Source organism: Balaenoptera acutorostrata, chromosome 1, assembly GCF_949987535.1.
Source record: "Balaenoptera acutorostrata chromosome 1, mBalAcu1.1, whole genome shotgun sequence".
Classification (NCBI taxonomy): domain Eukaryota; kingdom Metazoa; phylum Chordata; class Mammalia; order Artiodactyla; family Balaenopteridae; genus Balaenoptera; species Balaenoptera acutorostrata.
Genome location: NC_080064.1, coordinates 157,759,044 through 157,829,399, shown reverse-complemented (window position 1 = coordinate 157,829,399; position 70,356 = coordinate 157,759,044). Strand labels below are relative to the sequence as shown.

At 48.8% G+C, this 70,356-nt stretch overlaps 3 protein-coding genes across 4 annotated transcripts; 2 read left to right on the top strand and 1 right to left on the bottom strand.

Annotated features, from left to right (window-relative positions):
• Positions 1-15,302: 15,302 nt before the first annotated feature.
• CHI3L1 (chitinase 3 like 1) lies at positions 15,303-20,883 on the top strand (the record flags this gene model as incomplete). The annotated part of the gene is made up of 8 exons (XM_007186006.3): positions 15,303-15,610; positions 16,119-16,175; positions 16,949-17,099; positions 17,838-17,959; positions 19,030-19,153; positions 19,743-19,925; positions 20,427-20,543; positions 20,743-20,883. Coding segments are annotated over 8 exons (1,203 nt in total), but the record flags the coding sequence as incomplete, so codon positions are not given.
• A 3,592-nt stretch (positions 20,884-24,475) lies between these two features.
• On the top strand, positions 24,476-32,963 carry MYBPH (myosin binding protein H). 2 transcript variants are annotated; one of them, XM_007186008.2, is made up of 11 exons: positions 24,476-24,731; positions 24,839-24,973; positions 25,725-25,892; positions 28,306-28,394; positions 28,774-28,969; positions 29,152-29,291; positions 29,912-30,071; positions 31,319-31,455; positions 31,606-31,792; positions 32,123-32,173; positions 32,726-32,963. In XM_007186008.2, exons 1-10 carry the CDS (start codon positions 24,530-24,532, stop codon positions 32,137-32,139), a joined length of 1,431 nt encoding a protein of 476 aa, XP_007186070.1. In that variant the 5' UTR covers positions 24,476-24,529; the 3' UTR covers positions 32,140-32,173; positions 32,726-32,963. The 2 variants fall into 2 exon arrangements, with proteins under 2 accessions (XP_007186070.1, XP_028023230.1); XM_028167429.2 differs by lacking the exon at positions 25,725-25,892.
• A 58-nt stretch (positions 32,964-33,021) lies between these two features.
• On the bottom strand, positions 33,022-67,579 carry ADORA1 (adenosine A1 receptor). The gene is made up of 2 exons (XM_007186007.2): positions 66,743-67,579; positions 33,022-35,306 (listed from the first exon to the last, which is right to left on the bottom strand). The coding sequence occupies exons 1-2, from the start codon at positions 67,081-67,083 to the stop codon at positions 34,667-34,669; spliced, it is 981 nt and encodes a 326-aa protein (XP_007186069.1). The 5' UTR covers positions 67,084-67,579; the 3' UTR covers positions 33,022-34,666.
• Positions 67,580-70,356: the final 2,777 nt, after the last annotated feature.

Genomic DNA, 70,356 nt, shown 5'->3' with positions numbered 1-70,356 from the left:
TTCTTCTCTGATTGCTGTGGCTAAAACTTCCAAAACTATGTTGAATAATAGTGGTGAGAGTTGGCAACCTTGTCTTGATCTTAGAGGAAATAATTTCAGTTTATCATCATTGAGAATGAGGTTGGCTGTGGGTTTGTCATATATGACCTTTATTATGTTGAGGTAGGTTCCCTCTATGCCTACTTTCTGGTGAGTTTTTATCATAAATAGGTGTTGAATTTTGTTGAAAGCTTTTTCTGCATCTATTGAGCTGATCATATGGTTTTTATCCTTCAATTTGTTAATATGGTGTATCACATTGATTGATATGCGTATATTGAAGAATTCTTGCATTCCTGGGATAAACCCCACTTGATCATGGTGTATGATCCTTTTAATATGCTGTTGGATTCTGTTTGCTAGTATTTTGTTGAAGATTTTTGCATCTATGTTCATCAGTGATATTGGCCTGTAGTTTTCTTTTTTGTGACATCTTTGTCTAGTTTTGGTATCAGGTGGCTTTGTAGAATGGGTTTGGGAGTATTCCTCACTCTGCCATATCCTGAAAGAGTTTGAGAAGGATAGGTGTTAGCTCTTCTCTAAATGTTTGATAGAATTCGCCTGTGAAGCCATCATCTGGTCCTGGACTTTTGTTTGTTGGAAGATTTTTAGTAACAGTTTCAATTTTAGTGCTTGTGATTTGTCTGCTTATATTTTCTATTTCTTCCTGTTTCAGTCTCAGAAGGTTGTGCTTTTCTAAGAATTTGTCAGTTTCTTCTAGCGTGTCTTTTTTATTGGTATATACTTGCTTGTAGTAATCTCTCATGATCCTTTGTATTTCTGTAGTGTCAGTTGTTACTTCCTTTTCATTTCTAATTCTGTTGATCTGAGCCTTCTCCCTTTTTTTCTTGATGAATCTGGCTAGTGGCTTATCAATTTTGTTTATCTTCTCAAAGAACCAGCTTTTAGTTTTATTGATCTTTGCTATTGTTTCCTTCATTTCTTTTTCATTTATTTCTAATCTGATCTTTATGATTTCTTTCCTTCTGCTAACTTTGGTATTTTGGGGGGGGGGGTTTGTTCTTCTTTCTCTAATTGCTTTAGGTGTAAGGTTAGGTTGTTTATTTGAGATTTGTTTTTTGTTTCTTGAGGTAAGATTGTATTGCTATAAACTTCCCTCTTATCTGTAAAAAATAAAAACACATGGAGGCTACACAATACACTACTTAATAACGAAGTGATCACTGAAGAAATCAAAGGGGAAATCAAAAAATACCTAGAAACAAATGACAATGGAGACACGACGACCCAAAACCTATGGGACGCAGCAAAAGCAGTGCTAAGAAGGAAGTTTATAGCAATACAAGCCTACCTCAAGAAACAGGAAACATCTCGAATAAACAACCTAACCTTGCACCTAAAGCAATTAGAGAAAGAAGAACAAAAAAACCCCAAAGCTAGCAGAAGGAAAGAAATCATAAAGATCAGGTCAGAAATAAATGAAAAAGAAATGAAGGAAACAATAGCAAAAATCAATGAAACTAATAGCTGCTTCTTTGAGAAGATAAACAAAATTGATAAACCATTAGCCAGACTCATCAAGAGAAAAAGGGAGAAGACTCAAATCAATAGAATTAGAAATGAAAAAGGAGAAGTAACCACTGACACTGCAGAAATACAAAAGATCATGAGAGATTACTACAAGCAACTCTATGCCAATAAAATGGACAACCTGGAAGAAATGGACAGATTCTTAGAAATGCACAACCTGCCGAGACTGAACCAGGAAGAAATAGAAAATATGAACAGACCAATCACAAGCACTGAAATTGAAACTGTGATTAAAAACCTTCCAACAAACAAAAGCCCAGGACCAGATGGCTTCACAGGTGAATTCTATCAAACATTTAGAGAAGAGCTAACACCTATCCTTCTCAAACTCTTCCAAAATATTGCAGAGGGAGGAACACTCCCCAACTCATTCTACGAGGCCACCGTCACCCTGATACCAAAACCAGACAAAGATGTCACAAAGAAAGAAAACTACAGGCCAATATCACTGATGAACATAGATGCAAAAATCCTCAACAAAATACTAGCAAACAGAATCCAACAGCACATTAAAAGGATCATACACCATGATCAAGTGGGGTTTATCCCAGGAATGCAAGGATTCTTCAATATACGCAAATCAATCAATGTGATACACCATATTAACAAATTGAAGGATAAAAACCATATGATCATCTCAATAGATGCAGAGAAAGCTTTTGACAAAATTCAACACCCATTTATGATAAAAACCCTGCAGAAAGTAGGCATAGAGGGAACTTTCCTCAACATAATAAAGGCCATATATGACAAACCCACAGCCAACATTGTCCTCAATGGTGAAAAACTGAAACCATTTCCACTAAGATCAGGAACAAGACAAGGTTGCCCACTCTCACCACTATTATTCAACATAGTTCTGGAAGTCCTAGCCACAGCAATCAGAGAAGACAAAGAAATAAAAGGAATACAAATCGGAAAAGAAGAAGTAAAGCTGTCACTATTTGCAGATGACATGATACTATACATAGAGAATCCTAAAGATGCTACCAGAAAACTCCTAGAGCTAATCAATGAATTTGGTAAAGTAGCAGGATACAAAATTAATGCACAGAAATCTCTTGCATTTCTATACACTAATGACGAAAAATCTGAAAGTGAAATTAAGAAAACACTCCCATTTACCATTGCAACAAAAAGAATAAAATATCTAGGAATAAACCTACCTAAGGAGACAAAAGACCTGTATGCAGAAAATTATAAGACACTGATGAAAGAAATTAAAGATGATACAAATAGATGGAGAGATATACCATGTTCCTGGATTGGAAGAATCAACATTGTGAAAATGACTCTACTACCCAAAGCAATCTACAGATTCAATGCAATCCCTATCAAACTACCACTGGCATTTTTCACAGAACTAGAACAAAAAATTTCACAATTTGTATGGAAACACAAAAGACCCCGAATAGCCAAAGCCATCTTGAGAACGAAAAATGGAGCTGGGGGAATCAGGCTCCCTGACTTCAGACTATATTACAAAGCTTCAGTAATCAAGACAGTTTGGTACTGGCACAAAAACAGAAATATAGATCAATGGAACAGGATAGAAAGCCCAGAGATAAACCCACACACATATGGTCAACTTATCTTTGATAAAGGAGGCAAGCATATACAGTGGAGAAAAGACAGCCTCTTCAATAAGTGGTGCTGGGAAAATTGGACAGGAACATGTAAAAGTATGAAATTAGAACACTCCCTGACACCATGCTCAAAAATAAACTCAAAATGGATTAAAGACCTAAGTGTAAGGGCAGACACTATCAAACTCTTAGAGGAAAACATAGGCAGAACACTCTATGACATACATCACAGCAAGATTCTTTTTGACCCAGCTCCCAGAGAAATGGAAATAAGAACACAAATAAACAAATGGGACCTAATGAAACTTAAAAGCTTTTGCACAGCAAAGGAAACCATAAACAAGACGAAAAGACAACCCTCAGAATGGGAGAAAATATTTGCAAATGAAGCAACTGACAAAGGATTAATCTCCAAGATTTACAAGCAGCTCATGCAGCTCAATAACAAAAAAACGAACAACCCAATCCAAAAATGGGCAGAAGATCTAAATAGACATTTCTCCAAAGAAGATATACAGATGGCCTACAGACACATGAAAGAATGCTCAACATCATTAATCATTAGAGAAATGCAAATCAAAACTACCATGAGATATCATCTCACACTGGTCAGAATGGCCGTCATCAAAAAATCTAGAAACAATAAATGCTGGAGAGGGTGTGGAGGAAAGGGAACACTCTTGCACTGTTGGTGGGAATGTAAATTGATACAGCCACTATGGAGAACAGTATGGAGGTTCCTTAAAAAACTACAAATAGAACTACCATATGACCCAGCAATCCCACTACTGGGCATATACCCTGAGAAAACCATAGGTCAAAAAGAGTCATGTACCAAAATGTTCATTGCAGCTCTATTTACAATAGCCAGGACATGGAAGCAACCTAAATGTCCATCGACAGATGAATGGATGAAGAAGATGTGGCACATATATACAATGGAATATTACTCTGCCATAAAAAGAAATGAAATGGAGGTATTTGTAATGAGGTGGATGGAGTTAGAGTCTGTCATACAGAGTGAAGTAAGTCAGAAAGAGAAAAACAAATACAGTATGCTAACACATATATACGGAATCTAAGGGAAAAAAAAAAAAAAAAGGCCATGAAGAACCTAGTGGCAAGACGGGAATAAAGACACAGACCTACTAGAGAATGGACTTGAGGATATGGGGAGGGGGTGGGGTGAGATGTGACAGGGTAAGAGAGTGTCATGGACATATATACACTACCAAATGTAAAATAGATAACTAGTGGGAAGCAGCCGCACAGCACAGGGAGATCAGCTCGGTGCTTTGTGACCACCTAGAGGGGTGGGATGGGGAGGGTGGGAGGGAGGGAGATGCAAGAGGGAAGAGAAATGGGAACATATTGTATATGTATAACTGATTCACTTTGTTATAAAGCAGAAGCTAACACACTATTGTAAGGCAATTATACTTCAATAAAGATGTTTAAAAAAAAAAAAAAAACTACAAATAGAACTACCATATGACCCAGCAATCCCACTACTGGGCATATACCCTGAGAAAACCATAGGTCAAAAAGAGTCATGTACCAAAATGTTCATTGCAGCTCTATTTACAATAGCCAGAACATGGAAGCAACCTAAATGTCCATCAACAGATGAATGGATAAAGAAGATGTGGCACATATATACAATGGAATATTACTCAGCCATAAAAAGAAATGAAATGGAGGTATTTGTAATGAGGTGGATGGAGTTAGAGTCTGTCATACAGAGTGAAGTAAGTCAGAAAGAGAAAAACAAATACAGTATGCTAACACATGTATATGGAATCTAAGGGGAAAAAAATTTTTTTTAAAGGCCATGAAGAACCTAGTGGCAAGACGGCAATAAAGACACAGACCTACTAGAGAATGGACTTGAGGATATGGGGAGGGGGAGGGGTGAGACGTGACAGGGTGAGAGAGTGTCATGGACATATATACACTACCAAAAGTAAAATAGATAGCTAGTGGGAAGCAGCCGCATAGCATAGGGAGATCAGCTCAGTGCTTTGTGACCACCTAGAGGGGTGGGATGGGGAGGTTGGGAGGGAGGGAGATGCAAGAGGGAAGAGATATGGGAACATATGTATATGTATAACTGATTCACTTTGTTATAAAGCAGAAACTAACACACCATTGTAAAGCAATTATACTTCAATAAAGATGTTTTAAAAAAAAAAAAAGAGGGGAAAAAAACAAAAACAAAAAAAATCTTCCCTCTTAGAACTGCTTTTGCTGCATCCCATAGGTTTTGGATCATTGTGTTTGTCATTTGTTTCTAGGTATTTTTTGATTTCCTCTTTGATTTCCTCAGTGATCTCTTGGTTATTTAGTAGCGTATTGTTTAGCCACCATGTGTTTGTGTTTTTTACAGGTTTTTTTCCTGTAATTGATATCTAGTTTCATAGCATTGTGGTTGGGAAATACAATTGATATGATTTCAATTTTCTTAAATTTACCAAGGTTTTATTTGCAACCCAAGATATGATCTATCCTGGAGAATGTTCCATGAGCACTTGAGAAGAAAGTGTATTCTGTTGTTTTTGAATGGAATGTCCTATAAATATCAACTAAGTCCATCTTGTTTAATGTATCACTTAAAGCTTGTGTTTCCTTATTTATTTTCATTTTGGATGATCTGTCCATTGGTGAAAGTGGGGTGTTAAAGTCCCCTACTATGATTGTATTACTGTCGATTTCCCCTTTTATGGCTGTTAGCATTTGCCTTATGTATTGAGGTGCTCCTATGTTGGGTGCATAACTATTTACAATTGTTATATCTTCTTCTTAGATTGATTCCTTGATCATTATGTAGTGTCCTTCCTTGCCTCTTGTAATAGTCTTTATTTTAAAGTCTATTTTGTCTGATATGAGAATTGCTACTCCAACTTTCTTTCTATTTCAATTTGCATGGAATATCTTTTTCCATCCCCTCACTTTCAGTCTGTGTGTGTCCCTAGGTCTGAAGTGGGTCTCTTGTAGACAGCATATATATGGGTCTTGTTTTTGTATTCATTCAGCCAGTCTGTGTCTTTTGGTTGGAGCATTTAATTCATTTACATTTAAGGTAATTATTGATATGTATGTTCCTATGACCATTTTCTTAATTGTTTTGGGTTTGTTTCTGTAGGTCTTTTCCTTCTCTTGTGTTTCCTGCCTAGAGAAGTTCCTTTAGCATTTGTTGTAAAGTTGGTTTGGTGGTGCTGAATTCTCTTAGCTTTTGCTTGTCTGTAAAGGTTTTAATTTCTGCATTGAATCTGAATGAGATCCTTGCTGGGTAGAGCAATCTTGGTTGTAGGTTTTTCCCTTTCATCACTTTAAATATGTCCTGCCACTCCCTTCTGGCTTGCAGAGTTTCTGCTGAAAGATCAGCTGTTAACCTGAGGGGGATTCCCTTGTAGGTTATTTGTTGCTTCCCTTGCTGCTTTTAATATTTTTTCTTTGCATTCAATTTCTGATATTTTGATTAATATGTTTCTTGGCATGTTTCTCCTTGGATTTATCCTGTATGGGACTCTCTGCGCTTCCTGGGCTTGATTGACTATTTCTTTTCCCATGTTAGGGAAGTTTTCAACTATAATCCTTCAAAGATTTTCTCAGTCCCTTTCTTTTTCTCTTCTTTTTCTGAGACCCCTATAATTCGAATATTGGTGCATATAATGTTGTCCCAGAGACCTCTGAGAATGTCTTCAATTCTTTTCATTCTTTTTTCTTTATTCTGCTCTGTGGTAGTTATTTCCAATATTTTATCTTCCAGGTCACTTATGCATTCTTCTGCCTCAGTTATTCTGTGATTGATTACTTGTAGAGAATTTTTAATTTCATTTATTGTGTTGTTCATCATTGTTTGTTTGCTCTTTAGTCCTTCTAGGTCCTTGTTAAATGTTTCTTGTATTTTCTCCATTCTATTTCCAAGATTTTGGATCATCTTTACTATCATTACTCTGAATTCTTTTTCAGAATAGGCAGGTAGACTGCCTATTTCCTCTTCATTTGTTTGGTCTGGTGGGTTTTTACCTTGCTCCTTCATCTACTTCATATTTCTCTGTCTTCTCATTTTGTTTAACTTACTGTGTTTGGGGTCTCCTTTTTGCAGGCTGCAGGTTCGTAGTTCCCATTGTTTTTGGTGTCTTGCCCCAGTGGGTGAGGTTGAACAAGTGACTTGTGCAAGCTTCCTGGTGGAAGGGACTGGTGCCTGTGTTCTGTTGGGTGGGGCTGGATCTTGTGTTTCTGGTGGGCAGGGCCAAGTCCGGTGGTGTGTTTTGGGGTGTCTGTGAACTTAGTATGATTTTAAGCAGCCTCTCTGGTAACGGGTGAGGTTGTGTTCCTGTCTTACTAGTTTTTTGGCATGGGGTGTCCAGCACTGGAGCTTGCTGGCCGTTGGGTGGAGCTGGGTCTTAGCATTGAGATGGGGATCTCTGGGAGAGCTCTCACCAATTGATAGTACATGGGGCTGGGAGGTCGCTGGTGGTCCAATGTCGTGAACTCAGCTCTCCCACCTCAGAGGCTCAGGCCTGACACCAGGCCAGAGCACCAAGACTCTGTCAGCCACATGGCTCAGAAGAAAAGGGAGGGAAAAAAGAAAGAAAAATTTTAAAAATTAAAAAATAATAAAGTTTTAAAAGTTATTAACTTAAAAAAATAATAATTTTTTAAAAAAGAGAGAGCAACCAAAGCAATAAACAAGTCCACAAGTGATAACAAGCGCTAAAAACTAAACTATGATAAACATAAAAATCAGAAACAAATCAGTTGCAGACAGCAAACTTCAAGTCTACAGTTGCTCCCAAAGTCCATCACCTCAATTTTGAGAACATTCGTTGTCTATTCAGGTATTCCACAGATGCAGGGTACATCAAGTTGATTGTGGGGATTTAATCCGCTGCTCCTGAGGCTGCATGGAGAAATTTCCTTTTCTCTTCTTTGTTCACTCAGCTCCTGGGGTTCAGCTTTGGTTTTGGCCCCGCCTTTGGTGTAGGTCGCCTGAGGGTGTCTGTTCCCCACCCAGACAGGAGGGGGTTAAAGCAGCAGCTGATTAGGGGGCTCTTGCTCACTCAGGCCAGGGGAAAGGAGGGGTACGGTAGTCATAATTGGAATGTGGGGCGAGCCTGTGGTGGCATAGGCCAGTGTGACATGGCAACAGCCTGAGGCATGTCGTGTGTTCTCCCAGGGAAGTTGTCCCTGGATCACAGGACCCTGGCAGTGGTGTGCTGCACAGGCTCCTGGGGTGGTGTGGATAGTGACCTGTGCTTGCACACAAGATTCTTGGTGGCAGTGGTAGCAGCCTTAACGTTTCATGCCCAGCTCTGGGGTCTGAGTTGACAGCCGCGGCTGGTGCCCATCTCTGGAGGTCATTTAGGTGGTGCTCTTCCTTCTGTGGGCAGACGGGGAAGGAATCCCCTCTCCTCGTGCACCCTGAAACAATTGTCTCCTGCCTCTTCGGCAGTTCCAGACTTTTTCCCGGACTCCATCCTGGCTAGCTGTGGTGCACTAGCCCCCTTCAGGCTGTGTTCACGCAGCCAACCCCAGTCCTCCCCCTGGCATATCAACTCCGAAGCCTGAGCCTCAGCTCTCAGCTTCCAGCCCCCACCTGCCCTGGCGGGCGAGCACACAAGCCTCTCAGGCTGGTGAGTGCTGGTCAGCACGGATCCTCTGTGCAGGAATCTCTCCACTTTGCCCTCTGCACCCCTGTTGCTGCGCTCTCCTCTGTGGCTCCAAAGCTTCCCCCCGCCCACCTCCCGTCCCCACCAGTGAAGGGGCTTCCTAGTGTGTGGAAACTTTTCCTCTTTCACAGCTCCCTCCAAAGGTGCAAGTCCTGTCCCTATTCTTTTGCCTCTGCTTTTTCTTTGTTCTTTTGCCCTTACCCAGGTACATGGGGGTTTTCTTGCCTTTTGGGAAGTGTGAGGTCTTCTGCCAGTATTCAGTAGGTGTTCTGTAGGAGTTGTTCCATTTGTGGACGCACTTTTGATGTATTTGTGGGGAAAAAGGTGATCTCCACATCTTCCTCCTCCGCCATCTTGAAGGTCCCCCCCAGTTCCTATACTTTTTATGGCCTAATTCCCTATTTTATAAGTTTGAGGCAATGGAACCGAATTGATGTACCTTATTTACCTCTAGAGTGATTTAATACTTATGGTCATGTAGATTGCTTATATAGGTTCAATAAGAATCTGTCCTTTTTCTTACCAGAATATAATTGAATATTCACTATGCCAAAAATTCCACTTAATTAGGTGTGATAAGCCCTTTATTAAGGAACAAAGACTACATTTTACATGTGAGAATGACATCTATGAAATCCTCCCAGGAAAACTTCTCTGGGATGGCTTTATGACTTATGAAATTCTAGCCTTACAGGTAGTAAAAATTTCATTTCCTGGCAGGCATATTAACAAATATGGGAATCTTAGAGAAAATAGTGCTAATACGGATGGTAAAATTTCTTCTGACACATAAAAGTTATTCCCAGCCCTAGGAGTTTTACAATCCTCCAGACAGAAGTTCACTGTCAAGCCTCAATATCATGTGGCTCTAATTCTGTTAACCACTCAAAAAGGAAGTGTTTATATGTTACATCAACTCCTCTTGTTATGCCTGTGGAAATAAATTTTAGTCAAATAAAACAAAATATCAATTTAATAACACTGAGTCAGAAAACTGTTAATCGGCTTAGGTTTTCTCAAAAGCAAGAAGTTGCCCACAGAAAAGAAAAACTGCAGAAGCAAAACCTGACACTTCGTTCTGTTTCATTCATGACTGAACCACTGGGGGGTAGGGGTGGGGACATTCCACATCTGGAGATAATCCAAAAACAACAGGTTATTGTGCCTGGCTCAGGACTCCAAAATAATAAACTCTGACTCTTTCTCATAAATATGGACTCTGGCAAAAACAATTTTCTCCTTGATTTTTACTATGCTAACAAGTGAAGATAAACTGTGAATATGATGGACATGTGAGAAAGCTGCTGATTTCTACCATGAATATTGTAGCCTTGGTCATCTTTTTTTCCCTTTAAATACTTGTGATTTGTATTTGACAAACCAATCTTTCTTTCTGAACTTGAACTCCCTTTACCTTTTGCAGTATATTGTTTATTTGTCCAAATGTTTCTGTCTCTGAGTCTTTGACGGCATTTACTATGTGCTGACACTAACACCATGCTGGAGTTGAGGATTTGGAAATGAATTTGGAGGAAGATACCTGCCTGTAAATACAGAACTTCCCCTCAAATATTTGGCGGGATGTTAACACCACCTTCATGTGCTCTGACACTCCATGCACAAGGAACGGATCCTCAAAACAGTTATGCCTAAGAGGCCACCCCTAGGATCCAGAAAGTTGTCCTCTGAGGTGGTTCTGTCTACAGCATCCTTATCCAGCCTCATCTGTGCCTCTCTTGCCCTACTTCATGCTTCAACCACTCTTGAATCCTCCCAGGTCTTGGAACATGGCAGCCTCTTCCCACCCCAGGCTTCTTCTGTTTCTCCTGCCTCACATGTTTTTGCCAAGCTAGTACCTGTTCCTTCACAATTCAGCTAAACATCATTTCCTTAGGAAGACTTCCCTGACCACCTGTAGCCTTTTATAAACTCTCCTAACCCTCAGAATTGCCTTGTTGAACTTTTCACAGTTGTAATAAATTATTTATGTGATCCTTTGTTTAATGTCCACATTCTTTGCCAGACCATGTACTTCATGAGGACAGGCACTGATTCTCTGTTTTCACTCACCTTTCTGCCCTCACCACCTCCCACGGTGCAAGGCAACTGTGCGTGCTCAGTAAGCATTGGTTGAATGAGTAAACGAATGATAAGAGCAGCGTGGGGGCTTAGAACAATTGGACCAGGGAAAAATTGTCAGGATGTTTGTTTTGCGATTTCATGATACCTCCTGAGTTGGTTATTCACAAGGTGACAAGAACTATTGAAAGAGATGAAATTTCTAGAATTTCAGGTTCCAAAGAAAATAGAAGAGTTTGGAGTTATGTACCATCTTGAGATCATTCATTTTTTCAGTCGTTCAATAAATACTTTACTAAGCATCTACTATGTGTCAAGCACTAGGGATGGACACAAAGGTGAATAAAACAGACCCAGGCCTTGCCTTTACTGAGTTTGTAGTCTAGTGAGGGAGGCAGACATTAACAACATCCACACTGACACACAAGATGTAAAATTATAATCAAGTCACGTGCTAGGAGGAGAGGTACAAAGTACACTGACAGCCCCAATAGGGGTTTTCCCTCACCAGGGAGTCTGCCTTTTCCAAAGGTGCCTGCTGAGCTGCAATCTGAAGGATGAGTAGGTGTGTTTAATTAAGAATATGCAGAGTATGACCTGCTGAATAAGGATGCACAAACCATACACACAGGGTGGGCAGGTAGCTCCCTCACTGTCTGAGCTTCCACTTTGGGGAAATGTTTTGATTGAAGGCACAGTTTCAATACACTCACACAAAGAAAGTAAAGTGACAAGATTTATTACTTACAGATTCCAGAAACAGAGGAGGGTGGTGTGCATTGAGCCTGGGGTGGGGGGGCAGTCCTCTGTCCTGTGTCACAAGCCAGCAGGACACAGAGAGTAAACACCTTTTACTTATAAGGTGGTTGGGGAGCACCACTAACTTTTCGAGGGCTCAACTTTAAGTGCTTATTTTAAAAGGTGTCCTGGAAAATGCAAAGCAGGACCTTGTGTCTGGAATCCTAAACTCAGGTCCTTATCTAAATGTCCAGACTCTGGGTACGAGCAGAGTTATACTGTAAAATGCCTAGGCAGCAACTCAAAATAGTTGCCTCTTCACGGGAAGTGATACAAACATGAAGTTCATGCTGCTTGACATGCCATGTACAAGTACTTTGTCTCTGACCTAAGGTTCTTGTGTCTTCTGCCAGAATCCATGAGATTCTGTCTATCTCATTAGCTTGCAAGTAGTATAAAATCTCAGACCCTTCATAGTTATTGACAGGCTAGTAGATGACACATACAAAGGCACTATGGTGGGAGAGAGTAGAGCAAATATAAGAAAGAAGGCAAAGGGCTTCCCTGGTGGCGCAGTGGTTGAGAGTCTGCCTGCCAGTGCAGGGGACACGGGTTCGAGCCCTGGTCTGGGAAGATCCCACATGCCGCGGAGCAACTAGACCCGTGAGCCACAACTACTGAGCCTGCGCGTCTGGAGCCTGTGCTCCGCAACGAGAGAGGCCGCGATAGTGAGAGGCCCCCGCACCGCGATGAAGAGTGGCCCCCGCTTGCCGCAACTGGAGAAAGCCCTCGCACAGAAACGAAGACCCAACACAGCCATAAATAAAAAAAAAAAAAAAAAAAAAAAAAAAAAACAGGAGCTGTTGTTTAAAAAAAAAAAAAAAAGAAAGAAGGCATGAATGGATGCGTTATAGGGAGTGAAGGGGGCATGGCATGAGATGAGGCTGGGAGGTGATGTGCCATGGGGCCCTGGGCCAATCCTGTTGGGGCAGGCCCAGGGGATGTCTTGGCTGTTTGTTATGACAATGCCACCTTCATGCAGAACATGTGGAACTAATAAACTGGGTTTGGGGGAGCACAGGACAAGGCTTGGGCTAATCTGTACCTATGAAGTAATTTTTAACAAAGGAAGAGAGTGAACTTAGGTGTTTTCTTAGCATCCTGCACCCTGTTATGAACATTTTTACATGCCTACTACTTTGTAATACTTCTATTAGAGATTAGAGGAAGTCCACTTCCCAGTGCCCTAAACAAACAAGGGAAAGTTATCATGGACTATCATTGCTGTCAATCATCTAGGGTACAAAAGAAGGCTAGTTGCCTTAAGAGGGTGAAGCCATGACCCTTTAGTATTCGTGAGTAAGACTCTGGACAAACTGCTTTCTGACCATGTCTCTTAATAAAGAGATGTTTCAGTTTATAGGGAGAGGAAGGAAGAGAAGGGGGACAGAGGGAGAGACCTCACCAAGAGAGGACTGTGAAATCAGTGCGGCTAACATTGGATTATTACCTAATGTGATTGTAAAAATAAAGGTATCTGTTGAGAAGCCCTCTGACCCATTCTGGCAATTGGAGTTCTGAACTTTTCACTCCCTGCCTATTAATTAATTTATAGCCTTCAAAGAATGGAGTTGTCCAGGATCTTTGGCCAAAAAAGGTATCCACAAACAGGGAACAAATCATGCAGAGCCTTGTTAAGAAGTTTTGTTCTTATCTGAAGAGTGATAAGAAATCACTGAGGGATCTAGAAAGGGTTGGCATCATTACACTTTTAGGTTTCAAAAGAGAGGAGCTGAGAGTATGGAGATTATTGATCTTCTGAGATTATCTGCTCCTGGGGGAAATCAAGAGTTCCCTGAATTTTTACTCCTTGGTACTTCGCTGCAGCCCCAGGCTTGCCAGATTCATACTCATTTTAACGGGCATTTCAAAAAGGAAGCAAAACAGCACCAGGTCTCAGAGCGTTCTCAGCAATAGCCCACTCCTCTCCAGCTTTTCTTTTAAATAATCAGCACAGGCCAGCTGTGGGAAACAGCTTGGAGAGGGGGAGAGTGGGTCAGGCAGGGTGCTGCTGGGCTCAGGGAGAGAATAAATAACAGCATTTTTGGGGGTACTGCTGGTTACAGAATTCAATTGTGCCCAGTTTCAACCTGGCTAAGGGCCTGGACAGAGGGCTGGAGAGGCAAAAGTAGAGGCTGCCAGAAAAGCCCAGAAACTTCTGGCTTTTGGAGAAGATCATCCGCCTGATGGCTTTTCTGCTGGCAGGTGCCTCAGGAAGATCTGGCCCAAGTTTTCAGAACTCTCCAGGGTTTCTCAATCCACCTCAGGTGGCCAGCAGTGCTCCTCCCCCGCCACTTTCCAGCCTGCTAGTTCCTTCACTGACACACAGCTCAGTTCCTGTAAATGGGATGGTTTGGGGTGTGGAGGAGTGGAGTGGGACAGGTATAAGAGGAAGTTGGAGGCCCAGGGAAGCGTCCTGTCTAAGCAGCTGGGCACCAGGAGCCTGAGGGCAAAGGAAGAGGCCATGCCATGCCCCCCTCTGCTGCAGCCAGGATGGGTCTGAGGGTGGCTCAGACAGGTCTCTGGGTTGACCACAGAGCCGCTCCACAGAGGGGCTGGCCTCCTACCTGCTGTGGGAGGGGTAGCAGAGTCAGGGGAGAGAGAGAGGAGGAGGCTGGTGTGAGGAGGCCCTTGATTCCTTTATGGTGGGGGGTGCAGGGAGCAGGAAGAAGGGCAGGAGGTACTTGCAGGGGGGTCTCACCCTGGATTTCCCTTCAGGTTTTGTGGTCCTGGTCCTGCTCCAGAGCTGTAAGTAACCCCTTTTAAGTCATGGGAGGTGGGGGTGTGGTGAGGGCTGTGTGGAAGGGACCTTGCCACTAAGGTAGTGCTTTTCCAGTTTCTTCTGTGATTCAGATGGTTCAGAAATATTAGCATTTGTTAAACCAAGGTGATGAGTATATAGGTGTTTATTATACTATTCTCTACTTTTCTGTATATTTAAAATTTTTGAAAATTAAAACTTTCAAAGGCTCAGGTTCAATGAAGGTTTCAACTAATCGTTTACTGGGAACCGCTAACAGGAGACCAGTAGCAGCATGGATGAGTGATGCCCACTGTTATTCCTCCACAGTCAAGAGGGCAGAAAAGGCTTACTTTGAGCAGGAAAAATTAGAATGAGCTGGGAGGAGGAACTTCCGGGTCCATTGGGATATTGTGCCCCAGCTGGGGGGATGGACTGAAGGGGTCTGGGGACTGCCATTCTGGGTGGGTTACAAGTTAGGGGCACTCCCACAGGAAGGTAGAGAAGAGATGCGCCAGAGCCTCTCAGATCAAGGACTCCACTGACGGTCCTGCAAGACTCTCGCCTGAAGGCCAGGGTCTTCTGATATGGCTGTCTGGGGCTGGGTTCCTCTCCTCCTTCAAAGCTGCTGCCTCCAGGAAGCCTTCTTTACTTGTACCAAGTCCCATTTCATCTTTATTCATCAGCACCCCCTCACCCCACACAGTGTTCTGTTCTTAGTCTGCAGTATATTTATCTACTATATTTGATCTTTTCTAAGCATTTTCAAAATAGACCTTATTTTCATCAGAAAGAGAACTCCCCTGAGCCAGCTCTTTTCATTTAGAATTCTAACTTTGCTCACAATTTTGCCCATCAACCCCGCCCCCCAAAACCCCATTAGTGCTCAGCTCAGGGCTCAGCCAGAGGGTCCCTGGCTCAGTCTTGGCCTTCTCCTCAGGTGCTGCATACAAGCTGATCTGCTACTACACCAGCTGGTCCCAGTACCAGGAGGGTGATGGGAGCTGCTTCCCAGATGCCATCGACCACTTCCTCTGTACCCACATCATCTACAGCTTTGCCAACATAAGCAACAATGAGATCGACACCTGGGAATGGAATGATGTGACGCTCTATGACACACTGAACACACTCAAGAACAGGTTGGGCCACTGGCTGGCCAGGGCAGGAGGAAGATGGAGGGTTAGCAGGGCTGGTCTCAGGGCAGAGTACTCCTGCTCAAGAGGATGGGCGAGGTCCCCAGTACTCACCTCTGGGTGGAGAATTGGAGGGCCTTAGCTTAAGTGGGAGGAAGTGATGAGGGCAGGTGTCAGGGTGTAGAAGAAGGCACAGCTGAGCTCCCCTGGGAAAGGGAACCCTCTCCATCCTCTGAGGGTGCCTCTCCACAGAGAAAGTGCTCATGACTCTATTTTGCCATATCCTGGCTTCCCCACTGGAGGGAACAAATATGGGCAACATACCTCAGAGTAACTGCCACAAATGCTTAGAAAGTCTTAGAATACTGAATCTCAGGGTTGGAAGGACCTCAGAGGCCTGATTCAGCCTCCCACCCAAAGCTAGAAGCCTGATACAGCCTCCTAAACATGGGGCCACCCCATTTCACAACAACTTCACTCAACCCCTGCCCTCCTGCCTCCCTGTGCCCCACAGGAATCCCAACCTGAAGACCCTTCTATCTGTTGGAGGATGGAACTTTGGTTCTCAAAGGTAGGATGACTCATCCCCCAGAGGTTGATGGAATAGGAGGAGGCATAGGTTTCTCCTCATCCACTGGATGGGGGTCACAGGGACCCCAGACTGGTCAGGCACAGGGGCCTGAATGGTTGTCAGGAGCCTGCCTCATATACAACCACGAAATCAGAGCACAGAGAGGGAAAGGAACTTGCCAAGAGTCACACAGCAAGGTGGCAGTCAATATTCTGATTCTTTGCCAATGCTCTTTTACTACTTCTCAGACATGAAAACAAAGAAATTTGGGATGGTGAGGGATACTGTCCTAAGGGCTGGAAGGAGAGAGATGGAATGAATGGGAAATTTGGGAATGGAGACCCTGTGAGGACATCCTGGAGCGGGTAGAATTGGAACAGGCTTTAAAAAGGGGGCAAAGATGGCCATAGCAGCTCTCATTTACTGAGCTGTTACTATGTGTCAGGCATCCTGTCCAACCATTATCACATGTAATCCTCATAATAGCACTGTGAGATGTTATATTTATGCCCATTTTACAGATGAGGAAAATGAGGCTCAGGTTATAACCTGCTCAAAGTGGCTTGGCTAGTAGGTGATAGAGCCAGGGATATCTGACTCCAAAGCACATGGTCTTTCTAAGATAATTGGAGGTGGGTCCTGTCCCAACCATGCCCTCCTAGAGCTGTGTGGGTTCAGACTCCCAGCTCCACATGCCCCAGAGACCCTTCCAGAGGGCTAAGGCACCCAGCGTATTAGTACTGAGCACTCTACTGGGGTGATTTCGGTTCTAGATTTTCCAAAATAGCCTCCAACACCTGGAGTCGCAGAACTTTCATCAAGTCGGTGCCACCATTTCTGCGGACCCATGGCTTTGATGGACTGGACCTAACCTGGCTCTACCCTGGGCGGAGAGACAAGCAGCATCTCACCACTCTGGTCAAGGTGCTGGTTGGGTCAGGGAAAAGGGCAGGGAAGTGGGGAGCACCAGGGAGTGGGGAGGGCAGAAGCTGTCTTCAGAGATATTCTCCTGAGGCAGGCAAAGGGGGACTCAGCCCTCTTTGCTGCAGGGTCCTGAGATCTGGACCAGGGATAAGACAAACAAGCCTGTGTCCTGAGATCTTACACAGCAAGGAAGACATCTTTTGACAACAGTGGGAGGTAAGGTGCGGTTCTAAGAGGCAGAGGTCACTAAGCAGAGCACCCATTCCTCACTGCCTCTTTTCATTCTCAAACTGACACTGCCCACTCCCCAGCATGCACTGCATCACGGGTACTCAGTTACCCCAGGGGAAGAGTGATCATTTAAACAAATTGTTCACGGTACAATATAAATCACTTTAATTTTGTGTTCTCATTTATAAGCTTGAACAAAGCACAGACCAACAGGCAAATATCTTCCAGCACCATCTGTGGACCAAGTGGGATCACTCTCTATTCTCATGGTCCCTCCAGGACAGAGAATAATTGAGTGTTGATGAGTATGCATGGGGTGTAGGGATGAGATTGGTCCAAACAGTTTTTTAGGAAAAGGATGGGTGAGTCTGAGTATGAGACCACTTTATCGTTCCCACTGAGCTCCAGTCAGCTTGGAGATTACAGCAGACAGCGAAGGCCAATGGCATGCTCAGAGTTCTTTCTCCGCAAGGCTTGCTGTCACTCACCTGCCTCTCTCCCAACCAGGAAATGAAGGCTGAGTTTGCAAGAGAAGCCCAGGCAGGAGCAGAGCAACTCCTGCTAAGCGCAGCAGTGTCTGCTGGGAAGATTGCCATTGACAGAGGCTATGACATCGCCCAGATATCCCGGTGAATCTCCTGATGCACTCTGCCCTAGCACTCCATGTACAATCAGAAGACGGGGCTTCTAGTCGCAGTTTCTCCAAAGATGTGTGACCTTGAGCAAGTCACTTCCCCTCTGTGTGCCTCAGCCTCCCCATCTGTCAAACGGGGCATAACAATCCCTATCCTTCCTTTTCATTTGGGGTATTGTGCTGCTCAGTTGAGAAAGTCATTATGAATGTATGTATTTGTGGAAAAGGAAGTAGCGAAAGTTATACAAACCAGCCAGTCACTAGTCTCTGGAGGGGCAAGGCAGCAGTAATGATACCTTTCATTTCTAGGCTGCTGGGGAGTCCTCAATGTGCTGTCACATGCAGGTGACCCCCTCCCTTTCCTGTTCACCCTGCCCCTCCTCCTCGCCCTGCCTCCTCATGCGTGAGAATGAGCAGTCCCCAGACAAGCAGGCTGATCTCTCGGTGGAACAAAGGCATGGGTCTTAGGAAACCCAAGAGTAAGAGACAAAGGCTCTTCGCTCTGACTTTAGAATCTTCTTTAGGGTCTTAGGGAGTGTAGACTTGGTGCTTTAATTGATCACTTAGAGGGTGGGAATGAGGTGGCTCTCAACCATTTGCCCCAAAACACCTGAAGCTCATGTTCATGCAATCCACCTGCAGACCCCCCAACTTTGTGTGTGGAAACCTTACTCCCCACCAGGAGGAATCATAGGTTCAGGCCATCATTTGGTCCTGCTCTCTCCCGACAAGGCTAGCTGTTGATGCCACTTGTAATCTGCTTTCTCAAAGATGAATGTGGCTGGAGTGGAGGGGGTGACGTGTTGGAGGCCAGCTCCCAATTGTGGGCTGGGGGCAGATTGGAGGAACCCCATTCTTGCCTTGAATGCTCCTGTGGGACCCTGAGCCCACTTCCCAGTGTGGCACAAGGGAGGTGGTCCAGCACCCTAGACAGTGGGTCACTGGGTTCTACTGGGTTTTGGGTTAATGGCTTTTCTCTTGGCTGCCTGTTTCTACAGCTCACATCTTGCTAGGGTGGTGCGCTTATTCAATTTTTCGCCTTGTCCTGCATCCACTCTTCCACAGACACCTGGACTTCATCAGCCTTTTGACCTATGACTTTCGTGGAGCGTGGCGCCAGACCATAGCACATCACAGCCCCCTATTCCGAGGCCAGGAAGATACAAGTTCTGACAGATTCAGCAATGCTGTGAGTGTCCCAAAGGAGGGAGGGCTGAGAGGGGACCACAGACATGCCACTTGCCAGAGCTCAGACACCAACCTCTCCACTCCTCAGTAATCCTGCAAGGGAGGTGTTATAGGGCCCACTTCACAGATGAGGAAACTGAGGCCCAAAGTTTATGCATTCTCCACAGCTCTGGGAACTGGGAAGGTGATAATTCCATAAAGAATCAGGACATCTCCTGATGGGCCTATAGGGTGGACCTAGTGAAGGCAGAGGGCAGATTGAAGACAGCACAAAGAGGGCTGGGGGCTGAGAGGGCAAGAGTCTAGTCTAGACCTGCCATTGTTTGCTGTGTAACTTGGGCCAATCACCAGATTTCTGCAACTATCGAACAGTAATAATCCTTTCCTATACCTAAGAGGATTTTTTTCAAGACTGAAGTTACACAATGCTTTTTAGACTGACATTACAGGTTCCCAGAAGGAAGGGAAGTCCAGATGCATCTAGACCTGGAACTCCACCTTTCAAGGCAGCAGTGGGAACTGCACAACCTTTCCCCTCCTAGACCACCAGCATCTAACTGCTCAAACTGTCCTGCCCTACCCACCCACAGGACTATGCTGTGAGCTATGTGTTGAGGCTGGGGGCCCAGGCCAATAAGCTGGTGATGGGTATCCCCACTTTTGGGAGGAGCTTCACCCTGGCCTCTTCCAAGACAGATGTGGGAACCCCGACCTCAGGGCCAGGAATACCAGGCTGGTTCACCAAGGAGAAAGGGACCCTCGCCTACTATGAGGTATGAGCTGGGGAGAAGGCACGGTTTCCCACGGCACCCGCAGCCCCAGGGAAGGTGAGCCTCCCACCCCACCCCCACTTTACTCCTTTGGAAATTAAAAAAAATGTTCCAGCAGACCTAGCACCCTGGAGAATAGGGAGGAGGAGGGCAGGCACATCCTGTCTGCACCCCCTCTGGCCACCAAGTTGGAGCCTTCCTTCTAGCCCAGGAAAAAGCAATGGCCAAGAGGTAGGTTCTTTTGTTTCGGCCCATCCTCTGATGCTCTGTGCTGCCTTGGGCCAGTCCTCAGTGTCAAAGCACCATTTCCCAAATCCCTGTTTAAGATGCAGGAAGCTAATCAGAGCCCCCATAATGCCCTCAGGTTACAGCAGCTACAGGATCCTGGGAATCTTTGCATCTGTTTTAAGTAAAGTTGTGTGAAGCCTGCAGTGGCGACCCCCTGGTGACCTGCAAAGTCTCAGCACAGCTCCCCACACCACCCCTGCCCTGTTCTCTGCTCAGATCTGTGACTTCCTCCGCGGAGCCACGGTCCATAGACTCCTTGGTCAGCAGGTGCCCTATGCCACTAAGGGCAACCAGTGGGTGGGGTATGACGATCAGGAGAGCGTCAAAAACAAAGTACGTACCTAAGGCCACACCCCAAGTTGAAGAGGGGGAGGGAAGCCCCCTGCACTGAGGGTGGGGCTTGGCTACAGAGGTGTTTTGGGTCTCAGGTGTCTGCTTTTCTCTCCCATGGGGAGGCATCCAGATAGCATGCTCCCCATAAGCACCCTGGCCCAGGGAACCCAGCCCTGCCTGCTCTGGGTCTCCCTGCCAGGTGCAGTACCTGAGGAACAGGCAGCTGGCCAGCACCATGGTGTGGGCCCTGGACTTGGATGACTTTCAGGGCACCTTCTGCAGACAGAATCTGCACTTCCCTCTCACCAGTACCATCAAGGATGTGCTTGCTGAGGTGTAGCCTTTGGTTCTTGGGCACACAGTGAGGCAGAGATCACTTGGCTCTGACTGGCTAGGAGACTGATCACCTGCCCTGCTGGGTCCCCTGTTGAGCTTCAGTCTCCCTTCCTTGGGCCCATGCAGAGGGCCACAGCTCTGCCATCTGAGCTCAGCTCCGGTGGACAGGCAGGTAAGGGTGGGGCTGCGGGACCAACACAGCATAAGACACGGGGTCAGCACATAACTGCTGATTAAGGAGAATGCTCAACAACTCCAAGCCCCACACAAGGAGATTTCTTCAACTCCCTTACCCTCAGGCCTCCATGCCTAAGGACACCATTTTGGCAAGCTCTACCACCGCAGAGTGAAATATCTTACAAGAAGCAGCAACCACACTAATTATATCCTCTGCAAAGCCCAACTTGAAACCTTTGCTCAGGAACATAATCATGTCCCCATTCCACTTCCCATTCCTGATTCTGCAGCTGCTCAATAATGCACTGGGGCTCACCAGTTATTAGTGCTTGCTTCAGTCTATCTTTGCGGTCCCACTGGACCCACAGGGCTCACCTCCCCCATGTCTTCTGGATTCCTCTCTCTCAGGCTTGGTAGTCCTGAGCTGCAGAAAGTGAGACCACCTTGTCCTCTGCTGGGCCCCAAGAAGTCCCCAAAAGAGGCAAGCATCACCAGATCCATCAGTCATGGACTTAACCCTAGAGGGCTGATGGGCTTCCAGATCTTAAAAGTCATTTTCGTCCAGACTTCTAGATACAGTTCCTTGTTGAAAGAAGCCTTTTCTGTTTCCAGGGGCTAGCAGGCACTAGGAAGGAAACCCTTTAACACCAACCCTTCATCTCCTCTCTCCCTGGGGAGGGGTAGGAGACAACACAGGGTCAGGTTAGAGAGAGCCCTGACCCTGGACTCTCAGGGCTAGAAGGAGATACCTATGTTACCTCACATACCCTCCCTCCGTCCCAGGCCTAGAGTCTCTACAGGGCTTGAGAGCTAGCCTTCCAACCTCCCCCCACACTCTCAGTGACCAGTTGCTCATTACCGTAGAGGAACCCTTTCCATTGCTGGGCTGAAATCAGTCAGATGTCTTAGGGCTGTAATCCAGCCCTCTGTCTCTCCCCTCTCGGGACATAGCCCTCAACCCATGCAGAGATCAAGACTCCTCAGCTCAGCCTGGGACATGAGGTGGGGGCCAGATGGGACGGGATGGGTCAGACGGGATGAGCTCAGATCAGCCAGCCTTCCAGCATTTATAAAGTAGAGATGTTCTCAGCAGTTTCTGTGAACTCCCAGAGCCCCGAACATGCCTTGTATCCAAAGAGAGTTCAGCTGCATGCTCCAAAACCAAAGAGAATTTATTTGTGGATTCCCTGATGTTTGGATTGTCTGTGACTTGGCCTAGTGGTTTGTGACACTGGTTTGAGCTGTGGGGAAGAAAACACCTATTGGCCTCCCTGAAATCTGAACCAGCTGGAGCGGGGCAGATGCAACTGATCCCAAGGTCACCGCCAAGCTAAAGGCAAAGAGAGTGAGAACTTGGCCAGAGCTTCAGCGGGTACCTGGCATTTCGCTGCTGGCCAGTGGGCCAAGCATTCCCTAATCCCTGCCCACTGCCTACTCTACCACACAGGGGTCTTTGAAAAGCCAGAGGCTGTGAGTCCTCCAGGGCAGTCAACCCCCACCCTACCTCCCCTGGCCACCCTTCCCCCATCCTGGGACAGTCTCTGGAGGGCTGACGCAGTGCCCTGCAGAGTTAGTCACATTCACTTATAGCTGCAGAGTCAGAGGCCAGGGATAGGGATCGGGTCTCCAGTCCTGGAGGACGGCCCAGCAGGACACTGAGTCACCCGGTAGAGGTCACGGGCACCCAAGCAGGGCAGGATCTGGAGGCTCCCCAGGCGCTCCACTGCCTCTCCCCAGCAAGGACAGCCACTGGTGAGAGGTGGCCACACTCCTGTGCCCCCAAGCCCCAGGGCAAGGCGAGAGCATGCATGCGACTGAGGGCCCTAAATAAATTACATGTGTATTGATTTTTAAATTATGGGATATATCATACAAGCTAAAGAGTGCATAAAATGTATTTGTGTAATTTAAAGAATTACTATATAGTGAAAGCCTGCGTAACCACCACCCAGGACAGGAAATGAGACCTCACTGGTGCCCCTGAAACTCCACAGTCACATGCATCCCTGTGCCTCTGCCCAGAGGCAGGCGCTATCCTGACCTTCCCTGCCTTCTTTTGTGGTCTCACCCCCTAGAGACGTCCCTTGAAGAAGAGAGCTGATGCTCCCCGTGCTTGAATTGATTATGAATGGGGTCTCATCGCTCTCTGTGCCTGGCTCCTTTTGCTCCCCGTTATGTCTGTTAGATCAACCATGTAGCTGAAGTTTGCTCATTTTATTCCATTTTGGTTTATAGGGGTGCATACATGTCACACTTATTTATGCATTCCCCTGCTGAAGGAGAGCTGTGTTCTCCAGATTTGGTGTTACAAACAATGCTGCTGTGAATGTTTGCATGCATGTCTCCTGGGGCACAGGTGTGAGAGTTTCTGGGGGTGTAACTGCTGGGTCAGAGAATTTGCACATTTTCAATCTGACTAGATATTGTCTCACTTTTTCCAAAGAGATTCCTCCCATCTACACTCCCACCAGCAATGAGAGTTCTTGTTACTTCCCCTCCTCCCTGACACATGCTATTTTCAGGCTTATTAAATCATTCTCAATCTTACTGTTTTATTGGATGAATGACTCAATGACTAGAAATTTGGTTGTACCTGTCTCATTTCCCCGTGGCATGCAGGTGTCCTGCTTCGAAGAGTTTACAAGTCTCAGAGTGCTGTCCTCCTCCAAGGTCTCTTCCAGACCTGTCTTATGACTCGATTTTACCCCCAAGGGCTAGGGGACTGTCATAGTGCTCTCTGTAACAGATGGGGAAACTGAGGTCCCGAGCAGGGATTGGAGAGGCTGGGTAACCAGGGTCATTAGACTCCCTTCCTGGGGTCCCATTGCTAGAAGACCTTCCTCCAATCAGGCCCACCTTGGGCATCCCAATTCCCTCCCTCTCTAGGCCCTCAACCTCGTGCAGCACAAGTGAGAATTCCCAGGGAATGTGAGGACCAGGGGAGTGTGGGAGCCCAGGGACAAAGCTGGGAGTGCTCCCAAGAGAAGGCTGTTTCAGGCTGTCTGGACCCCAGCACCCAAGCTGAGAAGCCCTGGGCACAAGTGGTCCCCCAGAGGCCAAACACACAGAGCCTGATCTGGGTTCATTCTCCAGATGGAAGCTCTTGTTCCCATTGCCCTGACCCCTGGCACAGGCTCCTGGCAATGTCCCATCTCACCGATCTGTACCCTCCTCCCATCTGGGCACCAGACCCTGCCTGCTGAGATCCAATCGGGGTGATGGATGAGGTCGTGCACTCCTCAAGGGACCCTTGCAGTCCTCCGCCAGAGCTATTCCTGGCTTCAGCGCCTCCCCACGCACCCCCCCAGTCCCCCTGCCTGACCTGACCCCACAGCTGGGAATCATTTGCTTGGGGGTGGGGCAGCCCCCTGACTATATAAGCCTGGACCTAGGTGTCCCAGGCACCCTGGAAGCACAGACCCTCCAGTGCTGCTCCCTGCGCACTCCAGCCTGACCCTCCAGCAATCCTTGCAATGAGAGGAAAAGCCACCAGGGAAGCCCTTGCCTGTGGTCCGGAGGAGACTGCCTCTGAGTCTGCAAATGTGCCCACCACAGAGCCCTCTGGAGAAGTGGCAGCACCGAAGTCTACCGGGGAAGAGCCGGCTCCCAAGCCACAGGAGCCTGCCCCTCAGGCACCTGCTCCCGCAGCCTCTAAACCCGCACCTCCAACTGAAGGTGACAAGAGGCAGGGCAGGTGGAGGAGGGAGGCAGCCTTGGCGGAGAGTGGTGCGGGGAGAGCTTTTGGCTACGAACCTCTTTATCTCCCCCTGCTTCTCCCTCAGATGTCCCCAGTGCCCCGCTGCTGCTGGCTGTGGAGGACGTGAGTGACAGCTCGGTGACTGTGAGCTGGGAACCCCCGGAGAGGCTAGGGAAGCTGGGGCTCCAGGGCTATGTTCTGGAACTCCGCCGAGAGGGAGGTGAGCTATGGGCTAAGCTCTGCATACACCCAGGGGCGGTGGGCTTAGAGGGCAGCAGGGACAAGCCTCCAGACTCTGCAGTTGGGTCAGTCCAAGGGGAGATACAGAAGGAGGGAGAGGAAGCAGTCCGCTCAAGCCACTCACACACAGCTTCTTGCTCCACCAACACACCTCTGAAAGCAGGAGGATGTCCAAATGGCCTTAGGAGGCCCCCTGTCCTCCAGCTCCAGGAAGCCTCTGAGTAACAGAGATAAAAGGGTAGGTGACACTGGGGCACTCCTCTGTGAGAATGAAGGAGGTAGTAAGTCTCAGAGGACCCTGCTTGGGGAGGGCAAGCAGGAGGTGGAGAGCAAAAGAAGCTGAGGGGGAGGGTAAGTTGTAAGAGACAGTGAGGAGAAACAGGGGACGGGCGGCTCTGGCCAAATTCCTCATGCCACCATCCTCTTATCCACCTCCGTGGCAGTCAAGTTCAGCCTGGCCTCTGCCTTTGCCCCTACCTTGCTGTGTGATTTGGCAAATGTGTCCAACCCTCTCTGGGCTTCAGCAAACCCATCTCTGGCCACCACTCAAGGGTTCTAACATCAGGTGTCTTTGATGCCATTTGACAACAAGAAGTCAGGGAGGCAAAGGGAAGATAAGTCCCAGAAAGGGAGGTCAGCTTCCTCAGATCATCAGCGAGAAGGGAAGCCCCACTGAGAAGGGTGCCCACAGCCATGGAGCCAGGACCTTGCACTCTCTTCATTTCTCTCAGCCTTGGAGTGGGTGCCTGTGAATTCCCGGCCCATGATGGTGACCCAGCAGACCGTGCGGAACCTGGTTCTAGGTGACAAGTTCTTCGTACGTGTGGCTGCAGTGAGCTCTGCAGGGGCTGGCCCACCAGCTGTGCTGGACCAGCCTGTCCACATCCAAGAGATCATTGGTAAAGCCTGCTCCCCAGCCCTTCCCAGGCTCCTTATCTAATGGATGGAGAAACTGAGGCCAATGGGTAGAGCGAACAGGGCAGTCATTTCCCCCCATCCCACACTCACGTGCACAAGCCACCTGCTATCGCCGTTTTGCCTTAAGAAAGTCCCAGGTTCCTCAGCAGCAAGGGGCCTCTAGAGGTCAAAGAGGCCATTTCCCTGAGTGGCCCAGCCCCCAAGCTTCCTGACCTCCAGAAGTGAGAGCTCAAGCTCCCCAGGTCACCTGCCTCAGAGTCCCAGTGTTTAGAGTCATTACATTCTTCCTACCTAATCTTAATTCCTTCAGCGGCCATGGGAGCTCATTTTCTGCTCATTTCATATGGCCTGGGTTCCAGATTCTCCCAAACATTTTGGAATAGAGAGGAGTCTTTGCTTGCCTCTTGCTGCACCATGTCCCTAGTGGGAAGAAGATTAACGCCCTGCAAAATGCCGGTGAAGGTTTCTCCATCCCCAGAGGCCAGTGCTGCACTGGGAACCTGGGAGGCCAGCTGCTGTCCCCTTGCTAAGATTTCTATTTGTAGGGTGCATTAGCCTCAAGCCCTCCCAGGACTGATCAGGTTTCAGTCTGTTAATGGCAGTGAGTCATTTGGTCTGATCCAAGGTCTCTGGGGACAGCCCAGAGCCGCAGGGTGACAAGAGACATAGGCCAGCAGGTGGCCTGAGGCCTTCTCCACATTTCTCCTTGTTCCCCCCTCCTCGTCTTGACCCCATAATTCTGGACAAGGCCTCCAGACAGAGGGGGTTTCACGGCCACAGAAGGGGGTCAAGTTTGGATTCAAGGAAATACTTTTCAACTCTAAGGCCTGAGAGATGTGGGAACCAGGGGGTTGGGAGTGTAGAACTGTAGACTGTTACGGCTTGTCCATCCAAGCCAAGCAGGTCCAAAGGCACCCAGGACTCCCTTGAGATCACCTAGCCTATTAGTGGCAGTCCCAGAACCTGACTCCCACACAGGACAGTTCATGTCTTACCAGGCAGCAGGGAGTCTTTTTCTGGTGGTTTTCAGAACCAGAGGACTTTCCCTTCCTTTGAGTCTGGGTGAGACATGGTCCCACCTGGCAGCTCAATATGGACTCATCGATTCTAGCCTGGGAGTGCCAGGAAGCCCTCCTTGTTGCGGAGTGGGGTTGGTGGGCATCCTGGACCTTCCCTGAGGGCCCAGGGATCTCAGACTCTGAGAGCCTGGAGGGGCCAGGACCCTCTACTTCAAGGCCTAACACGGAAGGAGTCAGCTAGACTCAGCACTCTCTACTCCATTAAAATTCCTCTGGCAGGAGAGAAGGGGATTTCCTGGAGAGAAGAGGGGAGGAGGCTGTGAATAAACAGGGAGCAGCCAGCCAGGCCCCCCTCATGGGCAGGGCAGGGTGGGGACCCTGTCCAGAATCCTCAGCTGCTCAGCTGTCCCTCCTCAGCCACCTGGAGCTGCCAAGCATTCCTGGCCCCCTGCAGCTGCCCCTGGAACATTCCACGCCTGATGCTCCCAGGGCCAAGTGCCTGCACAGCTAATCCTCAGAGACACTGTGTTCCTTCTGTCTCCTCTGTCTCTGCCCTGCGTGCCACTGACCAACTGCTGCCACCTGTTTGCCACTGAGGAGCCTCAGCCACCACCACCCCTATGCCCGCCCAGGGGGATAGTGGCAGGGGCTGTTGCAGCTTCCCTTGGAATGCCCTTGCACCTGATTAGGTGATAGTCAGGAAGGTGGTTCTCTACCGTAGCATGGGGCTGAAGTAAAGTGTCAGGAAGGACTTCCCCACCGCAGACTGAAAGGTAGTGGAAAGAGTAAGAGAGAAGGAAGGGGGTAGGTCTGCTCTGGCTTCATTTAAAAAGGGAAATATCCCAATCCTCCCGTACGGCTTGGAGACAGAGCAGTGGGCAAATGGGTCTCACAGGGGCTTCTCTGAAGGCCTGAGCTGTTCAAAGCAGAAGGGCAGAGGGACTGGGAAGACAGTGTTGCCACCCTTCCAGGGAATGCAGGGCCACAGGCGCAGCACATGCTGCCCACCAGGGGGAGCCAGGGAGCCAGCTGGGGCCCATCTGGAGCCCAGGAATACCAGAGCTGCAGGGCAAATCCCAGCCTGGCAGGGTCAGGGCACCAAGGGAGTGCCCGGGATGCCTACCAGTTCACACCGTGGAGGCCTTGCCCTCCTGGAACCTCCTGGCTCTCAAGTCCCCAAGGGCCTCAGGGGATTTGGGTCCCTGGATCTGGGGAGTGAGCTTTGCCCTGTCCACAAGGAGGCAGCCTCAGAGCATACCCAGGAGACCTCCTACCCAGCCAGCAGCCTTCTCCAGTTGTCCCCTACCCCTGCCACAGAAGCCTCCAATCAGCAGCCCCCCTGCTGTGCTAAGCCTAGCCTCTCGCTTTAATGCAGAGGCCCCCAAGATCCGCGTTCCCCGCCACCTTCGTCAGACCTATGTCCGTCAGGTGGGAGAGATGATTAACCTGCAAATCCCCTTCCAGGTGAGTATGCCTCCTGCCCGGGATAAGAACTTGGGTGAAATAAGGGCCCCCGTCTGAGGTGTATTAGAGGAGCCCAGGAAATGTCAGGATCCCCGTGGAGGTCTGCCTGAGACCCACCCACCAAGATGGCCTCATCCTCCCTCTGTTGTACACATGACTCAGTTGTGATTCTCCAGCCGGTGAACAGGACAGGTGGCCCCGGGGCTGGCTGGACATCCGGATAATGAGGCTGTAGGCAGCACCTGTGGCTCTAGCCTCTGCTACCTGTGCTCAGAAGGGCCAATGGGGATAGCTCTCCTGGCACAGGGATCCCTGGAGCTGAGTGGGTGTGGGGGTGCTGGCACCTTCTGCGTTCACCTTGAGGGCTCCTCCCTCCCAGGGGAATCCCAAGCCTCAGGCCTCGTGGACCCACAACGGTCATGCCCTGGACAGCCAGCGGGTGAGTGTGCGCACCAGGGACCAGGACTCCATCCTCTTCATCCGCTCAGCCCAGCGCTCCGACTCAGGCTGCTATGAGCTCACCGTGCAGCTGGAAGGCCTGGAGGCCAAGGCAGCCATCGACATCCTGGTGATCGGTATGGGGCCAGGGGAGGCAGGGCTGACTTGCTGGGGACCCAGAGACCTCACCTCCTGCCCCAGAACTGATGGCCAATGGGGTCAGGCCAAGAGAGAGTGATAAGAGCCAGATCTTGGGTGGGGGGATTTTGCAGCAAGCCCAGCCCTCCCCCTCACTCTCTCTCACACCCTGGTCCTACAGAGAAACCTGGATCCCCCAGCAGCATCAGGCTACTGGATGTCTGGGGCTGCAACGCTGCCCTCGAGTGGACACCACCCCAGGACACAGGCAACACAGAGCTCCTGGGCTACACAGTGCAGAAGGCAGACAAAAAGACAGGGGTGAGGCCTGCTAGAGCAGAGTACGGGGAGGAGGAAGGTCTGACTGGGGTTGGGTTTGCGGGGAAAGAAGTGGCCTAGGTGTCTGGGAAGGCCTGTCCACTAAGAGTCCACGGACCGAAGAGCTCTGGTCTGCCCACCACTAACCTGACTCCCTGTGTGGCTTTTGGCAAATCTCTTTCATCTCTGGGTTTCAGTTTCCTCCTGAAGACTTCAAGGGTGGCTCTCTGAGGCCCTTCAAGCTCTAGAGCAGTGCTTCTGGAAATGTAATGTGCATATGAATTACCTGGGAATCTTGCTAAAATGCAGATCTTAATTCAGTGGGTCTGGGGTGGGGACTGAGATCCTGAACTTCTATGAAGTTCTCAGGTGATTCTTACTTTGCAGGACCTCGGGCCACACTTTGACCAGTAAAGTTCTAGAATTCTCTGAGGACCCCAGCAAGGTCACATTCTCCCAGGGGTTCCTTCTCCCAATTTAAAGTCCCTCAGACCCAAAGCTGGATGATTCAGCCTCCCAGGGATGGGGCGTGGAACAAGCCCCTCTGAGGAAGAGGCCACAGGGGGAGCAGGGAGGGGGAGGGCAGGGTGGAGGTGAGGATGACAGGCCCAGGGTCCCTGCAGCAATGGTTCACAGTGCTGGAGCGCTACCACCCGACCACCTGCGCTATCTCCGACCTCATCGTGGGTAACTCTTACTCCTTCCGGGTCTTCTCGGAAAACCTGTGTGGACTCAGTGACTCGGCGGCCGTCACCAAGGAGCTTGCCCACATCCAGAAGACAGGTGGGTCTGGGTCCAAGACCGGAAACCAAGCTAGGCCTTGCCATGCTGACCCATCTCCCTGTCTCTGACTTTTCCTTGGTGTGTCAGCAGCCCTCCCTGTGTGCTTCTCATGGGTGTCCACTTGCCAGAGCTTTTGCTGCCCTCTCCACACCCACTCCACAGCTACCCACACACACACATTCACATGGCGTGACTATAAAGAAATGGATGTGGTTGATTGATTGTAACAAACACATCAGAGCAAACCCATGCAAATGAGAAGCACCCCTTGGGAGACTGTGCACTTATTCTAAAGATGCCGTATGGCTGCCAACATCATAGCAGTCATTGGGTCTCCTGTGCAGTATCCCAAGGGAGCTACTCTGAAGGGCAATGTGTGTGGATAGGTAGACTGGTGAGTTTGCTAAAAGCAAACTCCCGACCCTAATATAACACCACATAGATGGACAAGAGAGATATGGGTATTTACTGTCTCTATACAGACACATGGCCCTCTTGCGTCAAATGTGAAATTCCAAGCCCTTTCTCCCTGTCACCCTGCGTGCTCCAAGGCCCTCCCCCGTACAGTCTGTGTGGGCTGCAGAAAGCACACTCTTTTAAACACTAGCCTGAACTGCACAGAATTAGGAAGAAATTTTCGTTTAAAAGAAGAAAGCCAGTCAAGTCTCCAAAGACAAACAGAAATGAAATGTAGAATCCCTGGGTTTTTAGACTCCACCCTCAGCCAAGATCATCTCGTCTGTTTGGTTCTGCTGCCCACTCCCCTCTGTCCTCCCCTCTGTGACTCACCCAGCTGTGGTTTCGGCTTTCCTCTGCCTCTTTGAGACATTCTGCCTCTAAGCTCCTGCATGTTGGTTGTGCCTGGCTTCCCAAAGACCCCAGGAGCCTGGGGTCCTGCCATGGGGTTCCAGAGGAGGAGGTAGGGATGAAATGGATTGTCTCCCGCCCTTAATTTTCCTCCAGACCACCAGCTCTCTGCTCAGAGAGCCATAGTCATCATGTGACCTTCCATCGCTTAAGCCGCAAACTCACTACGTGATATTGGGCAAGTCCCTCATCTATGAAGGGTCTTAGTTTTCCATCTGTCAACTGGGGATGACAAATTTATCCTTGCAAAGGAATGCTGTGTAGATTAAGTGGGATACCTAAGTGTAAGCTGTAGTGATTTTAAGAAAATGGATGAGGTCAGTCTTAAGAGGTCTCCTCCTGTAACCTCAAATTCACCCTACTTTCTCCCCCAAAACCAGATATTGTTGCCAAACCTAAAAGCTTTGTTGAGCAAGACTTCTCAGAAGCCCCCTCGTTCACCCAGCCCCTGGCTGACCACACCTCCACCCCTGGCTACAGCACGCAGCTCTTCTGCAGTGTCCGAGCATCACCCAAGGTGAGGGGCAGGGCCCTGCTGTGCCCTGGGCAGGGGGCACTGGGGTTGAAGGATCTTCCCAGGCATCTTTCCCTAAGCCTGAGGATGGCCTTCGAGAGCCTCGTCCTGGCCCACAAACTTCCCAGCTCTCCTCTGACCTTGCTTCCCCAGCCCAGGATCATCTGGATGAAAAACAAGATGGACATCCAGGGTGATCCCAAATACCGCGCCCTCTCTGAGCAAGGTGTCTGCACCCTGGAGATCCGGAAACCCAGCCCCTTCGATTCTGGGGTCTACACCTGCAAGGCCATCAATGTGCTGGGGGAGGCGTCTGTGGACTGCCGGCTGGAGGTCAAAGGTGAGGGCTTGAAAGGGGTCACTCCTTAGGAACCCTCCAATGGATGGGAGACCAGGAGAAGCCACCTCTTCTCCTGCTGGACTAGACGAGGCTGAGCGCTGAAAATCAAGGCAAGACAGGGGTAGTGAAAATCGAGGTCAGGCTGTCAGAAGGACTTTCCAAGAGGGAGGATGGCTTAATGTGGGTAAAGGAGGCGGTAGAGTCTGCCTCGTAGACAGATGGATCACTGGGGTGAGGGCATGAGACTCATTCACCCCCCCCCACCCCCCACTCGGGTCCCCAGCAGACACCCACCCACTCCCTGAGCTCTAACCTTCAGATTTCTCCCAGCCTCAGCCACACACTGAAGAGCCACTGGTGGAGGCTGTGATGAGGAGGAAGGTAAATGGCTGCATGCACTCCCTCTGCTGCCTCTGGGGGTGGAGGCCAGGAGCAGGGGTGGGAGTGAGAAGGGAAGGGGGCAGCCAGCTCTGAGTACAAATCTGCAGTCACAGGCAGCGAACACGCACAGTCCTGGGGGTGTTCCACAGACGCTGCGGGGCAGGGTGATGCTGGTGAGGCCTGGAAGGGATGGGCATTCAGTGGAAGGGATTCAGTGGATGGTCAGAGGACAGGATCTAGTCCTGGCCCTGAATGACCTTAGGCCAGGGCATTCCCTTGGACCTGTTTCTCCAGTCAGAAAAGTAGGGGCAACATCCGTGCCCTGACTGCCCTCCCCAGGTGGTTCTGAGGCCCTGGACTAGTGAGGATGTATCCTGGAGCTGCAGTGGGCAGAGCTGAGACCTGGGCTTTGGGCCCGAGGGCCTAAGGGGAAGGAGGCCTGGGAAAGGAAGAGGGGTACTGCTTCGCCCTCCCCATATCACCTCTTCAGCAGGGCACGTATAGCCCAGCTCTGCCTAACAGCAGGGGCTCATGAAACATGTTCTCTGCTAGGTGCTGCAGGCCTGAGGGTTCAGGGCAGCCAGGCCCAGAATCAAGCTCCACGGAGGCCAGAGGTCCCCATCTCCATAGTGATGACTGATGGCTTTACTCCTTGGTACCTGCCTAGCAGGCCCCAGGCCAGGCTTCCTGGATACAAGGGGCCCTGGAAAGTGCAAAGATTGGAGCGCTCCTGCGGAGAGTTGTACACTGGGTGAGAAGCACTTGAATAAAGGTGTGTGGTGATACAGTACAGGGGCCTCTGTGACAATGAGCATCATCATGATGGGGGCGGCACTGCGTCACCATGAGGGGGGTGTTAAATGTGTCATCATGAGGGGGTCTCCACCTCTGACACCATGAGGAAGGTGCCAGTGGGAGGGAGCTTGCCGTGTCATGGGGGTTTTCCAGATGTGAGATTTTTTAGGATCTCATTTCACATGCAGAGTTTGCTACCCTAAGAGGATAACTATAGGAACAGACACACCCTTCTTTGGAACCCTCCTTGCTCCAAATGCCTCCAAGTCCCCCCTCTCTTCACTTCTCCCCATCCCCCACCATTGCTTTTTCTCTGTTGAGGTTGTTTGTTGCCCTCAGACAGTGGTGGGGTACGTTCTCCATGAGGGTTCACAGTCTTTTATTAGTCAAGTGGCCCGCCCTGGGAGCCAGGGGATATCCCACCTCTGAGAGAGAGAAGGGCCTGGAATCATGTCTGGAGTTGCTATTCACACTTAGAACCTGGCCCCTCATTCTTCTGTATAAGGAGCTTTGGACTTGGCCAGGAGCAGACCCTTCCCCAAGGGTTTAGTCTAAAGGCCTAGACTCTGCAATAGAGCCTCAAAGCCCATGATCACTGTGCTAAGTGTCAGGGGTACTGAGGGTACCTAAATTCTGGTAAGACCTTCCTGCCCATATACCCAGGAGGGTAGTCTCCTCTGGCCTGACCACCCTGTCACACTTCATCCCAGTGTGACCAGAGCAGCCCACTTTCCCTTCTTCATCCACTCCCCAGGCAGGCAGAATGCTCCCAAGAGTTGGCATGTCTGGGGCTCTCCTCTCCATCTGGCTCAGAAGCAACAAAGATGGGTGTCACCTAGGAGGGCACAGGCCCATCACCGAGAGCTGGTGGCCCAGAGGATAGGCAGTTACACACCAAGTCTCCTACTTGGGAGACTCAGGGCAAGAATGAGGGCTCAACGCTGTCTCCCAGTGGCTGTTTGAGGCCCACACCTACCATTCCACATTAGCTCCAGAGAGCTCGGAGCCCCCACTCAGGTCCAAGGGCTAGTGAAGAATAAAGCAAATACTGGAAATTATTTCTGGACTCGCCCTTTCGGCCTCTCCCAAGTATAACCCTGGAATCCCCAGGGCAAAGAGAGCAGGCACCCTGGCATGCAGCATGGCCAGGAACACAGGCTTCTGGGAGGTGGGGATTGAGGCTCCTTGATTCCTGCCTGTCAGTGGCTCTGGTCACCTTCTGCTACAGAACAGGAGAGAAAACAAGGCCAGGACATCTAGTTTCTCTCCTTGCCTCCATCTTGGCGGGGATATTCTCCTCTCCTTAAGCTTGGTCCCAGGGCTGCACCACTACCACCTAAGACAAGCAGACTCCCCTCCCTGCCTGCCATGGGACCTGAGCTTGCCCTCCTGGCCCTCATGGCCCCTTGGCAGTCTCAGTGTCCCCAGGCCCCACTCAGCCTGATGCGCTGGGCTGCCTGTGGGTTGGTCAGGCAGGTGGGGAGGCTCAAGCCGCTTTCCTCCTCCCCTCAGGTTACCTGGTTCTTTCCCCATGGGCTGCCCTCCAAAACTCCTCCAGGATCTCGAGGTTCTGGGCACTCACAGCCCAATGCCCAGTAGGGAAGAGTCAGGGAGACAGGGAGACAAGCAGGACAGTAGGGAGGTGAGGACTGGGCTGAGATGCCCCAGATGTGGGCAGGTGGGAGCAGGAGGGGGAGTCTAGTCATCGGGCCTCTCTTCTGGAGGATCCTCATCAATGGGGGGTGCAGGTTGGCAGCGGAAGTGGTCGTTCCAAATCTTAAGGAAGGTAACCCGAAACTTCTGGATGCGGAAGGCATAGACGATGGGATTCATGGCCGAGTTACCATGTGTGAGGAAGATGGCGATGTACATGAGGAGCCTCGGCTTATGGCAGGAAGGGCAGAAGAGGGTGATGCAGTTAAGGATGTGTAGGGGAAGCCAGCTGAGGGCGAAGAGGAAGAGGATGAGGGCCAGTGACTTGGCGATCTTCAGCTCCTTCCCATAGTACTTCTGCGGGTCACCAGAGGATGCGGACACCTTCTTGTTGAGCTGCTTGCGGATCAGGTAGAAGACCTCCAGGTAGATGAGGACCATGAGCAGCAGTGGGGGCAGCACCCAGACAAAGAAGTTGAAGTAGACCATATACTCCATGCTGATGACCTTCTCAAACTGGCACTTGATCACGGGCTCACCTACACTGCCATTGGCCAGCCAGGCCCGCTCCACTGCACTCAGGTTGTTCCAGCCGAACATAGGTGTCAAGCCCACCACAAAGGAGAGAATCCAGCAGCCAATGATGGCCACCACAGCCCTTCGGGGAGTCACCACTGTCTTGTACCTGGGGGAGAGGAGGGCAGAGTGTGAGGCCCCCTCCTCAGTTCACCCAGCCCCTGGGGGTCTCTAAGAGGAGGCCCCTGCTCAGCCAGGGCCCAGTGAGTGGGGAGGTGGTTGTCTTTGGCTAGAGGATCAAGTCTTTGGGATCTAAAATTTAGGCCAGAACTTGCAATGCACTGGTTCATGTCTACTGCTGAGGGTGGGAAAAAACATAGAAGAAAACAACAAATGAATTCCTTTAGGAGTTTTACTAAAATTACCAAAGTAAAAATTGCTCACATGTGCTTGGCACACCCCCACTGGTGACCTTATCATTGCTTCATGACAGTTCCCATGGGGTAGAAAAGCACCAGCAGAATGAGTGCCCATTTGACAGCTGAGAAAACTGAGGTTCAGAGTAGTCACGTGTTCTGCCCAAGACCACATGGAGGGTGGCAGCACTGTCCTATGCTTCCTAACTGACCACAACAACAAGGTGATTAACAAACCACCCCTCCCCTTGGGCCAGTTGACACACTATAATAAAAAGCCTTCCCACACCCCCTCCTTTTGGCTGTGTCCCATCTCTGCCAGTGCCCCCATCTCCCACCCCCATCCTTACCTCGCCTCCCCTTTCAGTCATGTACAGTGCTTACCTCCTGAGGGGTTGATCTCAAGAACCAGCTCTCCACCCCCAAGCTAATTGGGAATTATTCTCAGGAAAGAAAACTGATGTTAATTGAGGACTACATGCAAGGAACTCCCATTTATGCATGCATACATGGGTGTATTCATTCATTTTTGCTTGCTTTCTGTTCCAGGCATTGGTCTCTGTGCTATGAGTAAGATTAATAATCCCTACCTCTATGCAGCTCACATTTTGGGTGAAGAAATACATAACACAAAAGTAAGGAAATAAATAAACAAGACAACTAGAGGTTGCGATATGTCCTTTGAAGGAAATAAGCAGGACGATGTCAAGGGGCAGAGCTACCAACCTTTTTCATGCCATGACATACACAGATGATGAAAACATTTGGATGACACAGAAAATGGATGAGGCTGCCCATGGGCCATGACTCTTCCCCCACCCCTGCCCCCAGGGTTGAGGGGATGCCCCTCCAGGGGGGGGCTCCCCACTTCCCTTTAAACCAATCCAGCCAGCAGCCAGAATGTCCTCTGCCCACGCACTGGCCTTGGAGCTAGTGCCAAGGGCGGGGCCCGCCCAGCTCTGTGCTGAGGAGCTGGCTCAGCCCAGCAGCTTGCCCAGTTGTTATTTTCCAATGTAGCTTCTGAGATGGATGGAGTGCCCTCCTGAGCATGTGAACAGCTACTGAGACCCACGGGTGTGAAGGCGGAGGCCTCCCTCTGACTCCGTTTTCTTCTGTCCCGTGCCTGTGGAATCTGCGGCATTCTCCTTCACAGCAGTGATTCTTAAGGTCCCTCTCACCCTGGACCAAAGCCCACTGCTCCTTGAAGGCTTTACAGGAGTGGAAAGGGGAATGATTTGAGGGATGGGAGAAACTGGACCCCACCCCCACCCCATCTAGAAAGCAAGCACTAGAAGCAACCTCATTTCCAATCTCATCATTCCAGTGGGGAAACTGAGGCCCCTAGATGACTCCAACACCTTCAGTGTGGTCCCCCATCCCCTACTCTGTAATCATAGGGTCCTTGTGTCCCCAAAGCTCCAAGGGGCCTTGAAATCTGTCCAGTTTGCTTCTGCCTTCCTGAAGTTTTCTTAGATCTAATCCTTGCTCTCTTGCTGTAACTAAAGCCTATTTCCACCTCTTGAAGCCCCAGCAGGATAGCCAGCCTGGTGCATACTTTGGAGTCAGAGATCCATATCTGGGCCCCAGGTCTGTAACTTACTAGGTCAGTTCTTCCTCTGTAAAGTGAGACTGTGGGACCCACTTCAGATGAGCTAACATATGTGAAATGCTCTGTAAGCACGCCACCAACATTCCTGTGCCTGAGCTCCTAACCCTCCAAGCCCCTGAAAACACACGCACCTGAGAAACCCTGCTATCTCTAGATGCTCAGCAAACACAGCCTAATGGCTCTGTAAACGTCTGGCTCAAGGTTTGTTTCTGATGAGCTTAAAGTGCTTCCCACATGTCCTATAGTGAAAGAAGCTCTGGGCAAGTCTATGGCGTGAGGCTAAAGGAGCGCAGGTCATTCTATCAAAAGAGAAAAAAGGCTAAGGTACTCTGCCACAGCTGTCACAGGCAGGGGGGCAGGTCCCTGTGGTGAGCCTCAGCAGAGCCCAATGGAGCTGCAGCTGCAGAAGGAAGGATGTGGGCCAGGCACCCCCTATCACAGCCCATCACAGCTATGATTTACATCATATTTATCATTTACAAAGCCCTTTTACATTCATGTCCCAGGTAATCCCCGTAACCACCCTGTGAGGTGAGTACAGCACATAATGGAATCCCCATTTTACAGATTAGGAACTCGAGGTCCAGAAGTGGGCAACGACTTGCCCACACCTCCTGACTCCAAGACCAGCTCTCCTCAGGGCACCAGGCTGACTGTGGGTTGTTTAGATGTGGATGACTGGCAGATTGGGAACATCCCTTTCCTACAAGCTTTAAAATGGGAATGTCTAGACCCTATTCAAAGGTGGTACCACCCAGAGAAAGGGGGGTAGACAAAGTGACCTCTGATATTGCCATCCAGCCTGAGGAATAGGGGAGGGGGTATCTCGCCCAGGACCCACATCTGGGCAGTGATGACCCACCAAGAGAGGAGGTGAATTCTGACAGTGTCCCAGGTGACAGAGAAGGAGGAGGTAACTTCTAGCTAGAGAGGTGCCCGCCTCTTCTCTTCCCCTCACCCTTCCCAACTGCCTGGAGCCCCGGGGTTAAAGCTTTCCTGGGGTTCCTCCGGGCCAGGTCCCAGCAGACCCTGCAGCTTAGGGTATCAGTTCTCATCTGTTTTTCTTGCTATTTTCTCCATGGTGGGAAAGGGCTGGACCCAGGACCTTGGCTGAGGTAGGGCAGGCTCTCACAGGAAGGGCTGCCTCTCAGAGCTGGGAGAAAAACTTACCTCTCCCTACATGTGGGAAAGAGAAGCAGAGGCTGCAAGTCCTAGGGTGCACATGGGGTGGGGCGTGCTGAATGTGCCACAAACACTTGTCCCACCAAGTCATGGTCCAAGGCCTCATAACCCCCAACTTTATAGACAGCCCTGTGAGAGCTAGCCAGAGAGATGGCTGCCCTCAGGAGTGTGCAGTCTCAGACAGACAAAGAGGAAGCAACAGAATGGAGGCACTGGAACACCAAGTGGAGCCCTGTCCACAGGCAAGCAGGGCAGGCAGCTCCTTAAAGATGTCGTTGAAGAAACCAGGGAGAGCCCTGCCCCCTCCTGTAGCTCCCACACAGTGCATAAAATCCCCCCATTGGTGAGGTGTTCCTTTGGGTTAAGAATCGCCCTGTGTGTTATTTTTAAAGCCAAGATAACACTGACTCCATAGTATGAATTACTTTGTCAGTATCTTCTTATTGATGAGAAAAATGAAAAAACTGGGTACCTAGAGTAGTTGGGGTGGCAGAGACTCCAAGAGGAAAAGGGAGAGCTTAAGGAAAGAGGTAGAAGAGTCTCCTGTTGCCAAGAGCTGGCCTAGCTGAACAGACAAGTATTTCATAATATAGCTGCTGCAAGAATAAGTAAGTGTGGTTTAGAGGTCAAAATTAGGGAAGGAGGGCTACGAATCCTGTACCCAAATAGGGAAAGGCAGAGGAAGCCTTTGCTACTTCCCTGGACACCCTGGCAGGGCTGCCATAGGAGAGGAGGAGGTTCTGGAGGCTAAGGGAGGGGGATGTTCAAAAATAATCGTTAACTGATTGACAGTAATAATAACAATGCTAATAAAAGCTAACATTTATTGATGCTTTTCACGTGCTGGCACCAACTTTATAGACAGCCCTGTGACTTAGGCATTATGATGATGATTATTCTCATTTTCTAATCGCAGTAACTGAGATTCAGATTATGAAACATGTCCAAGGTCACTCAGTGAGTAAGAGGTAGAGATGGAATTTCTAAGACTGAGATTTGTCCTAGTCCAAAGCCCATGATGGACTCCAGCTCTGCCACTCTGGGAAGATGGAGGACAAGGGGGGCTCAGAGGGTGGAGGTCCAGTACAGAAGAAGGGAGTCATGGTGGATCTCCCCTGCTTCAGGTAACCCCCGGACTGGGCAGTTCTGAAGATGACAGCAGGCCTGCCTGGGAGCTTCCCTCCTCCCTCGAACTCCAACCCCTTTGTAGCCCTCAGACTGGTCTGTTCATGATCTGCTCAGCTGTTTAGTCGTCAGTGCCGGGGCAAGTAGACAGCTGAGGCACCCTCCCTTTCATTCATTAAACAGATATTCACGGAGGGCTTTTAGGTGCCAGGTTACAAGTGCCGGGTTCAGGAATATCAAAGAGAACAGGCTTTCAGGAAAGTAACATTCTAGAGGCAGGGGATAAACCAATAAACAGATCGTTTGAGACCTACCAACTTAAAGAAATAGGACACCCTGAGAGCCAGTGGCTGGGCATAGAGTGCTGCTGACTTAGGTTGTGTGTGTGCTCAGGACAGCCTCTCTGGGGAGGAGACACTGAGCCGAGAGGGATATGATCACCAAGGGCAACCAGCCATGAGGTACCAGCAGGCAAAGTCCTGAGGCCTGAGTGGCTCAGGGAGCAGAGCAGCTAGTGGGGGCTTCCCGAGAGTGAAGGCAAGGGCCAGGGCGGGCCAGTCACAGATGTGGTCTGGGACGGCCACCTGGGCTGGGCAGGTCACACGAAAGGTTCCAAGGTTTTATTCTTGTGCAGGGAAAGCCATTGTAAGCAAAGGAGTAATATCTAATTTCTGTTTTTAAAAGATACTTCGGGCTGCAGTGTGGAGAGTGTGTTGTGTGCAGCAGGGAAAGCAAGAACACCATGGGGAACGTATTTCAGCCATCCAGGTAATAGGCGAGGTGGTGAGCTCTCGTGGGTGGCAGTGGGGAGTGGGGAGGAGTGCCTGGCTGTCTAATGTGTTTGGGAACAGAGCCAACAGGACCTGTTGCTGAGTTTGGGTGTCCAGGTGAGAGAAAGCACCATCAGGATGACTCTCATGTTTTGATCCCGACCACTGAAGGGAGAGTGGGGCCATTCCCTGACCCTGACCCTGACCCCTCTCTGGCCAGGGGCCCTTCCCCTACTCCCAATCCGGTTGCACTCACTCAGGAAGTCCAGACCACACTGCTGGACACTTCTTTGTGTGCACCTCCCACCTGGGGCCTTTGCACTTCCTGCTCACCTCCCTGAGAGGGCTGGGAAGGCTCCTTCCCCCACATCCAGATCTCAGCTTAGATGTCACCTCCTCAGAGGAGATTCCCTGACCACCCTGCAAAAGAAGCCCATCACTCTGTAGCCTTCCGCCGTTTTTAATTCTCTTGATAGAGCTTATCACTTCTTGACTCTCTGAATCCATTCATCTACCCCCCGCCAACTGCTTCCTCTCTCGATTAGATATAGATATAAATATGTAGGTGTTTAGGAATTTATTATCTGTTTCTCTCCAGTGGAACGTAACTCCATTAGGACAGAGATTCGTTTTGCAAGTTCACCAACTGCGTTCCTAGTACCTAGAAAAGTGCTCAATAATTATTTGTTGAATGAATGAGTAAATAGACGTAAAAATGGATAATGAATCCACATATCCATTCATTCAATCATCTATGATTTATTCAATGAAAATACATTTTATTCAATGATAAATAAATGATAAATAAATTAAAATGATAAATTAAAAAAATTATTCGATCATTCATGATTAATTGAGGACCTACCATGTGAGTACCTGTCAGGGAACCACAGATAAGGATTAAATGGTAGGTGCTCAATTAGAGACAGTCAGATTAGAAAGGCATAGCTGAAGTCTTAGAAGCAATTACAGTGCCCTGGATGGAAAAAATCTTTCCCTTGTTCATTCCCCACTGGGCTAGAAGCTGTGGGGATCTGCTGCTAAGTCAGATAACTACTGGTCCCCTGCTTAAGCCCTGTGACATAAGGTTGCTCTGGTGAGGGCCTCTTATGAGAGGTATGAGCGAGTGCCACCAGGCCACCAGCCAGCCTCCAGCACATCTATGGCAGCCCTGAGCCCCAGCTCTGTCCCTGCATACCGTGAGACCAGCAGAGGCTACCCCAGCCAGAACTAGCCTCCCCAGAGTCTTCCAGAGGAGCAGCATTTCCATCTCAAGCTAAACCCCAGCAGGAGCCATGAGCCTGCCTGAGCTCTCCATTGGTCCTTTGCTTCATGAAGAGGCCCCTTTCATAGGTGGGATCAAATCCAGTTGGAGGCCTGACTGCACAGAGGGGTGTCCTCTGTCTGCCTACAGCCTCACAGGAGGGCTCTTCCTGGACACCACTGGGGACTGACTTTTAGGCTGACTCTGAGAACATGAACAATACGCCTCCTTAAAACAGGAAAAGCTCAGAATGCCATCAGGTGGTGAACAGACCAGGGGACCTAGGCAGGAAAGATGCATTTGACAGAGAAAAGAGAAGGGGGGTGGGCAGCATAGAGATACGCAAAAACTCTCTTTGGTGGACCAAGAACTGACCAACGGAGGAAGGTGTTCAGATAAGCTGCTCCATCACTGTACAAACAAGACTGGAGTGTGCTGGTCCTGAAGCTGTATGTCCTCAGCTTCCCCTCCTTGCCCTGCCCTGCTCTGAGTCGCGGGGGAGGGCGTCTGACCCCTGCAGGCTGCATTTCCCAAGCTCCTGGGTCACTGGGTTCATGGAAGGCATTGGAGTGCTGGAGGGAGGAGGTGGAAGGATATTTCCACCCCCCTCTCTCTGACACAGATGGGTCTCAGGCAGCGGTTACATCTCTTCCTTGGCTCTACCTCCCACCAGCCAGGCCCTCTATGGTTTCAGCTTCCACTAGCCCCCTGTAGCCCCTGGGCTCCAGGACCACCTCCTTCCTTTGCCCTTTAGTCTAGGGGTAGCTTCCTGTTGTTGCTAATGTCTGAGTTACCTCACTATCCCCTATTTGACTTCTTAGATTCTTCATCACCTGTGTGACCAATTCCTGGCATTAAAAGCCCTCAGCTGTAAACACCTAAGCGACTTCCACGTTTCTGGTTAGATCCCAATGGTTCAGGAGTGAAGCTGGAGCAGGAAAAATTGAATGTAGTTATCACAAAGAACTCCCTCCTCGAGGGATGAGAGGACTGACCAGACTCTTAATAAATATGTGTTGATTCAGAAGAAGAGAGAGAGAATCCACAGGATGGGTTTGGAAAAGGCTAAACATGGCTCTGTTTGAGGGCAGGGGTGATGAAGTGTCCTGTGAACTGCTGAGACCAGGGCAGGGTCCTCAGGCCTGGCTGTCCCTGTTTCTTGTCACCAAGGCACTGGGCATGCGGCTGGGTAGGGGATTGGAGCATGTCTGCATCTTTCTGCAATGTGCAGTTTGGATAGTCTGGGACTGAATCCTCCATCTTCCCTTCCCACTTTCTTGCCTTGTGAGAAGGAGTGATATTCCACAGCTCTGGTGACCTCCTTCCTTGCCTCCCTCCTTATCATTGATCTCAGCTAGTTGTAACTGGAAACTTGGATCTCAAGACCAGGGAAGTAAGGCTTTAGGGCTATAAACCACTTCCTTCAGAGAAATTCTCTCTCTCAAAGGAAACAGGAAACCGGATACAATCAAAGGCACTGGGCACACTCCAGGGGCCAAATATTAAACAGTAACATTCCCCGGGGGAGTCTGGATCAGGGACCCTGGGGAGGGACCTGGATGTCTGGGTCCTAATAATCCTGCCTTGAATCTTGCTTGCTTCAGGACCTGTGGCATCACCCACCAACTCTAAATATCAGTGTCACCAATCCCTGAAAGGGGGATCCATTGGACACCCTCAAGGCTAGTTTGCAGAACTATAGAGAGCGGGCCCAGACACTGAACTCCTTGAAAGAACAGAGCTGGATAAATTAGTTAGGCTAGTAGTGTAATGGGCCTTGGAAATAACTCCTGGTCACGTTCTGAGGACAAACAACTCAACAGCCTGGTGGGAAAAACAATTATGTCTATGTATGTGACCCAGTAGCATCCTCTATTCTGAACGTCCTCTATTCTCCCTGCTTCAGATTCAGAGCCCCTTCCTTGAATCTGGGAGTGAGCAGAAAAAACATAGCCCCTGACCTAAAGGAGTTCTCCATCTGATGGGGAAGTTACAGCCCCTGAGCAGAGGGAGTGCCCAGTCTGATGGGAGAGCAGCCCAGGCTAAATAAAACATACAAGGCCAAAGTTCCTGGCATCAACCCCAGACTCAAAGGTGGCACAGGTAACTGACATTGCAAGTTCTACCTCAGGCCTGTGTGCCTGTGATGAAGCCCCTCTCCTCTCTGGTTGCACCCTCTCATCCTTACAAAGAGGGGTTGGGATTTGTTCATTGCACCTGATCCAGAGGAGGCTGCAGGGGGTAGTGTAGGGAGGGAGGTTCTCAGGTTTGGGGAAGGCATATTTTCAAAGTATACTTGCCTACAATCCCCAACCCTTTCCCGCAGTCCGGGGCATATGAGAATGTCCCCATACAGGCAATGGGAGGCCCAGGGACTGCACTTTGACATAATCCCCTAGGTAATCTTGAGATGCAGCCACCTCCTCCCCAGCCCCAGTCCTCTAACTCCTGAGACCAGTGCAGCCCCACATCCCAGTGACAGGTTGGTCTTCAGGGAGGAGGGTGTCGTGTCTGACCTGAACTGTAAACTCAGGACAACTGGACCCAGACCTCAGCATTCCTGGCCATTTCCTGCTCTGAGGTTTGATTCTCTCCAGCTCTTGGGGTAAGGCCAGGATGGTGAAAATACCAAGGCCAAACTACCCCACCTGCTGCGGTAGACTTTCTGACTCATTCAGCGGTATGGAAAAAAATTATCCTGTCTGCATATGGATTTAATGACCTATGAGTGGCTGGCGCAGTGAGGCCTTACTGGGATGACCGTTGTGGTAAAGGGGGTCAAATTTCTTTTCCAACTAAGTGGAAAGACCTGACATTATAGGAAAAGGGAGCTGATTGAATCATTCCCCACCAGCCTCTCTGGTCTTTGCAGACAGTGGTCACTTTTAAGAGGTGGCAGGGAATCCTGCAGCCTGGCTGCCACATCAAGAGGGTGAGGGCAGGAGGGAGCTGGAAATGTGCAGAGCTCCCCAGCCTCGAGAGAGCAGGGGGCCCACACTGCCCATCAAGGTGCCTGCAAGGACAGCAATGACATGAAGACCCCCAGAGCAGGGCAGTCCTCCCTTGGAGCACCCCACTGTGGTGGGAACCAGGAGACCTCGGTTCTGGTCCAGGCTATGTTGGGAGGGAATGAGCTGGCCTTGGGTGAAACTCCTCTCCTTTGGGGGCATCTCTATCCTCATCTGGATAATGTAGGACTGAATGAGATGTTTCCCAAGCTCTGGCAGGTCAAGTTCCCCTCTTCTGAAATGTGTCAGATCATCTGATACGAAGAGATGAGCTTGGCACTAGTGGAGGGAGGGAACACCGAAAACCAGTTTGGGGATGGGGAGCCCAGGGGCAGTAGTTGAGAGGCACATACAACTCCCCAGAAGGGAGTCCCCCCTCTAAGGATTTCATGCTCCAGCTATGTGCCCCATGGAGAGGAAGATGGGGAGCAACATGGAATGGAAAGAGAAATAAATATTTGTTGTGAGTGAATGAATGAAGGAATGAATGAAGAGTGTTGCGGAGTCAGATCTGAGTTCAAGCTGTGGCTCTACCAGTTAACAGCTTGTGGCCTTGACCAAGTAAAAATTCCTTGAGCCTTGCTTTTGTCCTCAGCATAATGGCACAAGAAGACTTGCTTGGCAGGCTCACTGTGACCATGAGGCCCCTCTGTGAATAGCGGCAACTGGTGCCTATTGTTATCACCACCCCTCTCCCAAGGATGTCCCCGACTCCCCCAGAAAATACAGTCAGCTCCTGAAGAGATACAAAACAGGTTGCAGTGACACAGACAAACGAAAAGTTATTTGTTTCACTTTGGAAAGACTGGTCACACGGCTTTAGTATCTAGTTTGCACTCAGCTCTCCTACCTAACTCAACCTTCGTACAGAATTAGTCTGTGTTCCCTGATCTGTCTGCCTAGCATCTGAGTCTTGGGTGGGGAGCAGATAGGGATGTGGGAGCTTGCTGAGCCCAGCACAGACCCCACACAGGGCCCTGGAGAAGCCACACTTCCTGGCTAAGCGCAGTAAAGCTCTCTTGAGTAAGTGGCCAGTGTAGAGACTGGAGACAGGGGAGGCAGACTCAGCGGGAGCTTATGATGCCCCTTCTCCCACCTCCCTTCTGCATATCTCCTGGCCTATCTGGGACCACAGAGTACTCAACATCTGCCTGAAGGCCTGTTTCCCTCAAGGGACCATGATCCAACTCTGGCCAGAGAGACAATATACAGATTTCAGAGCAGCCCAAAGGCAGTGGTCCACTGAGAGCCAGACAGCAGACCCAGTGCCCTAGTGCCCAGAGCCTGGAGTCACAGGGGATGGCCTGGGGGACAGGGGTGCTCGCCCCGAGGAGGCAACTGCTCTCATAGGGCTTGGGTTCTTTCTCTGCTTTAGCTGCCTGGGTCTTCAGAGCTCCCTAAAGTTCATAGCATCTAGCCCTCTATTCTAGAAAAGATGCAACAGATGGCAGGATGTAGGAGGAGGACAGAGAGGACAGGGAGACTTTTGTCCTCTTTCCAAAGAAAGGTCCCACCTTCACCCTCAGGCCTCCCTCCATTCCATAGCTTGTACTTTTATATCAGAAAGTCCTACCCAGGATCTAACTTCAGTCCCTCTTGCTGCACCACAACCCAAGGCAGTCCTGTTCTTGGGACCTGGAAGAAGCTGCAGTCATATTCTCCCAGGTCCTGGACTTTCTCCCCACTTCACATCCAGGTTGGTGGAGTTTGGAGCCCAGATAACAGTGGTAAGAACCCCAGCACCCAGCAGTTTCCCATCATCCCTCCTTGGTGCCTCTTGTTGCTTTCTTTGTCTTACGTCCCAACACATGCCTATTCACTGAGCCCCACAGTGTGCAGGAACATTTACATGAAGCTGCAGGCCAGGCCCAATCCAGGAACCAGTGCAGCCACTCAGGCAGCAGCATGCAGAAGAGTTTAGCAACAGCTGTCAGCCCTGAGCCCTGCCCCACCCTGCCCCTCCAACGCCCTGCATTTGCTCCAGGTTTTCCTCCTCTTTTCTGCCCCAGCCCCAGAGATGGGCTGGGGATAAGGAGGATCCTGATGCAGTGGAAGGTGGGGAAGCACCCAGTCCTGCCCAGGTAGATACAGGCTGGGCATAGAGTCCCCTGCCCAGGACAGCATGCAGCAGGGTCCCCTGGATCAAGGTGGGAGCTGATGCCCTCCTCTTCCCCATGTGGGACAATCAGTAAAATTATTTGTTTCCTCCCTGAGCATATAACTGCAAGTCCCCCAAGAGCAGGAGTCAGGTCTGGTTCAGTGTTGTACTCCTAGCACCCACCATGGTATCTGGTACACACTAGGCACACAATAATATTTTTAGAAATGAAAATAGATTCATATAAAATGCTCAAATAAAACCAGAGCAGGCGGAAAAGAGAAGGTAGGGGAGAAACAAACAACAAACCCAATGAATAGAAAAGTTACCAACATGGTAAACATTAATCCAGTGATATCAATAACCACTTTAAATGTGAATAAAGTAGGAAGGAGGGTAAGAGGAAGCCACTTTGAAGCTTTTTGCTTCTCTCCACAACATCCCTCCTGGCAGGTAGAAGACCCTGCACCCAGCCCACCCAGATGAGGGACCTTCCATAGAATCCTTGAGATTTCCATTCCAAGTTTCTGTCCCAGTCATCCAGTCACTTTGCATTATAAGTCACCCAGCTTAATACATTAAGCCACTTAATTACGTGGTTCTAACTACAAGACCAGCCTTTCTCCTCACAGCTGTCCCTGGGTGGAAGTAGGGAACAGTCTGTTCTCAGGGAGCTGCCCTACACCCCTGTGATTTGCGCCAGGATAATGGAGCAGCATGGAGACGCTGGCAGCATCCCAGAGCAGGGGCCTGGCAAGGCAGCTTCTCTGAGCACTGATCAATGACCATATTTTCAGTCACTTCTGCCACTCTGCAAAGCCCAATAAATCACTCACATCTGCCACGACCCTCGATGTGGGAATCTCACATTATGATGTATGTGGAGAGGAGGAAGCTTATTATATCAAAGCCTTTTTTTTCCATCCACCATTTACAAAAACTTCAAAGTGCTGTGCTCAGAGCCACAAAAAAGAAAATGCAGATTGCTGACAATAATGGGCCTTGGGGACTCAACCAGGCAAGAATCAGGTAGGACAGGCACTGCAGGCACAGGGTGGGGACACCAAAGTGGCCTCCCTCACCCAGCTGATATTAATACCAACAATCTGGGGCATTTGGAAGATCCAACTCTAGGGTCCCCAACTTTCAAATCCCACAAAGGCCTGACCACCCAAAACTCTCCCTCCCTGACCTCCATAGCTGGTACCCACTATCTCCAACAGAGTCACACCAGTTGGCCAAGGAAGCAAAAGGCTCAAGATAACAAAACACTGGCAGGCATGTGACAGGCATTAGAGGGCCTGGGCTCTAATCAGACTCAAACTTGCTGTGTTAGCAGATTACATCACCTTTCAGAATCTTAGCTTCCTCATCTAAAATGGAGCTGATATCTGCCTAGCCCACCTCCCAGTGTTCCTATAGTAACAACTTGGCATTGAGCTTTACATACAGTCTCTCCTTTCCTCTTTTCACAATCATCTTAGGAGGAAGGCAGCAACTCCACAGATGAGAAGACTGAGTAACTCCCTCAAGGTCACATAGCTGGTGGTCAGAATTGGAACTGCAACTCAGGTCAGCCACCTCCCAAACCAGGGTTTTGTTTTTCACACAATAATATCCCCATGAGGCTGTGAGGACTTTGAGAATAGGGACTATAGTCTTATGTTCCCCAGTACCCCTTATCGTCCAAGCTTCTCAGACTGCAAAGTGTGTGAGGAGCAAGGCCCAATGGCATTCAGCCTAATGCTGGCCCAGAAGTAACCCTCCCCACCCTTGTTTGGGGAGAAGGCTGTCTGAGGAGTCCAGAAAAAGGAAAGGCATTGTCTTGGATCCTGCAGGAAATAGGAACTCAAATCCCTGCCAGGTCCCTTGCAAACCACCTGTGTGACTTGTTTCTGTTAATGGACAGCCACCTCCACCATATGGAGAGAGGAAAGGCAGGGAACCAGGGTGGGAAAAGGGAAGGCAAGAGGCTCCCCACCTCAGCGAAATGATAGTGGGGCGGCACAGCTCTCCTCACAAAGCATTTCAGCTTGCCTGATAGACAGGGCAGATTTTGTTGTTGCCATTGTACAGAGGCCCAAGAAGGTTCAGTGAGTGCCCAAGGCCATAGCTTGGCTGATTAGTGTTTGAGCTGAGACTGAACCCAGGTTCCTCTGAATCTGGCCCAGTGCTCTTTGCAGGATGCATGCTACCTGTGGGTGGCAGAGAAGGTCTCCTGGAACCCTTCACAACACTCAGCCCTAGGACCCAGCCCAGGGTCAGCTGGGCTGCCTCTCTAGCCTACCTCCTCCATTCTCACTTCCACAGACCTCATGGGATTATTTCTGCTGCCATGATGTTAGCAACACCTCCTGATTTAGCTTCCCTGCACTTGTGATCAAGGTAGCTGTGCAAATGAGCACATGCAGGCCCTAGAACCTGAGAGAAAGCAGGCAGGGCCTAAAGGAAACCAGATGGCAGGTCAGGTCAGGCCTGTGCCCACTAGCAGCCTCTGTCCCAGAAGTCTCAGCCCTCTTAGCTCGGCCTGTCCAATTTCTCTTAACTGCAAAATCTTGTGTTCTGCCTCCATCTTAGCCTAGAAGCTCTCTGAGGACAGGGGCTGTGGTTCTCCACAGTCTGGAAATCCCTGAGGAGAGTGGCTGGGTTAGTGGGTATATCATAAACAGCATTCACTTTGGTATCTGGCAAGCTGGTTCAAATCCCAGTTCTGCTAATTACTAGCTGGATAACTATTTTCCAGTTCCTTTACCTCCCTGGTTCTCTTATTTCTTTATTTGTAAAAATGGTGTTGATACCAGCCTTGCAAGGCTAAATAAAATTAAATATGCTGGGCTTCCCTGGTGGCGCAGTGGTTGGGAGTCCGCCTGCCGATGCAGGGGACACGGGTTCAAGCCCTGGTCCGGGAAGATCCCACATGCCGCGGAGCAGCTAAGCCCGTGCGCCACAACTACTGAGCCCGCGTGCTACAGCTACTGAAGCCCACGCACCCTGGAGCCCATGCTCCGCAACAAGCCAAGCCACTGCAATGAGAGGCCCGCGCACTGCAACGAAGAGTAGCCCATGCTCGATGCAACTAGAGAAAGCCCGCGCGCAGCAATGAAGACCCAACACAGCAAATAAATAAATAAAATTTAAAAAAAAATTAAATATGCTACCAAAGAAGGCACTCATCACTGTTCCCGACATTGAGGAGACACTCAGCATGCAGGCACTCCCTCTCCCCCCAGACCACATGTCTCCTTCCTCAGGATCCTATCATGTCAGGCAGCCCCTGGACTCATGGAGGAGCTTGAAGCAGAGAGGGAAGTGCCCCAGGCACTGTACCCAGAACAGTGACAGAGCACGCCTCACCTGTGTATACGGCTCTATGCACCTCCGAGCCGTGCCACGGCCACTTCCCCAGGTGGAGCTCACCAACGTTAGGCCATGGCATGCATGTAAAGGAAACTTTCAAGCCACAGTGGAGGGTGGCTGTGTTAACTGTCCACCCCAACTGCAACAGAGACAGAGAGACACACGTGTGCATGCCGCTATCCATCCATTATCTTCCCTCCCATGAAACAGCAGGAAAGGGGAAGAACAAGCCCCTGTGATACTGGAGAGAGATGGTGGGTTTACATTATTTTCATGTGTAATCCCCTCAACAATCCAATGAGGAAGATGTCATTATTTCCATTTTACACATGTAAAACTGAGGCTCAGAGAGTTTGGGCAAGATCATAGAACAAGTAAGTAGCAGAGTCAGGACTGGGAGACCAGCATTGCCAGCCTGACTCCTAAGGCACTCAGAGTTCTGTGCCTCTCAGCATCCCTTCTTTCCTCAGACTCAGCACACACACTGCGTGCTGGATCCTTGATGCAACCCTGAGAAGTCAGGCAGGGACTGTGAGTCCCCTTTGCTGAGGAAGATGCAGCTCCGAAGTGAGGTGGCTTGTCCAAATGGGTACAGCGGCAGACTGAGTTCCAGCCTCTGAGTTCCTGGCTCCGGGTCTCCCTCTGTACTGGGTGAATTGGGAGATCAAGTCTCCCTGGTTTGGGAGGGGGTTCCCCTGTCCTTGATTCTCCTCCCAAATGTTTCCCTTGAACATTTTTTTCTTCAAACTTTGCAAGTAGACCGAACTCAGACTCAGGCCATGTTCTGACAGGAAGACTGCGGCCTAGAGAATGGCCCCTCCTTGCCTGTGTGGACTTCAGCAGTGGGAGGTGACAACCGCTCCTGTGCAGACCCCTTGAGGCCCTGGAGCTGCCCGTCATGGAGGAGTTAGAGCCCAGCAGTAGCCTGCACATCCAGTCCCTGTGAGTTCCCTCCCCACCAGGCCCAAGGCGCCCACCCACCTAGTGTGGTCAGGGAGTTGTTGGTGTGGAGCCTCCACTCCACTGAGTGCTGGAGACGCACGACCGTCTCCCAGCAGCCAGGAGAGCTGTCTACGGCTCGAGCAGGTGGTAGACAGTGTGGCACGACACCCGAGGGGGAAGAGGGAAGAGGTTTTCTCTTTAAACGTCAGCTCCAAAGACAAACTCAGCCCCTCTGCCAGGCGTGCGGCAGCACCCACTTCCTGATCCTCCTCACTTCCGGGTGGCAGTTGTGTCTCTCTCGGGTCTCTGCTCCACTCATGTACCCATAGCCCGGCAGCCAACATTAGCTCCTTCTGCCACCTCAGTGCCAGGCAGTCAGGCCAGCTCTTGGGTGGTACTCTGCAGGCCAGAGGACAGCTTGGGGTGGGGGTTTGGGAGCCTCCCCACACACACCCAGAACCAACTCATCCCTGAACAATGCAGCCATTTTCCTCTTCTGAGAGCACTGCTTTATAGACAACTCTCTGCAGTAGGGATAAGGAATTGTGCTCATTCTATAGGTGTGGAAACTGAAACCCAAAGAGGTAAGTGATTTATCCAAAATCACCCAGCAGTAAGGCTGGAGTCAAGGCTCAAATGCAGGTCTCTTCATTCATCCATTCAATTGTTCATTCAACATTTCCAGTTACACTTAGATGTTGTGTGACTAATAATAAGTTGTTTAACCTCTCTGAGCCTCAGCTTCCTCAGAAAATGTGGAAAATAAGAATATATTATTACTATTATAAAATATTATTAGTGCCTCTTCATAAAATTATGCAAGGATTTGAATAAGAGAATCCATATAAAGTATTTAGCAAAGGCCTAGCAAATATTAGGTGTTCAAGAGTCACTTGCTACTATTACCATTCATTTATTGGTCAGGCATTGGATACCAAAAATGGGCAGAAACTATGCTGGACACTGTGAAGGAGAGTTGAATAGGCTTGGACCCCACCCTCAAGTTGCTCACAGGCCAGTGAAGGAGGTTACCTTGGTGCAATCTGACAAGGGCTGTGTTACAGGGGAGCATGGGGAGCTGTAAACACACCAAAACAAGGAAGGCTTTGGGAGGAGGTGTCATCTGAGTTGACTATTAAAGAATGAGTAGGAATTAGAAAAGAAAAGGGAACACATTTCTGAGGGGTGTGTGTGTGTTTAAGACATGGTCTTAGATGTTAAACATCCTTCTTTCATCCTTCTCCTCAACTCCAAGGCCTGGACAGGTTAAGATGTAACTGGCTAGGAGGCAGGGAAGGTGAGTTTTGAGCACAGGTAAAACGTGGGGTGGGGTTGAGCATCTTAGGCTGGGGGAGCAACCTTGGCCCTGTGTGCTTGTGTGTGGGCCAGGCCTGCTCAGGCCTCCTGCTGCGTGGCAGCTGGTAAATTGTCAATCTTGCCCAAGAGACTGTGGGTCTGTGTCATTGAGGGCAGGACTTGTGTTGTCAGAAAACATTTCTTAACTTGAACATATAAACGGTGTTCCTACGTCAAGGAAGATTAATGGTGGGGGTAGGGCATGAGGATTGGGTGGGGCACAAACAGGAAAGAGATTAGCCTTGTTGGGACTCTTCCCTAGGCCTTGAATGAGGGACTGGGATGGGCAGGGGCAGGGGTGAGGAAGCAGAATTGAATGAAAGGTCTGAAAACCCAGGATATAATTTTTTGACCTTTAAAAATAAAAAGCTATAGCTCCCTACACACACACACACACACACACATACACCACTAAGAGCCTGAAGCCACCGTGGCCTCCTGTCATGATTACAGGTGATGATGGCAGAGGGAAGGCATCATGCCTTCACACCCTTCTCTGGCTTGCTGGCTGCTCCCAGACTGTCAGCCCCTGGGCCTGACAGAGCCGCTCTGAGTGGTTTCTGCATCTCTCCCTGGCCCTTGCTGGGCCATCTGAGAATGGCAGCCCCAGGAGCCCATAATGTGGGGTCGGGGGTGTTGTATTTACTCTGCAGAGGATGGGCCACCATGGCAGGTGTGTCTGCTGAGCACAGCGAGTCCCCAAACACACTGAATGTCTTCCTCCCCAGAGAGGATTTACGGAGCTGCCAGCCCCCAGGGGAGCCCTTGCTTTGGCTCCCTCAGAGGCCAACCCTCCAGGAAGGGCTGGACAAGGCCTTGGGAAGACAAGCAGAGCTCAGGAGGGACTATTCACACCCTTTCCTCATAGAAACAGGAGCACGGGGACCAACAGGAGCTGAGCTGGGGGTCAGGAGGCCAGAATACTCCCCCGTAACTTGCCAGGTAAGCTTGAGCCAGACACTTTACTCCTCTCATCTCCTGGGGATGTTTTAATGAAATAACCCTTCACTCTCCAGTACCTGCGTTTGCCCTCTGTGGGTGAATGTAAAATATCCAACTAACTTTTTCTCTACCTGGCTACTCAATCTGCCCCACTAAGGCTTCCTTCCCCCCACAAACACTGATTCAGCCACCTACTAAGTGCCAGCCAGGCATGTGTTGTTAGATACTGAAATACAATGAGCGAGGCAGATGGAGAGAACCACACCCTGCTCTCACAGAGTATGCAACTCATCTCGATGAGGACTTGTCCCATTGGAACTACAGTGGCCACACAACATCAAGTGGTATGTGAGAACCAAGTTTGGATTATTTGATGATAGTAACAGCCCCCATTTACTGAGTGCCTACTATGTGCCAGCCCCTTAATGTATCTCATCTCTAAGCCTCATTACAACCTTTAGAGGAAGTATTAAGAAGCCTGTTTTGCAGAAGAGGAAATGGAAGCTCAGAAAGGTTAGGTAACTACTCCAAGATGACACAGTTCCAAGTACCTGAACTTTCTGTCTGGGGAGACTGCTCTTACCCTTCATTCCACTCGCGTACCTCCATAAAGCAGGGGGAGAGAGATGTGTCTCTGAAAAGGTGATCATTAAAAATATCTGGGGTAAAATAAGTCATGGGAATGTAATATACAGCATAGGGAATATAGTCAATAATAGTGTAACAACTTTGTATGGTGACAGACAATAACTAGACTTATCCTGGTGATTATTTTGTAATGTATAAAAATATGAAATCACTATGTTGTACACCTGAAACTAATATTGTAAGTCAATTATACTTCAATAAAAAAATGAAAAAACATATCTGGGGTAGAGGGGCTTTTTTCCAACAGACCTTTCCCTCTGGTGCCCCCAAGAGAATCACTGCCTGGTACATTCCATTCCAGCCGGGTGGGTGTGCATCAGAGCTCTTTGTTCCATTGGGCTAGAAAAAAAGGGCTAAGAAGTAGCTCTTGCTCTGCTGTAGTCTCGGCCCCTGCTCTCCCAGGGGTGGGAAGCAGAGAATTGGAAGCCTGTGGACTCTGAGAGCAGGCTGCATGGTGAGAGCTGCAAGGTCTGGCCCTCAGGTTCTGCACCAACCTCACCAACTGCACTGCAAAGCTTTCTCTGCTACACAAGGCAAAAGATAGTTTCTGCACAGAAGAGCTGATAGTGCTCCAACAAGCAGTCCAGAGAGACAGAGACCCTGTCCCTGTGTGCCCTATGCTAGCCTTGGGGCTCCCCCAGCCCTCCTGCTCTGCCCATCAGGGCTAGGCTGGAGCCGATACTTGATAACTGCCTGTTTATTGATTGACCATCTTCTCTGCTTCATTAGCTGAAACTGGGCCACCCAGTGCCCAATATAGCAGCTGTGAGAGGACCCTGCTGCGGAATTGGGGAGGAACGACCACGGTGCAGGGGATTAACACAATCCCCAGTGCCAGGCCACTAGTGGGTTCCAGCGATGAGGGTGGGAAATGAGGCTGTGGAGGCACAGAGTATCTAGGGAGAGTGCCCACCTGACTGAGGATGGGTAGAGACTTGGGGGGCCTTAGCTATCACAGAAGCTACTGTGTCTCATTCTGAATAAAGCCTGGCAAGAAGGACGAACCCCCAACTATTCTGTCTCCTTCTGGAAGTTTTAGGGAGCCCAAAGCCACATGTCCTTATTGCTGTGCTTTCAGCCTAAGAAAGCCAAAAGCCTCCTGAGAAGTGAGGTGGGAACAGTAGATGGAGCAGCTGGAGGCACCCAGGAAACTTGCTGGACATTTGAAGGACTCCTTCTTTGGTGATGTGTGAGGCAAAAGGGGGCCCATCTGTTGGACCACATGAAGGGACAGAAGCTGGGGAATGAGCAAGAGAGAGACCACCAGTGGACCCGCCGTTATATCACTACCACTTGAGTACCTACTAGGATCTGAACCTTCTCCCCATTCCTCCCTTGCCCACCCTTCCCTATCTCCAGAAATGGCACCACCATCCACCCCGTGGCTTCACCCTTAATCCTGGAGAGTCATACTTGATCCTTCTCCCACTCTGTACCTCCAGTCCATCACCAGTTGGTTCTAACTCTAACATGGAATAAAACCTATTTGGTTGTGATATATTATCCTTTTTATGTGTCACTGGATTTGATTTGCTAATATTTTGTTAAGGACTTGACATTTTAAAAATGTAATCTGGATTATGTCATTCCTTGCTTAAAGCACTCAAAGGCTTCACTGTGTACCTAGAATCCTATCCAAACTCTTGACCATGAACCACATGGCCTATAAGACCCTACCTTAGTCCTTGGGCCCCGTGAAGGCTGGACTGACACAGGGTTTAGAGAAGCCAACTAGGGCCAGGCACAGTCAATTCCAGGATGGCTTCCTTCCTCAAATACTTCTCAAGGTGTAATTGTAGCTACCTCCTTGTTTATCTGTGTCTTGGCTCTCTCCCAGCTAGTCTCTAAATTTCATGAGGGCAGGGATCAAGACCGACTTCTTGACCATGATAAGATACCTAATGCCTGGCATGGAATCTGGTGCTTCTGAATTAGTGAAGGAGTGAACTCGCTGCCTCCTCCATGCCTGGGCCTGTGCATCTGAACACTCAAATTTATCACCACGAATTTCAGGTGGGCCCTTAATGCTGCCTCCAACTATACTAGACTTTCTGAGTCTAGCCTTTCTCCTACTTCTTAAAGAATTATTTCACACTTCCTACTCTCTCCATCACCTCCTCCCTCTCAGCTGATGACCTCGCTTCCCACTTCACTAAGAAAACCGAAACACTCCGAAGAGAACGTCACCTACCAGCACCCACATACTCTGCCTTTCTGCCTCTTAGATGATCTCCAGGCTCCTCTAAAGCCAATCCCTCTGTGTTTGCCCTAGGTCCCAGCCCTGCTTGCCTAAACAAGGACGTCAATCCAGAAATTCTATCCTTTGCCCTATCATTAGTTTTGCACTCTCTACTAGATCGTCTCAGTCAGTACACAGACATACTAATGTCCCTTCTTAGCAAACAACAAAGCAAAATGCCTTGTTTCCACTTCTCCTGACAGCTCTTGCCCCATGCCTTTATGCTCTGCAACAAAATACCTCAAAAGAGTAATCTACGCCAGCTGTTTTCAATTCCATTCCTCTTCTCTCCTGAGCCCTCTCCAACTAGACTTTCTGCTCCTACCACTCTATTAACATTGCTCTTGCTAAATCCAATGGTAATTCTCAGTCCTCATCTCACTTGACCCATTGGCAGCACTTGACAGCCAATCTCTTGCTCCTCCTTCATATACTCTCTGCTTGGCTTCTAGGACACCACACCTGGGGCTCTGGGTTTCTTCCTATATCTGTAGCTCTCCTTAAGTCCCTTTTGCTGGTGCTTCATCTTCTCCCCAAACTCTCAATGCTCAGTCCTTGGTCCTCTCCTCTGCTTTCTTAAACTTTTAAAAAAATGTTTATACAATTTTGAAAGGTTACTTTCCATTTACAGTTATTACAAAATATTGGCTGTATTCCCCATGTTGTATAATACACCTTTAAACCTATCTTACACCCACTCCCCCACCCCTATATTGCCCCCACCCCTCCCACCCCCTGCACTGGTAACCACTGGTTTGTTCTCTATATCTGTGAGTCTGCTTCTTTTTTGTTACATTCACTAGTTTGTTGTGTTTTTTAGATTCTACATATAAGTGATATCATACAGTATTTGTATTTCTCTGACTTATTTCACTCAGCATAACGCCCTCCAAATCCATCTTTGTTCCTGCAAATGGCAAAATTTTGTTCTTTTTTATGGCTGAGTAGTATTCCATTGTATATATATACCACATTTTCTTTATTCATTCATCTGTTGATGGACACTTAGGTTGTTTCCATATCTTGGCAATTGTAAATAATGCTGCTATGAACATTGGGGCGCATGTATCTTTTTTAATTAGTGTGTTCGTTTTCTTCAGATATATACCCAACAGTGGAATTGCAGGATCATATGGTAGTTCTATTTTTAGTTTTTTGAGAAACCTCCACACTGTTTTCCACAGTGGCTACACCAATTTACCTTCCCACCAACAGTGTAGGAGGGTTCCCTTTTCTTCACATCCTTTCTAACATTTGTTATGTGTGTTCTTTCTGTTGACAGCCATTCTGACAGGGTGAGTTGATATCTCATTGTGGTTTTGATTTGTATTTCCCTGATGATTATCTTTTTATGTGCCTTTTGGCCATCTGCATTTCCTCTTTGGAAAAATGTCTATTCAGTTTTTCTGCCCACTTTTTAATCAGGGTTTTTTTTTTTTATGTTGACTTGTGTGAGTTGTTTATGTACGTTGGCTCTTAATCCCTTATTGGTCATATCATTTGCAAATATTTTCTCCCATTCAGTAGGTTGTCTTTTTGTTTTGTTGATGGTTTCCTTTGCTGTGCAAAAGATTTTAAGTTTAATTAGGTCCCACCGGTTTATTTTTGTTTTCATTTCCATTACTCTAGGATCCAAAAAATATTGCTGCGATTTATGTCAAAGAGTGTTCTGCCTATGTTTTTCCTCTAGGAGTTTTATAATATCTGGTCTTACATTTACATTTTTAATCCATTTTGACTTTATTTTTGTATATGGTGTTAGAGAATGTTTTAATTTCATTCTTTTACATGTAGCTGTCCAGTTTTCCCAGCACCACTTATTGAAGAGACTGTCTTTTCTCCATTGTATATTCTTGCCTACTTTGTCGTAGATTAATTGACCATAAGTGCATGGGTTTATTTCTGGGCTCTCTATCCTGTTCCATTGATCTATGTGACTGTTTTTGTGCCAGTACCATACTCTTTTGATTACTGTAGCTTTGTAGCACAGACTGAAGTCAAGGAGTGTGATTCCTCCAGCTCTGTTCTTCTTTCTCAAGACTGTTTTGCCTATTCTGGGTCTTTTGTGTTTCCATACAAATTTTAAAATTATTTGACCTAGTTCTGTGAAAAGTGCCATCAGTATTTTGACAGGGATTGCACTGAATCTGTAGATTGCCTTGGGTAGTATGGTCATTTAAACAATATTGATTCTTCCAATCCAAGAACATGGTATATCCTTCCATCTGTGTGTGTCATCTTCAATTTCTTTCATCAGTGTCTTACAGTTTTCAGAGTACAGATCTTTTGCCTTTTAGGTAGGTTTATCCCCTGGTATTGTATTCTTTTGGATGCGATGGTAAATGCGACTGTTTCCTTAATTTCTCTTTCTGATACTTCACTGTTAGTGTATAGAAATGCAACAGATTTCTGTATATTAATTTTGTATCTTGCAACTTTACCAAATTCATTGATGAGCTCTAGTAGTTTTCTGGTGGTGTCTTTAGGATTTTCTATGTATAGTATCATATCATCTTCATCCTCTTCTTTATTTCTACTTTCTCTCTTGGGGATCTCATCCAGCCTCGTGTATTTAAACACCATCTACATGCCAATGGCTGTCACATTTACATCCCCCGCCCAGACCTTTCTCCTGAACTCCATCCTTGTATATCCATCCAACTGCCTGTTCAACATTCCACTGAGGTATTTAACAGATACACCAAACTCAACGTGTCTAAATCTGAATTCCTTTTATTGCTCCAAAAACTTGTATCACCTGCAGCCTTTCCCACCTCAAATAATGCACACTCTATATTTCCAGTTGCTTAGAACTAAAAGTTTGGTCATACTTGACTCTTCTTTCTCTCACACCCCACATCCAATCCATAAGAAAACATTTTTTTTCTTCCAAATACATCCAGAATTTAAAAATCGTGGCACATTCATTCAATGGAATTCTAACAGCAATGAGAAAAAACAAAACAAAACAAAAGCAAACAAGCAAAACCTACTATTTCGCTCAATAGTATGGATGAATCTCAGACATAATTTTAAGCTTCAGAAGCCAGACAGAAAAGAGTATATACTACTCAATTCCCTTTATAAAATTTCAAGAAAAGGCAAAATCAATCTATAGGGATAAAGGTGAAAATAGTGGTTGCCTTTTGGAAAGTACCTTTGGAAAGCACCTTCTGGGGTGTTGAAAATGTTCCAAATATTGATCTGGGGGGTGGTTACATAGATACATCCATATGCCAAAAACTTATTGAGCTATACACTTAAGACTTATGTACTGTATGAATATTTTACCTCAATAAAAAGGATATAAAAAGTTAAAATTTGAAAATGCACATCCAGAATTAATCACTTCTTACCACCTCCTCTGCTTCCTATCATTCTGATTCAAGCCACTTCCCTCTTCTCTTGTCTGAATTACTGCTGTAGCTCCTAACTAGTCCCCTGCTTGCCCCTACAGCATATTCTCAACACAGCAGTCAGAGTGAGCCTTTAAAACTTAAGTCATATCATGTCAATTCCTTGCTCTAAACCTGCAATGGCTCCCCATCTCCCTCAGAGTAAAAGCCAATGTCCTTCTAGTAGCCTCCAAGCCAGCAGCTTATTATCTTTCCAGGCTTATCTCCAACCACTCTCCCCCTTTATCCCAGCCACACAGACCTCCTTGCTACCACTTTGGGTACGTTCCTTCCCTAGGACCTTTGCTCTAATTATTTCCTCTGTGTGGAATGTTCTCCCAGTATCTGCATGGCAGAGTTCCTCACCCCCAAGATTGTGCTCAAATGGCACCTTCTCAAGGAAGCCACACTTACCACCCCATTTGAAATTGCAAACCTTTCTCCCCACCCCCATCTTAGCATTCCCGATCCCATTTGCCCTGCTTTTTATTTTACCTTCTAACACTCTACATATTAGGTATTATGTTTATTATTTAGCATCTGTCCACCAACCCATTAGCATGCAGCCTCCATGAAGATCTTTGTTTAGTTAATGAATGTATCCCAAGTATCCATAACAATGCCTGGTACATAGGAGGCACTCAATAAGTATTGCTGAATGAATGAATGAACAGATTTCTCTATATTAGGGCCCTGTGTGGAGACAAATCAGGGTGACCAGTTGCTTTCCTCTCCCAAAGAACAGAGAAGTTCTGAAAGCAGGTGGCAGGAAGACAGTCCCAAAGGCCCTCTCCACCATGACCAGGGCTGCAGAGAGTGGGTGTGGAGTTGGGTCCAGATGCCCAGCCCAAGCACTGCAAGGTGTCAGGGGCTGATTTTCAGCTCTCCAGCCACCTCCACTCCCACCAAAGGCAGGTTGGGAGTTTCTACTTGGCCACCTTGGTCTGTGGGAATCCACAATCTCAACAGTGTCTAAGCACCCCCAGACAGAGATAGAGACCAGACCAGCCTGCCCATCTCTGTATCCCCAGGCCCCACAAAGTACCCAGTAAATGGTCAGTACTCAAAGTATGTTTATGAAATAGATAAATGGATATCACCAGCTCCCTAACTGAACAGCTCTCTGCAATCCTGCTAAGGAAAAAACTTCCAGGGTGAGGAGCATTGCAGGATAAGATGCCTGATCTCCTTTATCTTTTGGGTCAGGGAAGCCCTTTGCCAGCTGTCCCTGTCTCCCTGCCCACCCACAAGCCAGTATTTCCAAGGGGACATGAATGCCAAGGCCTACCTACCCGCCTCCCCTTTGTATCCCAGCCCACCATCAACTGCCAGCCTTTTCTTTGTTCTACAGAGCTGGTAGCCTCCTTTGGGCTTGAGTTAAGAAGGAGGCTGAGGCTGAAGGGGTGATTCATGCAGCTCAAAGAGCCAGGTATCGTCCTTCCTCTCTGTTCTGTGCCCATCCTGCCAAATAAGGCCAACAAGGAAGTACCATACTCCAAGCCCTCTACTCTAGGGACTGCTCTCCTCACTAAGATGCAAAGAAACAGGATGCCCAGGCCTCAGGGAATAGAGACTAGGCAATGTGGACTAGACTTGGGGGCCAGACAGTCCTGCCCTACCTAGCCCAGAAGGGCAAATGGGCAGAGAAATGCCAGGTGCACCTCTGGGGGTTTTCAGTTTTGGTGAAACTGGGCAGGAGGAGAAGGGAGAGTTGGAGGAAAGGGAGTTGGGAAATATTTAACCTTATAAGAAAATCCTTACAGACAAGCTGTGCTATCTACTAGGAGGCAAAACCCAAAGTTCTAGGCTTGGCTCTGATCCTACAAACAATGTGAATTGTGGGTATCACTGTAGTGTTATTTGTAAAAATTAAAAATCAGTAACAATCTAGTCAAAATTATAAAAATGAGTCAATAAAATATGATAATCATTTATTCAAAAAAATGTTTATAGCATGCCTACTCTGTGCCAGGCATGGCGGTTACATAGGTAGGTGAGCAGATGTGGTCCTGGCCTTTTTGGTGCTTACCAAGCCCAGAAAAACTACCTGGGCCAGGAGAGATGGGGAAGGAAAAATAGATCCACCCGGAGTTACTAACAGAAGAAATGAACCTGGTCTAGCGGGGGAGGGGGTCAGAGAAGGCCTCCTTAAGAAGGGGCTGTTTTAGCTAAGACTTGAAAGATGAATAAAAAGACAATCCAATATTATACCATTATAAAAATCCTTAGAAAATATTCTTTATTGACATGGGGGAAATGATTATAATGTAACATTAAGTGTATAAAATAGGATATAAAAACCATAGATGCACTCAACTATGTAAAAATAATTATCTATCTAACATCTATCTATCTATCTATCTATCTATCATCTATCTATGTGGGAAAATTTTCTGGAACACCAGAAATTTAACAGTAGTGATCTGCAGGTGGCAGAATTACTGGTTATTTTGTCATCTTTTTTCTTTTCTATATTTCTCAAATTTTTAACAATAAACATAGATTGCTTTTATGCTTGGACATAAATATCAAATATCAAACACAACACAGCCTCCAAGGCTCTGCCCCATGACCTCTGGGTAGAGGGGTTCTTCAGAAAGTAGCCTGGCCATTCCCTTGCTTCCAAGCAGCACTCCTAAAGCACTCGGAGGCTTCCTAGATGCCATTCCAATGTCAGCTGGGAGAAGCTTTCACCACTGATACTAATCTGGATTGCCCAGAGTGCTCTTTAGCATAACCCACCTGAAGGCTATCCCTAGTTCAAACAAAGAAATTACCTTTTTAATCACAAAGTTGACATTCTTCCATCACTTTCCCCCTGTAAGCCCACCATTAATTTGCTGACTTAACCTGTGGAGGCTGAAATTTCTCTGTTCTATTCCTTGCAGGTAAGCCTTTTACATCAAAGGCTGGGGAGCAAGAGTCAGAATTAGGAGGAGAAAAGAGGCTGTGGCTCAGTGACCTTGAACATGCTGGAACTCTGGGCCTCTGTTTCCTCTTCTCCGAATGTGAGGGAGTTGGGCATCAGGGCTTGCTATCACTCCTCTTCTGTCTCAGCCACTCTAGGCCAATGACTAATCCATCCATACAGGAGCTAGAGATGGCCTTGCTGAAAGCAGATGGCACCACTAGAGAGCCCAGGCTAGCTGGGGGGTGGGGGGAGAGGGCTAAATTGATGCCTAAAAGCAAACATACCTTAATCTACCAGATTTCTTTCCCAGAGCTCTGGTCCAGCAGTCTGGCCTCCCCCACACTCTGCTGTACTTCCCTGGCCAGCAGCCCAGTTGGGCAGGCCTCCAGCTGTGGACAGAGGCAGGGCTGCCAGGGGCTCAACTGCCCACTGGAGTGAAGGTGAGGAGGGAGGGAGAGGCACCAAGCATGGGCTGGAGCAGAGTGCAGAGACCATGGCAAAAATCAGAGGGGAAATATCACCCCCGCTGACAGCCGTGAGGAAACTGCTCCATAAATCCTATAGCTTCTCGAGGCTGGTTCAAAACACATATGGGCTCACTGGTTAAAGGCATCTCTGGTAGACAGACCTGGATTCAAATCCTGTCTTGGCTCCTGATATGATGTTTGGGAAAATTACTGAACCTTCCTGAGCTTTAGACCTCAGTGTATCTATAGACGTGTCTAGAATGGGGATAACAATAACCTCTACCAGCAAGAAACTATGAGCATTAAATGAGATAAAGCATATAAAAATATAGCATTGTGCCTAGCTCATAACCACTAGGAACTTAAAAACACAACACAATCTTCCCAGGATTTCAACACAGTATTGCCAAGAGTTATGGTAAGGAAGAACTATAGAAAGTTAGAGCTGAAAGGAACCTCAGAGACCTCGAATCCAGAATCCAGTCCCTTCATTTAACAGACGGTGGCAGGGGGTGTGGTGGCAAAGAGGAGGCTCAGGGATTGAATAACTTATCCAAGAAGGTTGCACAGCTAGTTTGTAACAGCAAGGTTCAAACTCAGGTATTTCTGACTCCCAAATACCCATCACCCCTTCACCCCACACCAACCCATCTAGTCACAGACAGGTCTCCTTCCCACAGAGAGGGCTGTGGTGGTCAGGGAGTGGCACTCCTCCCCATAACAAGCCCCCTGGAGTAGGTATCAAGTTGGCACAGAGTGCCACCAAGAAAACCCAGGGATTCCCTAGAAGTAGGAGCTGAGGGGGATGGGGTATCCATTACCAAGCATGTGGAGGTGCCAGGCAAATAACCTGTAAAATACCTTTAAATAACCACAGGTTATTGGTGAATCAACAATTTAAGCTTTTTTTTTTGTAACTGGATCACACTACACGATGTGAACCTTTTTTTCTCTTGGCTTTCTGCCAAGTGGAAGGAAATAAAATTTGTAGTTGCCTGACCAAACCATGCCTTGCTTGGTGAGGGGCCCAGCTGACTCCTGTCACTGAATGCCCCATACATGCCTCACCAATGCTTGGGCAGTATTTCTCCCTGGTTCCCAGGCCACATCTACCTCTGTCTGGCTTGTCAGGGCAGGGAGCCAGGCACCTGGGGACCTCCGGCAGAAAGGTGTTCTCCCAGACCCAGCAGCCTGCTGACTCCAGCTGCCCAGAGGGCAGCAGCGCAAGCTGTTCCTCCTGCACGGGGACCTGGAGTGACCCGTCACCTCAGCCCAGCCTCCAGGATCCCAGCTTTGGAAGCTAGGCCCAGCAGCCTTTCTCTAACTCAGGAGAAAGACTCCTACTGGGGTGTGGCTCTGAAGGAGCCACCTGAGCTGATAAGGGCAGCTGTGGTCAGGGCCCTGAGGTAGAATGCTGGGAAGATACAGACCACAGCACGATGGTTAGAGGTTAGACCCCTGGAAGGCCTGCCTGAGGCTCAACCGTGTGAGCTCTGAAAACTCATCCAATTCAATCAACATTTACTGAGTGTCTGCTATGCGCCAGACACTATGCTAGGCATTCTGGAGAATTTGTAGAAACGAACAAAATGTGGTCACTGCCCAGGTCGCTGTACTTGAGGCATGACAATCTAGCAAGGAAGAAAAACATGTATAAATATAACTTAACAGTACTTTGACACCTCCCTGGAAATGTGGTGTGTCATGTGTGCCCATGTGTGTGTGCATGTGTATAAGGGCATATGTGTTGTTATGTAAGAGCATCAGTGTGGGGGGGGGGGGCGCAGGGCTTGCCTATTCAGACCCACTTTGAACCATATGTTAACAATGATAATAAAACTACAAAATAAACCTACCACTTATGGCTTGCATATAACGCCAAGTGCATTATACAGTACCACGTGCTTTATATGTAGGAGTTTATTATATTCTTCCAATCATCCTAGGAAGAAGGTACTATTATTAATGTCTCCTTTTATTGACGTGTAAGTTAAAACTGAAGGAGGTTAATAAGTGACTTTCTCAAGGTCATACAGCTAGGAATTCATAGCAAGGATTTGAACCCAGGCCTGTATTGTTAGCCTCTATGCATACCTCTGCCTTGGCCCTCCAACGACAGCTCTTAAAGACCCCCAGCTCCTCAAGGCTGGAGCAAGGAGCAACAGAAGCTGTCTTCTGGAAGAATGAGCCTGCAATTCTGCCAGCACAGCCATCGCCATCCCCACAGGACAAGGAGGGCACATTCTGTGGGCCCGTAACCTCTGTTACATCATGACCAGGCCTTTGGTTTGCATTGGCACCCACTCAGTAGACCAGATTTCTTAAGCAGCCTTCCTATATTCACATATCTGCATGACTTTCCTAATGTGGCAACACTTTGTTATAATCGCCAGGCTCAGAGGCCCAGCCCACTCTAATGGGTTGAAATCAGGTTCATTGGTATAGCCCAGCCACAACCTGGGGCTAATGGCAGCATGAAGGCCCCTCAGTGGCTGAGCTTACAGGGTTTCTGGGCTGCCTTCCCTGTCTTCCCTTCTCCCCTGAGCGGCAGTCTTCACCTCACCTTCCCTGGGAGACTTGGAGGTTGTGAAGGAGGTAAACAGGGCAGAAACACTGCCATCAGGGGGCTGGGACACTGGGGGAATCAGGAAGGAAGGGGAGCAGTGGAATCAAGGCTCTGCTCCCAACCAGCTTCAGGAGGTTCTCTGGATCTGTTTCCCCTTTACCAGCTCCTACTTCACCTCCCTTATAGGATCATGATGAAAAGAGGAAAAACATGGTTCATTATAAAATCTTTGAAAAATTAAATGTGTACAAATGTAATGCAAACAGGAGAAACATGGGTGCCTAGGCCTGCCTGGGCAAGTTGTCAGGTGAGGCCAGAGGCTCCATGTCCCAGTTATGGAAGCTACACCAGGGACAGCAGGTGCCGAAGACGTCTAGAACTCCGCAGTAGAAAGGGAATCTACTGGTGAGAAGATTTAAAGAGGGGGCAAGCACGCCTCACAAGAATGTCCCAGTGAGGCCAGCACTGGCAGTGTGCCCAGGCATTTGCTGGCACTTGGTGGCCCAGGCACTGCCTGGTGACAAGATTATGGCCTGGCAGGCCCAGGGAAAGAGCCCCAATGTGGACTGGACACCTGCATGACAGGACTGCCACTATTAGGTCACCCACCCTGGTGCTGCCTGGACACAGCATAAGCACCTCTGCTGCGACCGGAAACATAACATGGTTTTGCAACACAACAGGAACATTAAGAGCCTGCCTCCTCCTGCCTGCAACAGAGATCCCATAAGTGGGAGTTGGGCAGAGGTAAGCAGACTGTCTGGGTTCAACAGGACAGCCCTGGGGCATGGAGCTGGCTAGCACAAGGGTATCTGCAGAACAAGAAAGAGTATCCTCAGGAAGCTTTCCCAGGTCTGGTTAGAGAAGCAGCACTCCTGTCCGTGGTGTGCCACCCTAAGCCCACCCTAGCAATCTGCTCTGCCCCTTCCACTTCCCTCAAACTGGTGGAGATCAGCTCATTCCCAACCAGGGCTCACTGCCCACCCCACCCCCGCCCCCCCAGGCCACGCTGAACAGGCAGCCTCAGGTTCCCTGGCTGGGTCAGGAGAACAGTGGAGCTTCAGCTCTGGGGTCCTGAGCACTGCCAGGTTCACATTCCTCCAGCCACCCAGCCCCCTCCTGCTTCAACTTCAGTTCAGCCTGATACTGTAGAGCAGAGGAGAGGAAGGCAGAGTGAGGGCTGGGGCACAATGGCCCAGAGACTATCCGGCTTACTTGGGGTCTTATGCTCTACCTTTTATCCTCTCTAGATGGCCCTCAAGCCACCCAGCATGGGGCACAGCAGGTACCTTCAGCTGCTCTGGACTCACCTGAGCGGGATCTTGACACGGAGGTAGCGGTCGACAGCAATTGCCAGCAGGGCCAAGATGGAGCTCTGAGTGAGGATGAGGACAGGGCAGGCGACCATGAGGCAGGTGTGGAAGTAGGTCTGTGGCCCAATGTTGATGAGGATGGCAAGTGGGATGACCAGAGCGCCCACTGCCACATCAGCCACTGCCAGGGACACGATGAAGCAGAACGTGGCATCCCGCAGTGCCTGGTTCACCTTCACTGCCCAGATCACCAGCACGTTCCCAGGCACGGAGACCAGGGCGATGAGCACCTCGATGCCAATATACGCGGCCTGGAAGGCCGAGATGGAGGGCGGCATGGTGGGCACAGGCTGGGCACATCAGCAGACAGGCACCAAGGGGCAGGAGGCAAGCACCTGTGGTCACGGAAGCCTGGGGTGGGAAGGCCTGTCTGGGAGGGGGAGGGGAACCCAGGCAGCTCTGGAAGTCCAGCTGCCCTTTGGAGATGTGCCCCACTTGGCACATCTAGTGCCTGCCCAAGCTGGTGGGGTACCCTAACCCTTTCTCTGCCGAATCTTTGTCCCCTCCCCTTATCAATCCCAGAGGATCCATTCGACAACATAAAATAGCAGCACTCACTCCTCCACTGGCTTTTCTATCAGGTGTGAGGCAGTTCCCAGCACACACTCACCCAACAGGGGTCCCCCGTGCTTGGCTCTGCCTACCCATGCCCACAGAACAGGATGCACGGAGCTCACCATCCTGTCTGCTGGTGGCCAGGGACTCCCAGAGGCGGTGCCCAAAGTTCCGGGCACCTGGTGCCGCTCAGGGCTTGAGGCCGCGCCAGGCAGGGCTGGGCTCTCAGCACCGCGCGCAGCAGCTCACAGTCCTCCAGGCTCCCGCCGCAGAGCTCCTAGCCCGGCCTTTCAGGCAATCACATGGTGCGGCAGAGGCTCAGCCCGGACGCTTTTAAAGACGTAGCGCCCCTGTTTCGCACCTGGGACTGGTCTGGCAGACGTGGGTCTGGAGGACTGAGCCCAGCACCAAGCCAGGGTGCAGGGTCCCCTTTCCCCAGCTTGCAGCGCACACGTGCCCTGCGCCCACCCACCAGAGGCACTGCTGGCTCCTGCTTCCTAGCAGTCCCCGGTCCCGGTCCGGCTCTGCCAGGGACCCTCGCACACACCCTGCCCCGAGGGGGCATTCTAGTCGCCTCTTTCAACCCTTTCCTGCATCCCCACTGGGGATGACCCGGAGGAGAACTGAGGTACAGACTTACCCAAGGTGACCAAAGCTGGCGGAGCTCCTAGCCACCTGAATGGTTCTGTCCAAGCGCCCTCCCAGCTCCACGCCTTGGGCAGCCTCTTGCTCCAGGGATGCCTGAAGAATCCAGGGCCAGCCTGTCAGGTCCAGAGGGATGGCAGCTGTCTGGGACTCGACTCGGGCACCCGGCGCCTCCGTCGCCCACGGCGCCAGAGCTGAGTGGCAGTCGGGCTCCGCACAACCGGAGGGGGTGGGGGCGGCGGCGGCACCGCGGGGCCCCTCCCTCCTGGCCCTCTGTCTCCTCCCCCATCCCCTCCTCTAAACAAAGGCAGTGATTCTGGGTGAGAAAAGCTGGGAAATGTGAGCTTGTCTTAGGGTTTGATGTGTGGATCCTGTCTCAAGAGTGGACAGCGGTGCAGCCTCCCTGTGTTCACTCTCCCTCTCTTCTCACATGTGGGGTGTCAGCGATCCCTCCCCCTGTCACAGCAAGGCATCTCACCTGCAAGACTCCAGGATGCCCCCCTTCTCCATTTCCCCCAACAGTCAGTTGGAAGTCCTGGCACACTCCCGGACCCCTCAATCCTGAAACCCTGCTTTCCCATGAAATCAGCCCCTGCATGCATATTCCAGCACACATTGCTTTGCAGGCTCTATCCTGAGTAATTATGTTCCTTTCTCCTCTATCTGGTAATTTCCATTTTACAGAAGAGGACACTGAGGCTCAGAGAAGTGACCTAGCTTCACAAGGTCATCTACATCAGTGTCACCTCTTCGTGTGCTCCTTTTCTTTCCTCCTTCTCCCTCTTCATAGCACAGTACCTAAGCCATAGGTATCCAGTCCAATTTCCACATGTTATTGATGAAAAAGCAGACCCAGGGAAGGAAGGGACTTTCATAAGTTCCCACAGCAAATTCTAACAGAACCAGAGTAAGAAACCATGCTCCTGACTCCCAGCACAGGGCTCTCCACCACTGTGCTCCATACTGATCCCACTCTTGGCTGTCTCCTGCCACAGTTTCAGTTTAGGTGGACCACTGGTATTGCCTAAGGACCACCCCACGGCAGATGCTCACTCAGACCAGGTGCCTTACAAAGAACCCGACTTGAGAAATCCTTGTTCATGGATATTGGGAAAGAGCTCTATGAGGGCGAAGAGAGGCTGGGAGACCCCAATGCCGCCTGACCACATCCCAGTCACTGAGGTCACTGCATTCTTGTTGGGTTTCAGGATGTCAAGAGAGGAGTTCTGCTGAGAGGAGGGTGCCAACTAAAACTGCCACTTGTCATCTGCCTCTACAAGGATTAGGTCACTAGCCACTGCAGTCCCTGATCTTCAGCACGGGAGCTCAGGGCAGAGATCAGGAACGAGGCACTCTAATGAGTTTTAGATTGTAATATGTGAATCATGACTAAGTGTTAAAATGAAACTATGAGCTCTCTGGTTGTATCTGTCTATATGTCTATGTTGGCATATATGTCTTTACCTTTGGATGGTATTAGCTGTACTTAATTGGCTTAAAGGAAATTAAGTGCTTATATAAATTTCTCAGAAAGGAAACTTGCCAGAACGAATTTTGTGTTCATGTGAACTAGGAAATATTCAGTATTAAAATAATACCTGGTATTAAAGTTAAAGTTTGTAGATTTAATTAATATAGATATGTCTTTAGAGTCATCAACATTAAGTGTAATACTTTTATTGTATCAATACCTAGATTTCATAGAAGTCAAATAAGATCTTATTACATCCGTTGCAAACTTGTCAGCAAGTAAAATAACTTGGTATGATGAAATTTTTATAAGTAAATTAAATGTAAGTGAGATAAGAGCTTTTGGGTGAACTCTTTAGGAGTAATTATATTTTAAGAATGTCTACTTAAAAATAATCTCTCCAGATATTTGGTAACTTAAAAGTTTAGAGTTGTGCTAAGTTAAGTTAAATGATAGAAGTTTATTGAATAGCTAAGTCATTCCCAAATAAAATAGGATACTGAAACATTAATTACTGAACATTGGCTTCCTTTTACAGAGAAACTAAAGGTATTGAGGATTATTAATAAATGTATTTGGTGCCACACTGAGACATTTTCTATAAAAAAGCACATTTTTTTAGAAGTTATTATTGGTATTTATGTTTTCCAATCTACAGAATGCTAATGTAGAAGACAGTTCCCAATTGCTTACTTTTTCATTCTCACTAGAAATTAAGGTGTTTAAGAGTTGAGGATTCTAATTTAAATATGTCATTAAAGCTACTTGAAATAATAAAGGAAACATTTCAGTATGCAGCAAGAAAGTAGGATGTGTGTTTTCAATAAAGGAAGTTATGAGGAATAGAATTGCATTTCACTAAGGGAAAAGTAATTTTGTC

What these genes read in the sequence shown, in the direction of transcription:
- MYBPH (XM_007186008.2), top strand. Translation starts at nt 24,530, where the DNA reads ATGAGAGGAAAAGCCACCAGGGAAGCCCTTGCCTGTGGTCCGGAGGAG. An exon ending in ACCCGCACCTCCAACTGAAG is followed by an intron (nt 24,732 to 24,838) that starts GTGACAAGAGGC and finishes CTTCTCCCTCAG; the next exon opens with ATGTCCCCAGTGCCCCGCTG. An exon ending in AGGCAGACAAAAAGACAGGG is followed by an intron (nt 29,292 to 29,911) that starts GTGAGGCCTGCT and finishes GGGTCCCTGCAG; the next exon opens with CAATGGTTCACAGTGCTGGA.
- ADORA1 (XM_007186007.2), bottom strand. Translation starts at nt 67,083, where the DNA reads ATGCCGCCCTCCATCTCGGCCTTCCAGGCCGCGTATATTGGCATCGAG. An exon ending in CGTGTCAAGATCCCGCTCAG is followed by an intron (nt 35,307 to 66,742) that starts GTGAGTCCAGAG and finishes CCTCTCCCCCAG; the next exon opens with GTACAAGACAGTGGTGACTC.